Below are 72089 nucleotides of genomic sequence, written 5' to 3'. Positions count from 1 at the left end.
AAAGAAAAAGGGGAAAAGAAAAATCCATTAAAAAAATAACAGATCGTTTGTTATTCGGATCGTTTGTCAAGATTAATGGGTCTTGACCCGGAAAAAAATTCGTCAGATAGGAAAAAAATAGTTAATTTTTTAAGCTTTACGGCATAACAATTTGTGTTACTTTGACTCGTCCCTATTTTTTCACGTACCTGTATTTGACACTCAAAAATAGGTAAGAACTAGTTTTAACCCGTGCAAAATTGCACGGATTTGCTATTTTAAATTGTTATAAACCATATTGAACAAAGTACATGTTTGTAAGCACGTAAAATTTGTATAAGTGTCACGTCGCATGTCAAAAGGTTGACCCGTCAAATACTTTGCGTAAAATTTATGTAATTAATTTTGATGAGATTTGATTATAGTAGTCCATTTTAATTATATTAGCCGAGTCCGGTTAGCTAAAGCATACCGAAAATATTTACTTGGCCCTCATAAAAACGATACTCCGATAGTCCCAAAATGCGCAATCCAATTTCGTTATTTTGCTTGGCCAACATAAAAACGTCCAAAATAACCTAAGACATTCCTAAAGGCTCTATATTCACTCCAAAATCTCCACAAAATCAATTTGTTACACTTCTTACTCTATTTACAGCAACCCTAAAAAAACAACTCTTCTTCCTCTCAATGGTGACTCTCTTGCTCTCTCAGATTTTAATATTACTATTTGCAGCGTCATTATCCCAATCCTATCTCTCTAATATCTTCATAGCTAATTGGCTTCTTCGTCTCCTATATTGTGTGTATTTTTTTGCATGAACCTAAAATCATTCTCCAACATCCTTTCACAAAGAAGTGAGTCTTTATTTATTTATTTTGCCATTTTTCGAATTCAGTAATTGTTTTTGTAGAAATTTGTCCTTTTTTTTTACAATTTTAGATTTTAATTAATGTGCCTTATTCCAAACATTATTATTTTTTCTATCTAAAATGTTGTAATTTATTCTTAATAATATAAATGTGGTTTTTTGAATTTGTCTATTTTTATGGATTAAAGATTTAAACAATAAACTAGTTTTATGACCTGTGAAAATCACGGGTTTTATTGTTTTTGTTCTTTTATTTTTACGGTATCGTTCATGAATGCGTTATTCGGCTTGTTTATCTTCTTGCTTATTATCTTGGAGATATGTTGATAGGATACCTAAGCAAGTGAATAAGGAGGGTCTTGAGGATAAAATATATTATATCTAAGGGGGTTTGAGAATTTATTATATTAGAATAGTTGGAACTTGTTGGAAATCACAACCTCTTTATTGAACAATGACACCAAAACCCATGAATTCCTCATTTTAAAGAACATACGAATGTCCATTCTCTGATTTCGAAGGATGGTATTGCATATAGATTAATGGGAAATTGTATTTTCTTGTGTTTCATCAGAGCACTTTAAACAATTTATTCACAAAGCCTAGAAACAAAAGTCAACACAAATTATGGAAAAACGTAAAATTGCATTCAAATAGTGGAATATTAAGTTTGCAAACTACTCTTATTTTGCTATGGTCCTCATTGTCTTTGTCTTTTTGGTGATTGTTGTCTTGTTGTGTTAATCACTGTCGGTCCCCTTTCTATTTTTGTTCCCTGCTTTTTTTTACGGTGTTTAGATTGTCTCTGGATTTCGAGGGCACTTGACTTTGTCACGGTGGTTATTCAGTTCACTCAACATTGACGGCTTTTGGTATTCTAGTACTTGGTATATTGTTTTTAGTGTTGTTTTGATGCGTTCTAAGAACCTTGGTCCCATTTTTATCCGGCAAAGAAACAAAAGGTTGGACATTTGAACATCTAATTCTATTCCTTATTACCTAGTGTATTCTAATGAAAAAAGAAATGTAAAATAAAGTAAAAATGTAAAATAAATAAATGAATGGATAATAATGATATTTTATAACTGAGTTTTACATATTGTCTTTAGTCAATTAGAGACGATATGAATATTGCGTAGAAAGCGTTCTGTTGAAATACAACTTATGTTTATCTTACTAATTAGGCTAAAATTGCAAGTTTATTTTCTTAAATGCAAAGGTGTTTGTTAAACTTTTTCAGCAAATAATACATTTATAATTATTGTCAATTTGTCGGTCTTGCAAAATCGTCCTTGTAAATTCAATTGATTTCCAACGTATTGGGAAAAATATTATTGAAATGATTTTTGTATAACGAAAGACCTAAGTGATACACTTAAATTATTATCAAGAAGTTGATGACATGTGACTTGTACAAATAAAATTTTAGAATAAATACGCATTCAATATTTTTTAAAATAAATTTTATGTGAGTAATTTTTGGGAGGATACACGAGAAAATGTATCTGTTCAACAATGACATCATTCTAATTTCATTTCTATCTTGTCAATTAGAGTCATCTCTATATCTCTTGTTGTTGGTGAACTTTTATGTTAGAAGTTTTAACACCTATCCCAATAATTTCTAAAGAAATAAGGATGCACAATTTGTATTATTATACTTCTATTTTTTTAATTATCACCTCATTTGCTTGTGCGCAATAATTAAGATTAGCAAAAAGTTTGCAATTGGTGGAGTAATGTGAGAATTTAACCCTTAAACGATGACATTTATTTTGTAATTTTTTAAAAAGTTATAAGAAGCATTTGGTAAAAAACACGTCCCAAAGTAGAAATTAAAGAAAAAATTAAAGAGTGATAATATAAAAATAGACAGAAAGAGAAGTGAGGTGATAATTAAAAAATATTCTTAACAATTGATTATGAGAAAAGAAAAATATATACAAATCATTACAAAAAAATAAACAATTCTCGAATAAATATTGGGAGTGCTAGAAGAAAATATTTGATGGAAAACAAAAAATAATTTAAAGCTTGAAAGCATTCAAAGTTGAAACAATGAATTGGAGAATGATCATCGGATTCCAATAAAACCATGCAAAATATTTATCTTGATCCACATTAAAAGATCCAATTTATATCCTTGGAGCATATAACTTCAACACTTCCATTAAGACATTTGATTTATAATCTGTTATTGACTAACATATTTGATTTATAACCTAATTGACAAAATACAAGTTGAAGAGTACACGGAAAACTAATAAAGTGCACGAAATGGTGTAAGACAATTTAGTACAATTTATTAAATTTGTCAATTACTATTCCAAGAGTTGAAATATATAATGTAACATGTTACCAATAATTAGATATTCATACTAAAATTTGATATTGCGCATACACCATAATAATACAAAAAAGGAAAACTCAATAAAAATGAAAATTATATTCAAGTCAAAAGATAATTGCAAAGAAGTTCCATAACCATTATTTCCAGATTTCATGCAATGTTTTTGATATGCGAGTATGTCATCCTCCTGCAATTTTAATACAAACACAACAATAATAATTAAATATGATTCTAACTCTTAATTAATTCAAAACATAATAAGAATAAAAAAGTTAAATAATTCAGTTGGTTATATATGCATACTTTACCCCCAACTTTTTGGATGAAAATGAAAAATAGGATTGTTGTAATATTTATATAAGAAATTTTTTGTAATTAATTATCTAATTAATTTCAAGAATTTATTTGAGAGAAGAAAAATGTTTTGTGAACTAAGGGGAAGATAAAAAAAAGTATGGTGAAATAAATACAAAGTATAATAATTGTGAGAAAAAACCAAAAGACCATCTATTAAATAGAAGAAATAAAAATTAAATGAATAGGTAGATTAATACCAAATTTATGAGAGGAAAATAAAGAGTTTGTATTAATTTTTTTTGTGTGTTTGCAACTAATATTTGTTATTTTGTTTGTATTTTATAAGTATGTAACACATGGTATTTAGAGATTACTTTTAGTTAGATAATCAAGTAATTAATATAATTGAATTATTATGAACCAATAGAAAAATTACACAAAAATAATAATTAAATATGATTCTAACTCTTAATTAATTCAAAACATAATAAGAATAAAAAATTTAAACAATTCAATTGGTTATATATGCATACTTTACCTACCAACTTTTTGGATAAAAATAAAAAAGAGAATTGTTGTAATATTTATGTAAGAAAAATTATATAAATAATTATATAATTAATTTCAATAATTTATTTGAGAGAAGAAGAATGTTTTGTAAACTAAGGAGGAGATAAAAAAAATTATGGTGAAATAAATAAAAAGTATAATAATTGTGAGGAAAAACCAAAAGACCATTTATTAAATAAAAGAAATAAAAATTAAATGAATAGGTAGATTGATACAAATTTATGAGAGGAAAATAAAGAGTTTGTATTAATTTGTTTTTGTGTTTGCAACTAATATTTTTTATTTTGTTTGTATTTTATAAGTATGTAACACATGGTATTTAGAGATTACTTTTAGTTAGATAATCAAGTAATTAATATAATTGAATTATTATTAACCAATAGAAAAATTACACGTGGATTAAAAATTAAATGCTTTAAGTATGTTTTTAACTATATTGTATATATTTTCATTATTAGGAAAATTAAATATAGACATAAATATAGAGTAATAAGAAATAAAATATAAAAGGTCTAATTTTTTTTTTATTTTACAAAATACACAATGCATGAGAATTGTTTAGGGAGTTATCTTACCAACTAAAAAATGGGAGATATTTTGTCTTCCCTTTGATTTATAAATCATACTTATAGATTTACATATGTATTCAATTTAATGAATTTGAGCAAGTTTATTGCAATAATATTTAAGAAAGAGTTGCAAATATAAATAATTTAAAATTAGAGTGATATAAATTTTTATTTTTCGTTTAACCAATTGTAGTTTTAAAAATTAAAATGTCAATGTTTAATGTTAAGTATGTTATTATTTGCGCATAATATTTACAAATTCTTTATTATTTCATAAACGGCGTAAAATTAGAATAATGTGATATTTATTTGTTACTTAAAACGTTCAAAGAATAAACGTAGAAATTTAAAATTTAGTATGAATTTTGATTCTTAATTATTTTTTAGTTTATCTAGAAATTAAAAAGGCCAAAATTTAATGTTTGTTATGCTAATTTATTTTTTATATAAATATTTTTTAATTTGTGTATAGTTTTAAATGGGTCGTTATACGAACATGAATTATTCTCTTAATTAAACACGTCATACTACATGGAGGATTGGTGACGTGGAATTTTGGTAATGCAAGGTGGCATTTAGTAGTATGAGGTGGCATTGTCTACGTGGACTTTTAAAGTTTACCCTTTTAATAATATTTACTAGTTTTGGGACCCGTGGGAATCACGGGTCTTGTTGTTTTTATTTTCTGTGTTTGGTTATTTCCGTATGCCTTTGTTGCGGTTTTGTGTTTGTTCTGTTTTGGGCCAATTTTGAAGCCCAACTCGGGTTTTTTTTTTGTATTATTTTTTGCCGCCTTCTCCTTTGTGTTTACTTAACCCAATTATAATCTACTGCACAAAACATCTTTAAAATAAATTTTTCTGTAAAGCACAAATACCTTATATTATATCAAATCAGATCCAATTATAGTTTACCATCATTATTCATGGAAAAGAGTAAATTCTTGTCCCGAATTCAAATGATAAACCCAAAACTGTTAGAAAATAACAAATCAACACAATTAACATCCGGAAGAAGGAAAAAAAGGAAATTGGAGAGGCATTTGGTGAAAGTCCTTAGTGAGTTTAATCTGATCTTGTAGCTCCTGAAATTGATTGTTTAGTTTACTAAACTTATTAATAATTTTGTTGCTCTAGGTTTGAAAGACACGATTACCGTTGTTATATTTGGTCCTTTTGGTTTTATTCATGTTTTCTAAGTAGTTGCATTGCTCATTTGATCCTTGTTTATCTGTTTCATGGTTCGGCTATCAAGTAGTTTTGTTCCTTGAATCCTTGTTGTTGTTAAGCATGTCTTGGTTCGGTTCTTTGCCATGCTCTGCGTGTGCTTCCTTTTCACTACGTTGCCGCTTGTTTGCTTCCCATCTGTTTTCCACTGGTTGCTTTGTTGTGTTGTCCACTACTAAATGCATCTCTTCAGATGCGGTTTTTACAAAAGGCTGTAAAAAATAAAGTATGGCGTACCTGTTGCCTTATTCATGGTAGATACGTTAGGCGGTTCCTGAATTGTAGGCACGGAGGTCGAGTCTCTGCACACCGGCTTTGTTATGGTTCAAGTTTAATGTTAAAACGGTTTGTGAGCACCCTGCGCGGGTAGTCATGTAGATTTTTAACTTATCTGATCTGTTTCGTTTACGTGGGCGCTGGGGACCGTCGTTATCTCAGTAGCACAGGTAACATTACTGGTAGTAGTTGGAGTTGATCCAATGCATGGACGTCCTCTTTTATGGGGCATGTAGTCCGTCTCATCACCTCCTATATTTGAAATGTTTGCGATGCTAGTTGCATTTGCAGCATCTGTTTGTGAGTTGCCGCCAGTGGTTTGGCTGGGCGGCGGGCGGTTTGAGGTTGGAGCTGAATGTCCGGCTACAAAGGCGAATCTTGGTTCAGTAGACATGGTAACGGTGTCACCTAGGGTACCTGTTTGGTAGGGTATGCTAAGTATGTGCGCAAATTGGTACAAGTACCTGTGAGTGGAGGAAACTATAAAGTTGCGGAAGAAGCCTACTTGGAATGTTTTGGCACATGAATGTTGGTGGGGTTGGCCTGCTTGGACTGGAGGAATTTAGGCCGTCTGTCGTCCTAGTCTTGCGTGGACGACCTCTTTTATGATAACTATGTTCCATTGCAGTTCTTGTTGTTACATTCCATGCCAAGCAACCACTTCTACACAGTAGACCTGTACAAATGTGAGAGGTTCTAAAATGTAAACTCATGCCGCCTAACGATAAAGTTCATTCATTCTTTTCAAAGGTAAATAACATAATGGAAATACTATACGAGTGAATCAAATACGACTCAACTATTTCATTAGTAATACAATATGTCACCGTAATAGCAAACTTAACAAAGATGGTTTCCTCGCAAACATAGAAGGACAAAAGGAAAAACGCAGAAGAAAATTGAGTGTTTAATCACTACTTACAAATAATAATAATAAAAAGATAAACAAATAATCGGGAGAATGGGGTAAACAATAATTGAAAGATAAAATAAAATAAAAAAATTTACTCCACATTATCTAATATCTTCTTTATTCTGATTTTTTTATTTCTAGAATCGATTTTTTATATATCGTATTATAAAATCTGTACATTAAACACCTCGACGCCGAAGTTGGAAGGAGATATTGTACACCAGCTTTCATTCTACCATTGAAATTTGATTTCGAGTCATCAAACCAAGACTATAATTTTAGACAATCATTTGAAACGTCAACATCATGTAAAGTAACAAAAATAGGAAATATGAAAGGAAAATAGAATGAATATTCAATATGCAGATAAAAAACCGAAAGGAGGATATGCGAAAATCAACAACAAAGATGCATCCATGTTTCAACTCGAAACTTTAAAAATTTCTAAAGAAAATAAAGACGCAAGTGAAATGAGATTATATGGCAAAGTGAAGGGATTCTTTCCACCCAGCAGATCCCGGTGGGATTAACTTTCAAGACATTAAACCTGACTGTCTTCGACAATGGCCTGTGTAGAAATGAACATGACAAAAATCAGTGCGTATACCATAAGACAAAAACAACCAAAACAATAAAGCCTTAATCCCAAATTATTTTATCCTATAATATCAGGTGATGGACTGACAGCAGTAACCTAATAGATAGGTGGGTTGATTTAGACATGTCGATAGCTGAGTGATCATATTACATTAACATAGTGTAAATATGGGCAGTGACATACTGACATGCTTGGCATCCGAGTTACAAACAAGCGTTGCATGGCTATAATTATAGGTGCTATTGTCAGCAGGTGTTTACATTTGCTCATTAAGACCCAAGCACCCTATATACGGGTTCGAACTTGGAGGGGACCACAAAAGAAGCGATATAGAGATTTGTACGAAGAGTAATACCATCACCTGAAAGATATATGGGGACAATTTCTTCTACCTATATAATCTGAAAGATGTGATTTCTAATCTCACACTACATATTACCTCACAGGTGGTTAGGGAAACACTTATACGCATGGGACTAAATTTGTGAAAAACCACAACAAAGAAATTCAATGACGGGTTAGCAATATATCAACGTAATACCATCTGAATAAACAAATCAAGGTACGATATAAGAACGCAGTAGTTAAATTATTAACCACAAAACAGCCCAAGAAACGGGTCTACGGAAGTGTACGGAGTGAATACCTTAAAGGGGGAATAACGCAGCTAGTTTCCGCGTAATACCGTTTGAAAACCTACAACAACCGCATTCAAGGCAGTGTCAAATTGAGACGTTGAACGCGGGTGAAAATGAAACAAAAGGAAAACATGTATTCCATCTAAATTTCTCCTACAAAACATTACAAAAGTACAGCGGTCGCTCTAAGAAGGTTAGCCGACCTAGAGTTAACTAAAAAATACTTGCAGGAATTGGGGAATGCAGTAAACCATGGAATTTAATCATAAAATTAGAGCAATGGCTAAAAGAAGGGGAGGCAACCGAGAATGAATTGGGGGAATGCAATAAAGCTACAAATTTAATCATATAGTAGGATGTAACCGGTTTAGGAAGACAAACGGGTGACAGCCATACGTAATCAATGTTTCATTTAGTGAAGAAATTAAAAAGAGAAATGAAAAGATGGAACAATAAAAGCAGTACCTGACCACCGGATAGAAACCGTAGCCACAATCGGAGATGAACCGTGGCAAGTGGGTTGGCGAAATGGGGATTTCCGGCAGCCGTATGAGAGGGTGGCAGTCGATCGGCGCTTGACGTTATGATTGAATAGAGTAATATGGGTACACCATGGTGCGAAGGTGGAGTGTCTCGGTGGTTGAAGAGGGATGACCATCGGCGGTGGCCGGAATGAGCATTTGTAAGTTGTTTTACGGTCATATTAGTATCGGAAAGAAGGGTCATAAACTCATACGAGGTACGGGGTTTGATGGGATGTTTGATTGTTGAGGGGTTAATGGGATTGATGATTATAGATGGTGCTGGCAATTTTTATGCGTAGGTGTCATTCTTTAATCAAACGTGGCATTTGATAAGCCTACGTGGCTTTGTCTACGTGGACTTTATGAGTCATTTTAGTCTAGACTTTTAATAGTATTTTATAGATAGAAGTATAAAATTTAACAAAACATTGTAATCGCCGTAATAATGTTGCATTTAAATTTTTGTACCATATCTTCCATTATTTTTACTGACAGTAAAGGGTATTTAATGAACACTGAATTAATGGATGGAATGATTGTGTTTTTTTTATACCGTCAAAAAAAGTTGTTAAATTTTTATAAGTTGTAATTTTTTATTTTTTTGATACCCTTGATGGAAAAAATTAGTGCATTGAACATTTAAATGGAATAAATTCTATTGTGAATTTTTATACGGAGTTGAATAATTAAATACGTTAATGACGGATATCTGAATAATTAAATACGTTGCACACTCATGGGTAATAGGAATATTTATAATAGTTGGGCTTCAACCATATAAATATTTCTATTAGGGTCAAGGTGGTGGTGCTCAGGTGGGTGGTGGTTCCGGAGCGGGTGGTGATGTTGGTGCCCAGGTTGGCCATGGTGGGTCCGGAGCGGGTCAAGGGGGTGGTGCTCAAGAGGGTGGTGAAAATGTTGAGTACAAGCCTACAAATCCGAAACAACTTGCGATCATGTTGTTAAGTGTAGTAGGGGTGATGCTGCTTATATATGTCCAAAGACCAAGACTACCCAAGAGAATTGAGGGAGTATTTGCCCTTGGTGATCTCTTTATTCTTTTACGTCATAGCCTGTGTGTCCGCGGAATTTTCCTAGTTGATGTCGCCAAGGTTTCAAAAACTTACCAGGATTATTCTCAATTCATTTACTTTAGCAGTCTTATGCAGTTTGGCACTTCTCTTTTCTAAATGGGCAGTGTTTGGCTACACAGTCCCCTTTCTCTACTTAATATTTGCTTTGCGTATGGCTGACTTTTTTAGGTTTTGGGTTTGTTGACAAGTTGTTGTGTTGACTCAGTTTTCGAGTAGACTCGTTTGATATCAGACTCGGTATATTTGGCTATGGCTGCTGATCTAGTTTTTATATGTCAAACTTATTTTCAATGAACTCATTGTCCAATAGTTAACTTTTCCAGTAATTATCACATAATTAAAATTTACCCTAACTATTCCATCCATTCCAAGCAAGCCCTTAAAAGATGATATATATACTATCTTAAAAAATTTAAGGATTTTTAAAATTCATAAGCTAGATTTAGATACCTAAAGATTATTTTAATCATGAGTTTAACACGATTTGTAGATGCACTCTATTGATTTTTCGAGTTACTCCATTATTTCAAGTTTTTATTGTTGGGACTTGCGGAAAAAAGAGCTTCATACGATTTTTTTCTTCTATTAATCAGTACGTATATTGTCATAATATATCGTCAAAGTATAATTATGTTATGTATATGACAACAATTTACTAAAATTTTGCCACAGATTATTAGTATTTTGCCACGAATATTGTTAGGAGTCGTTTGGTTGCATGTAGGAATTTTCATTGCCTAGGAAGTGAAAGATCACATGAAGTTAGAATTCATGTGAATTAGAAAATGTTGTTTGGTTGCATATAGGAATTGCAATTCATGTAGGCATTCCTACTTACCTAGGGGGACCTAGGTAAGCAACTTCCTCCATTATGGAGGAATTAAAATTCATGGGAAGTTCCAATTCATGTGAATTGGGGTAACCAAACAAGTTACCCATTTTGCAATTCACATGAATTGTACTTCCTGTGTTTTTTAGTGGGTAACCAAACGACCCCTTACATTATTAGTGTTTTGTCACGATTATTTTTATTATTGTAGTTATATTCGAATTTTTTCGTCTTGTTTATCATACACCTTTTCTCCTGATCATTTCTTCCCAGTCATTTGTATATTAAAATAAAAATTAATGTTGATTTTGTTCCTAAGATTTATTTTAACAATAAATAAAGTATCTAAAAATATTTGTTTTGATGTTTAATGATGATAAAGCTAAAGTCATATCACCTATATCAAAATAATCCAATCTCAATACTAACAAAGTAGCTAGTGGGAAGAAATGGCCGAATCCAAAGGTAACAATTTTATGGGGTTTTGTTTGTTTGATTTCTAAACTAATTGCAATAAAGTAAAAGACAAATTCAATAATATTAAAGAGTCTAGAAATCAAGTTCACTAGGCAGTTATACGAGGTGTGATTAAATTCATTGCTAGAGCTAATTATGTTGTTTAAGGTTATATGATTGGTTGATTCAATATTCCTTTAGGTCTAATTTAACCTGTTGTCGCTATCATTAAATTATCTCTATTTAGTTATCGCAACCTATAATGATTCTAACCCGGTCGGTGAAAGTCTCAATTCGCTATACTAGTCAATTAACCCTGGCTAGTAATTAACTAACTAAATGAAAAACAATAAACTGAACAACAACGAATAAGCAATTTAACTATCAATTCATTAATTAACCCCCTTCTAACAACCTAGATCCTCATTCACCCTAGATAAGTAAATTAGCTACACATGATAGAAAGAACAACAACAATAATATGAATGGAAGACATAATTGCAAACATAAAAGATGAACAACGAAATAATTGCATATACTAGAACTTTGAATCAATAATAACTAGATAAAGATTAATGAATTCCGTAATTAGAGAGTGCTTAGATCCGGAATAATAACAATAAAAACGAAACTAAGAGTTTTCTAGGGTTTTAGAAGTAAATAAAGCGTAATGTAACATAGGGTACGAATTGGGTATTTATAGTTATTTAGAACCTGTTATTATTATTGGCTATGGGTTTGATTGACAGCTTATATTTAGAAGCTTCTATTTTGATTTTCAAGCACTAGTTTTTCCTCTTAGAGATAATATATACTATTTTCAAAATTTTAAGGATTTTAAAAATTCATAAGCTAGATTTAGATAACTAAAGATTATTTTAATCATGAGAATCGATAATTTACACGCGGAAAACGAGTTTAACTCGATTTGTAGATACACTCTATTGATTTTTCGAGTTACTCCATTAGTTCAAGTTTTTATTGTTGGGTACTTTATTGAATATACGATCCCAACAAGCTATTAGGTTCATGATACACACTAAAAATATCATGGATGGCAGATTAGTAATTTACGTCTTTAATTGCTTATTCCCCAAGTTAATTAGATTATAATTAGAGGGGTTTGGTGTAAATGCAATTATCAATGAATGATTAATCCAATTTCCTCTTTAATCCTCTCCTCGCTATTTTTTAGTTAAGAACCAAGTATTCTTTCCTTCACCCAGAATACTGCATTCTTAATCATTGAAGGCCTATCAATTTATGAATTGAACAGCTTTCTATCCTTATTTTTATTGCTTTGCTTACATTATGTTTAGAATCGCATCAGTTCAATTGATTATAAATAATCGAAATTCCGACTTAAGAACAACTCTGGATTGCGGACAACACGCGAGGGCTGGCGGGGAAGGGATGTGAAATGAACGAACAAGCCTTGACAAGTTCGTGTGAATTACACGAATAAGTTTCGGTGTACTCGTGAGTTTCATATGCATGCTAAAACCATGGTGAGGTCGTGTGATGTCACTGTGCCAAAGGTGTGGATCTTCTTCTTTACACGAACAGTCCCTTGTTTCTAGAATTTCTCTACACTAAACTCATAGTTCATCTGCGAAAAAGGTTTTAATTTGTGCTAAGCCATTGTAAAGAAGAGAATTAATTGAAAGATTTTTATTTGATGAGTTTTTCTAACATGTGCCCTAAGGGCACACATTAAAAAGCCATAAGAGGAAAGATTCTCTGGATAATTTCGAGTTAATCTCTAAATTTATCATGAAATTATCCCGAGAATCTTTCCTCTTATAGCTCCTTAATGTGTGCCCTTAGGGCACACATTAGAAAAACCCTTTGATATTTAATTGAACAATACAATGGCTCTATTTATACTAGATATACAATAGTAATATGGAAAATTATAAGATCTAAAATATCTACGGAAACCTAGAATATTTAGGATTTAGGAAAACTAATAACAAGGAAAGAAATATACAAGATATTAGAAACCGAATTTACAAGAAAAGTATCTACGAAGATATCATAGATTTAATATTTCCAATAGCCATGACCCCAATTTGCAATTGAATTAATTATTAATTATACCTGAACTTTTTCAAATTCGTAAAAGAGGGCTCGAAATCTCAATGAACCGCAAACAATCGTAGTGATACAAATGTTGTGATACAAATGTAACTGTTGTAATAGTGTCCGTCCTCAATGAGAATTTGTGATCATCTAGAGCAGCACCAACAGCTTTGAACTTTTTCGAATTCGTGCAATCGACTAATTCAAAGTCACAATACCCTTCATTATCACGAAGACCTTCGCACTCACAAGTCAGCTCTAACAGACTAAGAGCTTCAATTTCAATTCCTAACCATTTAGCATAACGGTACTTAATGTTGGCCAACAAACACCACGGTGCTAAGTGCCATGCACCTTTGACCTGCAGCACCAAATCCGCAGCAGCTAGTGCATTGGCAGTTGCATCGACATTTGCATCAGGCATGACAATGGCATGGTTTTTGGCACCCATGTTAGACTGATTAACAAGGAAATAGGAGGCAACCAGTTAATAAATAAACGCAAAAACAATTGAACAACAATCATCAGTTTGCAATTCGAATATAAACCAAAAGGCTTTCTTTTACCTGGACTCGCTTTCCTTTCGCAGATGCTCTAGCATAGATGTACATCCTAGCCTTCAAGTACAAATGAGAATTTAATAGGAATATTTATAATGGTTGAAGCCCAACTATTATAAATATTCCTATTAATGGGTCCCACCATAACCTGGATTTTCGAAAAAAAAAATGCATTAATGATGTGGCGCGCTGTACAATGAGTATTGTCTTCTGAATTTATATAGATAAGATTAAGAAAGTTGGACATTTAATGTAAAGATCAAAACTTGAATTCTTTTTCATAATATAGCCAAATTCGACGCTTAGACAAGCACTCATGATGATACTATCTCCGTGATGTGACCATAATTAGAGCATATTTAGTCCCCGAATTAGCCTTGTTCCCATGCTTTTTAGTGCATATTTGGGTCATTTATTGTCTTTAGTCCTTTGTTTTTCATATTCTTTGAGGTTTTGTATCCTTGGTAGGAAAGGAGTGCAAACCTTGCATTTTTATGGCAAAATGAAGCTAAATTGATTGAATTCAATGACCAAGCATCAAAGCGAGACAAGATTAGAAGGCCTTTGTACATACTATAATAGATGGGCAATGATGAGAAAAGATCCTTGCATCCCCGAGGAAATCCTCAAGGATTTTATGAAGAAAAAGGAAGAAAAGAAGAAGGAAAGAAGTTGTAAGACAATCCCGGCGGATTGTCCTCAAGACGCCCGTCCAACACCCACAATCCGAGCGTCTTCCTCCACAAGACGCCCGTCCAAAACGCCCAGAATCCGCCCGTCTTCCCCTTCTGGACGCCCGTCCAGAATCACCCAAATCCGCCCGTCCCGTGCCCTGGACGCCCGGATTCCCTAACAGCCTTTTCGTCTTCTACAAGCTTCAAGGAAGGATGCGCATATTTTTCTAAGACCGGCAAAAAGGAGACCGGAGTCTCCCTAGAGACCGGAGTCTCCTCAAGGACTTAATCGTCATTTAAGCCCTTAGTAAACCCTAATTTTTGTAACTAATCCCCACTATAAATACCCCATTAGTCTAATTAGAAGAGCATGTTCTTCTTAGCAATCTTTAGGGTAGTTAATATCAATCAAATCTCTCTTTAATCTTGTAATCAAGATTTAATCAAGTTTTAATACAAGTTTCATTTCCTTAATCTCTCTCTTGTTCATCCTTTATTTTGGGTAATTGAAGATTATTTGGGTTATTATTGGGAGATTGACAACCTTCCAATCTATCATCAAGTACTTCTATTATTCTTTGCTTTATTATTGGAATCATTAGTAGGTATAATTCTCTTAATCCCTTTTTAATTATTGTTAATTATCTTCATTTATTCATCATGTTTTACTTTGTTGGTATGATTGACAACCTTGCTAGCATGTTCAACATGGATAATGAGTGAGTAGTTTACTTAGCTAGGGTTAATGGGTAATTAGGGGAAACCAACATGGGGGATGATCCATGCTTAAATTAATATGTTTTCATAGTTTATTTGCTTGCTTGTTGTGATCTCAACTTATGCACATGTTATGTTTGATGAAATGTGAGCCTATGAATCCTTACATTTTTTACCCATCACTTATCTTTTCAATGAGACTTGTAAGACACAAATCAACTCGAGTCTCATTAGACCATGCATATAGTTGAGTAGGGAAGATTAAGTCGACTTGTAGGTGTTGTACAATCTAATCGATTCGGCCCCGGGACCCAAACTTTCCTAGGATTGTAAAATATAAACCAACTCGATCCATCACAACAATAATTGCTTGCTTATAATTTGAGAATATGTTTGTATGATCAATTCCCATGAATCCCCTATGACCCCATGACACCCTAGTGCCTTTTATCAATTGTTTACATCCCTTTTAATTCATCTTGCTTGTTTACTTTTATTGCTATTTAGTCTAGTGATCTTCTACTTCAAACCCCAAATTGTGACGCCCTTAGACACCACTAGTTGCAATAGAAAATCTCATCTCAATTCCCGTCCCTTGGGATCCGACCTTTACTTGCCTCTTTACTAATTGTAAAGTTGTTTGTGAAGTTATAAATTGTGTTTTGGTCTAGGTGCTCCTAACGACAAGTACTGAAAACTAAACCTCTCATAAGGGAACACGACCACTCCGTCTTTATAAAACCCCAATAAAAAGACTAATAGTCTGATAATTGACATAATTCACCAAATAATTATGCACAATTTTTCATATGGTGACTTTTGTGTTATCGTGTTATGGTGGCTTTCGTGACCGATATTGGTGATGGTGAGTGGCTGCGCACGGTGGTGGTGGGCTTGGCTGTTGTGGATCATGAGGCAGAAGGAGTGATGGTGACTAGTGAGATTTTCTATTTGGTGAGGGGGTGGAATGAGATTTTTTCTATTCACTCACTCGCTTCTCGCTTCATGATCGATCATCAAACAATGGCACTTTGGATGGATATTGCACCAACCTTTGTTGATTCGTTTACTAAAATTGACACCGATATAGGCCTTAGCTTGTTCTTTTGGACTGAAATGGATCTAATCTGAACTGAACTTATAGGATCTGAACTGAACTGAACTTATTAGATCTGAACTGAACTTATAGGATCTGAACTGAACTGAACTTATATGATCTGAACTGAACTTATAGGATCTGAATTGAACTTACACGATCCGAATCTAAATTAACTTATATTAATTTTATTTTTATTATTATTATTATTATTGTTATTGTTATTGTTATTGTTATTGTTATTGTTCTTGTTCTTGTTCTTGTTCTTGTTCTTGTTCTTGTTCTTGTTCTTGTTCTTGTTCTTGTTCTTGTTCTTGTTCTTGTTATTATTATTATTATTATTATTATTATTATTATTTTTTTTTTTTTTTTTATTATTTAATGAGCGCGGCTTTCATTAAAAGAATCATAAAAGTTTACATGAAATTGGTGGGGAGCCGAGAGACAATCTGGGCTCCCACACCCTTAGCAACAACAAAGCTAAGTCTAGTAAAAATGTAAGCGGCCTTATTATTATTATTATTATTATTATTATTATTATTATTATTATTATTATTATTATTATTATTATTATTATTATTATTATTATTATTATTATTATTATTATTATTACTACTACTATTATTATTACTACTACTATTATTATTATTATTACTATTATTATAATAAAAAAGCGCAAACTTTTATTGAGATTAAACAAAAATTTTACAAGAAATTAGTGGGCAGTTAAGAGAGAACACTTATAAGAAAATATAGTCTAAAACACAAAGTAAGATAATAACATTTTTTCCGCTTTATATACATTGGTTTGTTTATACATTATACTATGGTTACATTACGATAAAAAATAATGAGAAGAGTGATATTTTTTTTTTTGAATAATAATGTATATATGTATCGAATAATTAATAATATCGAATGTTTTTGCGTCGGTTTTTAAAAATAATACTGTATATAACTTTTCTAAATTGAATTTATAGGATCTGAACTGAACTTATAGGATCTCGAATCGAATCGAACTTATAGAATCTCGAATCGAATCCGAACTTATAGGATCTCGAATCGAACTTATAGGATCTCGAATCGAATCGAATCGAACTTATAGGATCTAAACTGAACTTATAGGATCTGATCTGAACTGAACTGAACTTATAGGATCTGAAGTGAACTTAACTTAAGTGACTTTAAGTCCAAAAGAATAGGGTCATACTCTTATAAACTTTTAAACTCTTTCTAATTTTCACACCTTTATGTTTAAAAAATATTGTTATTTATACGTCCCGTTAAGATCCAAATCTCCTACTCGATTGCATTCAAGAGGTCCAATGCACAAACAATGTAGTACAACAGTTTGTTAGTAATACAACCAACAACAATGCGAGTTCATACTTGATAGCTCGACTTCCCAAGTAATCTTGGAACAAGGGTGTACGATTAACTTAACTTTCACTTAATTTTAAGACTAAACAAAATCTTTTATTTGTAAAGTAACTATTGTGTAAAACAGACCCATTTTAATAAAAGGGTTTTTCTAACCATAAATTATTTATATAAAAGATTAACTCATTCATTAATATTAAATAAGTAGTTATTTTATTAAATGGATCGTCTTATTCTATAATTAGTGTTTTTTTTTGTGAAAGGTAAAAATTTCATTAAGCACAAACAGCTTAGAGCAAGTCCAATGGTAAGCTAGTTTCAACTAGCTTACCATTCCCACATCACATTTTAAGCTAGTTTATTTTTAAGCTACTAATTCATTTCAATGGTTTAGCCAAAAGTTTAACTAGCTTGACTCATATGTTAATTAAGCAAACTAATTTCTATTGGTTGAATTTTGTGGTAGGGTCATTTAAGCTACTAGCTTAATGAAGCTAGTTGCTTGGTTTAAGCTACCTTATATGTACTTGTCCAATGGTTTAGCCACTTGCTTACAATTTTAAAAAATTGCAAGCAAGTCCTTAAGCCAAACAGTTTTCAATACCCAAACGGTATTACAATCACATATGAAGACTAGCAAACCATAATCTATCTCTACTATCCATATGACAATCTGTTTTAGTCTTCAACCATAAGTGCATCTCCCTGATTAGTTGCTGAAAAACCACGTCAGGACGCATTACACTCCCCTCAACTCTTGCCTTGTTCCTCTGCATCCAAATTTAATAGTAAAGGGATTGTAGTAAACCCAGCAGAATCCCCTTCTTTACCTTTGAAGCTGAACTCTGCCCAATCCACATGACCAGATTGTCATTTGGCAGCACCAAACTACATCTCTGGGCATACATTTCTAGGAATCTCTGACTGTACTCACAATGTTGAAACAAATGCTCAACTGTTTCAGAATCATTGGAGCACAACATACAAAGATCATCATTCACAATACCCAAACGAAAAAGTTTCCCTTTTAGCAGCAGGGCATTCCTTTGAATCAACCAACCAATAAATTGGTGCTTGAGAATACACCAATTATTCCAGATATGACTAGACCACCCCATACTCTGAAATTTGGACCTCAGTAGCTCATATCCCTGACTGACAGTATATCCATTAGTGCCTAACACCCACTGGCCATTAGAGAACCCAAGAGCTAACATGTCTCTAACTCTACACACGTTCTTCCAACCCCAACTAATGTCACCACTGGGGCTATAATTAGACAAGTTGCTCCCCTTTAAACAGACTTGATTGACCAATCTCACCCAAAACCTATTAGGGCAACAATAGATCCACCAAACCAGCTTTCCAATTGTAGCATAATTCAAGGCTAGACTATCTCTGATACCTAGACCTCCTTCATTTTTAGGAGAGCACACCTTTTCCCAGCTAACTAAAGGGACTCTGATATAATCAGCAACTATAATTAGTGTTATTTACAAGAGTACTAGACTACTATGTACACTTGGCAAAACTCACTCGATCCAATGACCTGGCCCAATTAGGTTGACCCGAGACTCAAAAGTGACCCTAACGTGACCCGATAGAACCGAAAAGACCCGATCCGAATGTAACTCCATCTGAAGTGAAAATGGTATTATTTATATAAAAGATTAACTCATTCATTAGTATTAAATAAGTAGTTATTTTATTAAATGGATCGTCTTATTATATAATTAGTGTTATTTACAGAGAGTACTACACTATTATGTACAGTTGGCAAAACTCACTCGACCCAGCCCTCAAATGACCTAACCCGATTAGGTTGACCCGAGACTCAAAAATGACCCTAAGGTGACTCGATAGATCCGAAAAGACCCGATCTGAAAGTAACTCGATCTGAAGTGACCTGACTTGAGTGACCTGAATGACCCAAAATGACTTAATTAAGGCAAAATTATGACCATAAATGACCTAAACAACCTAGATCGATCCGATCTAAAAATGACCTAACCCAAAAGTGACCGAATAAATTATTGACTCGAAAATGACCCGATCTAAAGGAATCTGACCCAAATAATCCATTTATCCGGTCTTAATCCTACGTGTAGTGATTGTGAATGTGTACATCATTTACTCAGCACGTACTCTTGTTTTATGTCAGTCTTATGTATTCACATTGATCCACTTGTCAATCGTTCGCATTTGCATACAAAAATCCAAATGTTTACTCACCACTTTTGTGCCGCCAACCGGCAAGATCTCTGAGGTCGGTCACCATTCTATTCCCTTTGCCATCCTTCTTTCTTCAATAGGTCTTCCTTAAGACCATTAGTATCCGTCTTATTTATAAGACGGGTTGGATTCATACCGAATTGCTAATATGGGCTGGGAAATGGATCTGTGGTGGGGTTGGTAATATTTATTACGTGAATAGTGTAATGTCTAGAAAAATCTTGCCTCGTTTATCCCTCCCAGCTGTTTACCTCGTTTCTCCCCCTCCATTATTTTCATTTCTTCCTCGTTTCTCCCCCTCCATTATTTTCTTCATTTTTCAGTTTCTCTCATCATTTTCACTCTCCATCTTCACTGTTCATGCTAAATAATTAATTAGTACCAAAAAAATAATTAATTAGTACCAAAAAAATGGGGAAGAAGAAAATGGCAACAAGAACCACTCCGAAAAAGGCGACATCTACGACGGTGGAAGATGTTCCTGCGAGGCCAAGAGCCACCACCGGCAGGAGGAAGGTTGTTATTGAAGAAGAACCTGAATAAGAGGTGGAAATTGGTAAGTGTTTGAGAAATGTGGCTAATAATTTCGATTATTGTTAAAAAAATTTGTGGTTTTAGTATATTTTATTTCTGGGGTCATTATTTCTAGCGATTTAAACATTCATTTGGATCAAATGTTGTAGATCTGATTGAATATTTGTTGAATATTAAGTTTTGTTTGTGGGGTCATTATTTGTAGCGATTTAAACATGCATTTGGATCAAATGTTGTAGATCTGATTGAATATTTGGTGAATATTTAGTTTTGTTTGTTTTGGTTTTGTGTTGTAGAACAAGATGCAGTGAAGAACAAGGAAAAAGTCGGTGTGCGGAAAAGAGGAAGGCCGAAAGCTAATTTTGGCAAGAGGAGGGGTGTAGTCATTGAAGAGGAAGTGGGTGAATCCGACATTGAAGGTTCTGAAAGTGAAGAATTGGAGCCACCACCAAAAGTGTCGTTGAAAAAGGCGAAGGGAAAAGGAGGTAAAATGTCAACACTTTTGAAGTTAATAATTAAATTGCTTTAATCCGTTCTATGTGGCCAGTTAATTTAATACTGTGATGAGTTGTTTAAGAACACAAACAATCTGAAGTGGTAGGACAACTTTCAGAGATTCTTTGTCCTTTAATTGTTTAGTTTTTGTAATTTGTCCTTTAGTTGTATACTTTCTGTTGCATTATGTCACCATGTCTTATTATTTCAACACAGTAGTTGAAGTCCTGATGATTTTGTACATGGATAATATATGTAATTTATGGTTAAGATGTTCACCTGTTTTTGTACTATGTTACCATTACTCCCTGTTTGAAATCCTCATGAAATGCATGACTTCCATATGTTTACATTTGGGTTTAATTTGTTACCAGTTATCAAATACCGTATTGAATTGGCAACATGTATAAAAAATGTTTACTGAGGTGTTAATTATGTGACCACTGAACACGATTCTGGTATAATTGATAATGTGGTCATAAGAAGTAGAATTTGTACGACATTTAACTTTTTATTAGTTAATGTAATGTTTGGTTGAAATGTTTCCTCTGTGGTGAAATATGTTACCAATTCTCATTTAGTAGATGGGTGTTGTAAGATGGGTGCAATTTGTTGAAATAATATAACAATGTGGGATTTAGTTGCTTTGAAAAATGTATCCACTTTCCATACAATATGTCAACATCCGTCCTTAATTGAATTGATTTTGCTATTTTGGACACAATTTAAGGGAAAGAGACTACATATACCTTAAGTGCGCACATGTTTATTTATTTGTACTAGATATTCCCATTCCTACGTCATTTAATTGGTAATGATATTGTGGTCACAAGTAACAGATTTTGCAGTACATATAACTACCACTTAGTTAATGTAATATGTGCTTGAAATGTTTTCTCTGTGATCCATTATGTTACCATTCCTCCTTTATTCAGTTGATATTTTCAGATGGCTACAATGTGTTCAAATATTGAAACATTCTGAAAATATGTTGTTACTGTAAAATGTGTCCACTTTTCATACAATATGTAACCTTTCGTCATAATTGAATTGATTTTGTTAATGTGGTGACTAATTATGTAAAAAACAGTACATACACCTATAGTGCTCATATGTTGACTTATTTGTATAGGATGTAACCATTTGTCCTTTATTTAATTTAGATTGTTAGAAGGTGACATTTTGTTGAAATAATTTAACATAATGGAAAGAACATGTTGTTGTAAATTGTTTCCATTTTGGTTGAATATGTAACCATTGCTCCATAATTGAAGTGATTTTGGTAATTTGGTGACATTTTATGGAAAAAAACCCTACACATACCTAAAGTCCTCACATGTTGATTTATTTGTACAAGATGTAACCATTTGTCCTTTATTTAATTTAGATTGTTAGATGGTGTCATTTTGCTGAAATAATTAAACATAATGGAAAGAACATGTTGTTGTAAAATGTTTCCATTTTGGTTGAATATGTAACCATTGCTCCATAATTGAAGTGATTTTGGTAATTTGGTGACATATTATGGAAAAAACCCTACACATACCTAAAGTGCTCACATGTTGATTTATTTGTACAAGATGTAACCATTTGTCCTTTATTTAATTTAGATTGTTAGATGGTGTCATTTTGCTGAAATAATTTAACATAATGTAAAGAACATGTTGTTGTAAAATGTTTCCATTTTGGTTGAATATGTAACCATTGCTTCATAATTGAAGTGATTTTGGTAATTTGGTGACATATTATGGAAAACACCCTACATATTTCTTAAGTGCTCACATGTTGATTTATTTTTAGAAGATGTAACCATTTGTCCTTTATTTAATTTAGATTGTTAGATGGTGACATTTTGTTGAAATAATTTAACATAATGGAAAGAACATGTTGTTGTAAAATGTTTCCATTTTGGTTGAATATGTAACCATTGCTTCATAATTGAAGTGATTTTGGTAATTTGGTGACATATTATGGAAAAAACCCTACATATTTCTTAAGTGCTCACATGTTGATTTATTTGTACAAGATGTAACCATTTGTCCTTTATTTAATTTAGATTGTTAGATGGTGACATTTTGTTGAAATAATTTAACATAATGGAAAGAACATGTTGTTGTAAAATGTTTCCATTTTGGTTGAATATGTAACCATTGCTTCATAATTGAAGTGATTTTGGTAATTTGGTGACATATTATGGAAAAAACCCTACATATTTCTTAAGTGCTCACATGTTGATTTATTTTTAGAAGATGTAACCATTTGTCCTTTATTTAATTTAGATTGTTAGATGGTGACATTTTGTTGAAATAATTAAACATAATGGAAAGAACATGTTGTTGTAAAATGTTTCCATTTTGGTTGAATATGTAACCATTGCTTCATAATTGATGTGATTTTGGTAAGTTGGTGACATATTATGGAAAAAACCCTACATATTTCTTAAGTGCTCACATGTTGATTTATTTTTAGAAGATGTAACCATTTGTCCTTTATTTAATTTAGATTGTTAGATGGTGACATTTTGTTGAAATAAATTAACATAATGGAAAGAACATGTTGTTGTAAATTGTTTCCATTTTGGTTGAATATGTAACCATTGCTCCATAATTGAAGTGATTTTGGTAATTTGGTGACATTTTATGGAGAAAGCCCTACATATACCTAAAGTGCTCACATGTTGATTTATTTGTACAATATGTAACCATTTGTCCTTTATTTAATTCAGTTTGTCAGATGGTGTCATTTTGTTGAAATAATTAAACATAATGGAAAGAACATGTTGTTGTAAAATGTTTCCATTTTGGTTGAATATGTAACCATTGCTCCATAATTGAAGTAATTTTGGTAATTTGGTGACATATTATGGAAAAAACCCTACATATACCTAAAGTGCTCACATGTTGATTTATTTGTACAAGATGTAACCATTTGTCCTTTATTTAATTCAGATTGTTATATGGTGTCATTTTGTTGAAATAATTAAACATAATGGAAAGAACATGTTGTTGTAAAATGTTTTCATTTTCGTGGAGTATGTAACCATTGCTCAATAATTGAAATGATTTTGGCAATTTGGTGACATTTTATGGAAATGGTTACATATACCTAAAGTGCTTACATGTTGATATATTTGTACAACATATTGTTGTAAAATGTTTCCATTTTGGGTGGAATATGTATCCATTGGTCCATGATTGAAATGATTTTGTTAATATGCTGACATTTTATGGAAAAAACACTACATGTACCTTAGGTGCTTACATGTTTATATTTTGGTTGAATATGTTGCCAAACCTCCATAGTGTAATTGATATTGGTAATATGGTGTCAAATTATGGAAATAATGCTACATTTTCCAAGGTTTTAGATTGTTTATGTTGGGATACAATATGTTACCATGGCTCCATCATTGAGATGATAATGCTAATTTGTTGACATTTTTTGGAATTTGAAGTATATATAAGTGCTTTGATGTTTTTTTTTTGGTCTAATATGTTACCATTACTCTGTAATTGAATTGATATTGCTAAATTGGTGACAAATTTTGGAAATAGTAGGACATATAATAAAGTGCTAAAGAGGTGACAAATTATGGACATTGTATTTTTGTAAAATATGTTTTTCCCATAAGGAAGTGCTTGAATGTTTATATTTTGTCATAATATGTTAACCCATCTCCATAGTTTAATTTATATTGCTAATATGGTCACAGTTGTTGATGAAATGGTTGCCAATTTTTTTTTTAAGATTAATAATCTACACTGTCAATGTTTACAGGTCAAAATCAGGAACCAAAACCGCTCCAAAGTGTGACGCCAACGTTTGAAGTTGGGGAGACTTCAACGAAGGTGAAAGGGAAAATGATTGTCCGCTTGAAAAAGCCAGTAGAAGATGAAATGGAGGTTGAAAATTCTGATGTGAACAGGGTGGTAACGAAGGAGAAAGTAGTAGAAGGTCACGGTAACCCGAGAGCATTGTGTGAGCTGATTGAGATGTTGACACCGGCTCAGAAAAAAAGCGTAGAGGATATAGGGTTTGGGGGGCTTTTGGAGTTGAAAGCAAATGCTTTCTATCATCTAATGGCGGACTGGTTGATGGAGTGTTATGATGATGTCTCCCAAATGTTTATGTTCAAAGGAGCGAGACGAACTTTGTCATCACAAAGCATGATGTATACGACGTATTCATGCTGCCATGTACAGAGAGGGCTGTTCAGTTGACATCTCCAAAGAAAAAGGACAACCCGGATCGAGGTTTAGTAATGTCATGGAAGGCGAGGTATAATGTGGCTCCAACTCTTGAGATTTCACTAGATAAGGTGAAGAAGGAAATGATGGGGTTGGTAGAAGGTGGCAGTACGTTTAAGAAGTTATTTGTGCTGTTTTCGATGGGGTCCTTCTTAGCGCCCACGGTGCACAAGCGTGTTGATCTGAGGCTGTTCCGAGCGGTGGAGAATGTAGATGACATAATGAAGCAAGACTGGTGTTCCTATGTTATCTGTAAGTTGAGCGAGGCCGTGAAATCGTACAAGAAGAATGACACCACAAATGTTGGTGGCTGCCTGTTCTTTTTGCAGTTGGTTTACTTCCACCGCTTGAGCTGGAGAGGGGATCCCGCACCGCGTGAGCTGCCATTACTGAAGCATTGGACATACGACAAAATCAGGGAAAGGGTGAAGGAGGAGAAGGTTGCTTACGGTAGGAATGGCGGCCACTTTGGTATAGGCGAATGGCAGAATGAGTTCTACCCCATATCCCGACATCAGGTTAAAGTCTTGTACCGCCTGCCTGTGGAGGACCCAAACCAGTTAGAAGATAACGCGCGAAGGACCATAACCCTCCCACTCCCCGCCGGGATCGATGAATGATGAGGAACTTGAAAGCGAAGTATCCGGATGTAAGTATCTTTGCTAGTGTGTCTCAATAAGTATCCATTTATTGAAAATGAATCTTTTGTAATTCTCCTACTTTCATGTTTGCAGGTGCGGAGACTGAAATGGATGACCTCAAAACGCAACCTGGAGCTGGTCTCACGGCTCCATAATGATATGACGAAGGAGTTGGAAGCATTCTTCTCTGTCGATGTCATTGCTGATGAGGTGCTTCAGTCCGAGGAGGTAGACGATGGCAAGGAGCCGACCCAACAACATTCTCGCCATGGACCCAAGCTTTGGAGAACAATGAAAGCTTCCTCGCTGATTTTCATAGGATGGGAAAACTGGTGGACAACGCCGTGGCAGCTGCTCTTATAGAGCCCCCCTCATTTGATCTAGGGTTGGATGACATAGGTATACCAGAGGGGGAGGTAAGGGATGAAACAGTGGAAAACCCCTTGCCCGAGGCTGCTAGCGAGGCAGTTGTTGAGGGGCCGCCTATTTCCGAATCTGCGACAGTGGTGACTGCAACTTACAGGGGGGGGGGGACCCGAGGGAGAAAACGTGGTGGTAAGTGAAGGTAGTTTGTGAAGGTAGTTTATGATGACAACATTTTGTTAATATCGCCTACAATGTTATTAGTCGGGGGTGAATAGTTTGATTGTAGGTAGTTGTTATCAGTTAAGAACAAGGCTCTCGTATTTTGAAGCATGTTTGAAACATGTTTAGTATGTTGTAAGTAATTGACATGAATGATGCTTCATTTTGTATTCATGTCATGGAAGTAGGGTGTAACCACAAACTAGTTGCTTGTGGTTAACTTGTGAATATAAGTTAATGTTGCCTTATAAACTTGCATTGTTAGCAATTTATCGTTTCGTATTTTTTTGGTCTATCAGATGGTAATTAGCCTAAAAGGGATGACATTTGGTTTCAAGCAAAATATGTCACGATAAAAGTTGAAGCTGTCACAAAGACGCATATGATGTTGCCATTTCTGTAGTAAGTTGGATAAAGGATAAAATGGTTACAAATTGGTCAAATGACGCAACATAAAAGAAAATATATTGTAGGTGTAATATGTGACCATTAACAAGTTATTGTAGGTGAAATATAGGCATATAAAGTTCCCATTATGAAATATGTTGGATAAAATGTTAATATGGATACAGAGAAATCAAATGACTCAACATAAAAGGATTTATTATGATGGTGTAATATGTCAGCATTATGAGCTTATCTGAGCTTCTTTTGAAATAACTTGTGTAAATGATAATATGGTTATAAAAACTTATAAATACCACGACATAAATTATTTAAATTATGTGAGACTAATTTTATTCATTAAATTATAATGTTCACAGAGGACAATATAATGTTGCCATTTATATAATAAATTTGAATTGATATTGGTAATATGGTGACAAATTATATGAAGAACCCTACATATACTTTAAGTGGTTACATGTTGATATTTTGATAAAACATGTTACCAAACCTCCATAGTTTAATTGATATTGGTAATATGGTGTCAAATTATGGAAATAATACTACATTTTCCAAGGTTTTAGAATGTTTATGTTGCGATACAATATGTTACCATGGCTCCATCATTGAGATGATAATGCTAATTTGTTGACATTTTCTGGAATTTGAGGTACATATAAGGAAGTGCTTGGATGTTTATTTTTTGGTCTAAAATGTCTCCATTAGGGAGTTATATGAGACCTGTTTGTGAAGTTGTGAATTTGACACCATTCATGCAAGTTATATGGACTGATAAACACCAAGTACACATTTTGGAATGATAAAAACAAATTTCAGATTATTTGCACTGAGTTATCTGAAAGATGTTAACACATTATATTACAATGTCACCAACTTCACATATGTGATCACAACAATATTAGATGGTCGAATGATTCGAGATTTTTGCAAAATGTGATCACATGGATAATAGATGGTGAAAAATAGTTCAGAGATTTGCACAAGATGTAACCACATTATAAGATAATGTGGTGACATCTTCTCCAAAACGTTTGTATACCCCAAAAATTACGTAAGTGTCCAAAATATTATCAGCAAGTTCAAAGCGACTTATATAAGTCGTGGAACTGGAGTGTACAACTCCGCATTCGAAGCCACATTGTTACTTCCTTTTTTCGACCGCTTCTTTTTGGCAACACTGCTTGGTTTACGCTTACTCCTTCCCTTGGTAACTGATCGTATGGGGTCGAGAACGGCGGTGGCATCTACGACTGGTTCTGGTTCGCTGCTCATTTTATCCTTAAATAGTTGTTGAACCTCATCATTGGCTGTGGAGTACAACTTGTCAACTACTCCTCTTGCATCAGGGTCGTTTTGGCACTTTGCGATTAGATTGTACAGCTTTGTCATCACACATCTCCGCCAATTTAAGGCTCCATTGGCAACGGCTCTACGCATATCATTAGGAAGAATTCGACTCCACACTTCCCTTTTAGCAAATTTCGTCCACCTCCTTAAGATGTACCTGGTAGGGATTTCATTAACTGAGTGCATATGGAACACGCGGAGAATGTGGAAGCAAAGCATACCCATTTCCTGAAATTTTCGACAAGAGCACTCCACCATATTGTTTACGCAATCGAATGTCACATGATGAGTACTTCCTGAAACTCCAGGTGGATCAACACCATACAGCAGAACTGAATTTTCAGTTGAAAGTATTACGGCCCTTGTACCCATAGCCACAACAAACTCTTTCTCGAATAACCGAAACAATTCAATTGTGTACACTTGAGAGGCGTGTTGTAATAAGTCGACTAGAGGATACACGGATGTAGGGGTCGACCTAATACAATTGAATTCTTTACGCTCCTCCTCATCTCTCCACCGCTTAACAGTGCCTTCATAAATATGGTAGAAATCGAGTCAAATGAAGTTGTCTTCGTCGCTTGAAAACCCATAGCATGATTGGTACTCTCACTCCTTTGGGAAGATAGTATGCCGGCAGAGAAGTACTCTTTGTTTAATGCGGTTGACCACATCTCTTTTAATCCATACAATCTTTTGAACCACTCATTATTTTGAAGGCCATACTCTGATATCATCTTCCTCCACGTTGTTTCAAATTCAACCTCGCTATAGCAGCCATTCAAGCATTTGTTGAATACATTCTGAAATACTCGGTCATGTTTTAACAAGCCAAAGTGGGAGATCGCATTCTGTTGTATGTGCCACTGGCATAATCTATGTCTTGATGTTTTGTAAACCTGCAAGCAGCCACAAATGTCATGGTAACAGACGTGAATTAATAGCAATGTATGTAAACAATGACCGGGACAGTGTCCGTGCCCATATAAATTAATAGCAATATATGTCACCATTTCTGCTCAGAAAGGTACCTCGTCAATTGCATTCTTCATTGCTAAGTCTTGATCGGTGAAGATAGTGACCGGGACAAAGAACCGTCCGTGCCCATAGACTCATTGAAGACATTGAACAACCACTCAAATGATTCTTGTTTCTCATTAGCCAAGAAAGCAAACCCAAACATAACATTAGACCAATGATTGTTTATACCAACAAATGCACCACATATGAGGTTGTACCTATTTGTTCGGTACGTGGTGTCAAAGATCAAAACATGATGATATAACAAGTAATCCTCTTTCATCATAGAATCCCGCCAAAACACGTTACATAACCTCCCATCTTTTCCAAACTGAACTCGGAAGAAAAAACCAGGATCCTCTGCTTGTCTACTCGCCAACAACGCCATTAGTGTTGACGCATCACCACCCTCAATAGCTTTCATCTTCAGTCTATGCACAAAGTTAATATGGTCTCTTTTTGAGTGCCCCACTAGATCATCCCCCCCCCCCACCGTTTTGGCTGCAATCCTATATTGCACGGTTGCGGGGACCATGGCTTCGGTCATGACCTCTATAAAGTCACCCTCAGCTTCCGTTATTTTTCTCTCAGAACAATGGTGGTGCTGCCACTGTGGGGGAGTTAGTGGGTGATTGTGTTCAATGACATGGCTCAACACTTCCCATACTCCCTTCTCCTTATTCATTTGGACCCTTACATTAGCTTTGCACTTGCATCGTGTCACCACATTTTTCCTCCCATGCCCATTTAAGCCAGCACTTGCCTCTCCCATCTTCCCATTTCCATGGCTACCTTCACACGAGCAAACAAAGTATCTCTCACGTTCGGAGCTCCAGTATCACCCTACGAAACCGCTTTTCCTAATGCTAAATCCAATAGCTTGAGAGTGCTTTTTGTATAACTCGTACAAAACCTCCCACTTATCAGCCACAGCCCCTACTAAAGAACCGGCACTATCACTCGCTGCAAAAAAAAAAAGTGGTAACATAATTATTAAAAATGTATACAGTCAGTATTGAGCTATATCACGTAACATATTAAACATAATTGGTGACATATATCTCAGAGAACGAATTAAATGGAACAATTAAATGCAGAAGAGAATTAATGTCCAATCATGAGATCATCATAGTACAATAACTAATTTCATTTAATGCAATGATTGGATGAAATGGTAACATAATTATACAAGATCCATAAAAAACAGCATTGCTTAAAATATTCACCAAACATGTGAACTAGAAATGGTGACATATGTTTCAAAAAAATAAAATCATAAAATAATTTCGTCATTACGTTAAATATTATAATCGAAACATCATACAATGATCAATTCATCATCACATTAAATGCAATGATTAGCTTAAAAAAAAAAATTGTGAATCAAATAAAAATATCAAAAGATTTGTTGCACACAAGATAAACATAAGTGACAACATTGTTTTTGAATTTCTCATAAAACCAACGTCATTGTATGATTAACTGTACACAAAAAAATCATAAGTGGCGACAAGTTTGGAAAAAGTCTAATAAGTTGTTTTAGAACTAGTAATACATGGATATTAACCATATGAAACACACGAAATTTAAGGTCATTCAAACTACTTTCATCATCTTCATAAACCATATAAAAACTACATGCATATTAACCATATGCAAACCAATTGAAAATTACATGCACATTAACCATATGAAAACAGTCTAACTCACCGTCATTGCTAACCACAATAGAGTCCCCTAGAACGACATCGTCATTGCCAACCACAATAGAGTCCCCTAGAACGACATCGTCATTGCCAACCACAATAGAGTCCCCTAGAACGACATCGTCACTGCTAACCACACTAGCGTCCCTTATAACGACATCATTAAATTCATCCTCCACGGTGACAATAGTCATGCCTACATTATTGGCTTCCATGTGTGACTTTTTTTTACTCCATAAATAAATGTTATGGAGTACGAAACAAGACGTACAACGTTGTTACGAAGACCGTCACATTTTGTTTGATGATAATGTAAATTAAATAGAATGAGTGATTGAGAATTATAATTGTTGTTGAAAATTGATTTTTTGATCTATGTGATGAAATGTGATGAAAATGGAGAATGGTTGAAGAGGAAGCCGTGCAGTAGGGGATGGTGTAGGTTTAGGTTAGAATAGAAAGAGAAAAGGAATAATGGTACTATTGTTATTATTATATTAGACACCTCCAATCAGCAAAATCTTACACAAATCACATTTAGGACGGCTCATTAATGACTTGTCCCACCAATTGCATTTTCGGACGGGTTGTTTAATGGAATATGGGTGGGTTTGACCCGTCTTATTATTTCAGACGGATCGGCCGGTCTGAAATAAGAATTAGTGTTCTTTCTTTATCCTTCATTTATTACATTTCCTTTTCCATACTATAGTTAAAATAAAATATTTATATTATATGATCCACTTACACTATCAAAGTGTTACAATAAATGTGAATTATTAACCGAAATAGAAAAAAATATAAAGAAAAATGATACATCTCGCATGGATGGGTAAGTGGTAAGTTAAAGCACATAACAAGTTTTTGGATTGATCTAAATAAATTTAGAATTGAATTGATGAATAAGTTATTGGTTGTCTCTCATTAATGTAGTGAGAGACGATCACTTAGAAGACTTATTATTGCTTCGGTTTTATTCAAGGTAGGTGATGTCACTTGTTAGTCGTTCAAACATGTTATAAATATCATCTCTAATAACTCTATTAACCGAGTTAGTTTATATATGCACTATATATTACAGTAATACTTAATATTAATACCGTAAATAGTACATAAAAATAATTATACTTTCTATATTAGTTGTATTTTGGGGCATCTAAGTCGAGCCCTTCGATTTTGGTGACTGAATTTATAAGCTTCGTAGATGAAATTTTTTATAGTACACTTTATTTATAGTTGATGCCTCATTTTCTTTTGTGTTGAACCGATTCTCTATTTGTCTTAAGACACCTAGGATGATGGAGTGATGGACTAGAGAAAAAGGATCCTATATCAGATGTAGGATGTACTACCTCACATTTAATGGCTTTTTGAGTTTTTGTATATTTTTTTTTTTGAGTTCAATAGAGTTTATAAATTACATTTTAGTTTTAAGATGTCAAAAATTAAATTTTTTTTAGCATATATGTAATTTTTTGAGTTATAATGTAACTTTTTGAGATTATTGTTTAAGTAAATGAACTCAAAAATTTTATAATAAAACTCAAATTTTTTAAATTAAAACAAAACTTTATATTAATGCTCAAAAACTATATCATCTTATGTACTACATCAGATGTATAATCCACTTACTGATGGACTATATAACATTCCAAAATGGATCATCTTCATTTCTTTTCTCTTCATTTTCTCTAACAAAACATTACTCTATTATATATTCGAATCACATTCATTTATCTTTTTTTTTTCAAATAAAACTACAACCATCCAAATTCAAATTTAATCCAGACCATTAAAGAGGGCTGATTTATATCGACGACGTTTTAGTAAATATCGACGACGTTTTTCATAAAAAAGACGATGACTGCCCTTTTGACTTTCTCTCTCTAAAAAAATTTCTCTCAAACTCAACTAAATTAAAAACAAAAAACAACAACAACAACAACAACAACAACAACAACAACAATTAACATATGTCGGATCTCGATTCAACGGTACGTAAACAACTTAATCATTTGCTTAATTTTTCAAAATTTTTTTGCGAATCGTTCATTCTATTCGATAGTTGAATTACTTGACGTATTAACTTAGTAGTAGCGAATGTTTGAATTTGTTGCATAATCTGAAAATTGTCCCCCGAAAGGATGAACCATGGCTAAAAGTTGGAAACCAACGTTCAGACCATGGTCCAAACGTTGGAAAGCAACGTTTGCCACAGACCAAACGAAGGATTTCCACGTTTGGCCATGGTCCAACGTTGGAATTCAATGTTTGGCCGTGGTCAAACGTTGGAATTCTTAGTTTGGCCGTGGTCAAACGTTGGATTTCATTGTTTGGCCGTGGTCAAATGTTGATTTTCATTGTTTGCCCGTGGATTAAAGTTGGTTTTCGTTGTTCGTCCGTGGTTGATCGATAGAAAGTAATGTTTGGCCGCGGTCGTTTATTGGGTCTCGTGTTTTAGGCATGAATTACTCGTTTTTACATGTTTTTCTTTCGTTTTACGCAATTTATGTAGTTTATGAATCCTTTTTATTGTCTTACTATAGTCCTTATTGCTTGTAACAGGAATCGTGGGAGGATTTTGGCGAGAATCCAATTGATTACAACCCGTTGTTCGAGACTACTATAGATTTCGAAACGCGTGACGATGCTTTCAATTGGGCTCAGAAAATCGCATTTGAGAATGGGTTTGCTTTGGTTAAAGCAAATAACGGAGCTAAAAATAGGAAAAAGAACGGGTTGTTGGCAAGTTATTTTCGATGTAAAAGACATGGTAAACCAAAAGAATCGGACGATCTTGAAAAGCTAAGGAGGTCGCAGAAGTGTTCATGCAAGTTTCGTATACGTGCCGTTCAAAATTTCGTGTCTAAAAATGATAAAGAGACGGTGGTGTGGAACATTGTAACCTCCGAGGGTGCTGGACTACACAACCACAACGTAGCCGTTTATAAGGACGGGGATCGGCACTTTGCGGGATTGGACGCGGAAGAGAAGGCATATGTTAGGCAACAAACATTGGCCGGGGTTCTACCGAGGGATATTAAAAATGGTCTTCATTTGAGAACCCCCGAAAAACCTCAACCGTCAAGCACCCAACTATATAATGAAACAAGGAAAATTAGGAAAAAAGTTATGGGTGAAAGAAACACCGCTCAGCAAATGTTGGCTCTAGCGGTGGAAGCGAAATACGTCCACTTCTACGAGATTGATTCCGAGTCAAAAGAGTTGACTCACATTTTCATGGCTCATCCTCAAGCGATTAAGTTGTTCCGGGCTTATCCTTATGTCGTCCTCATGGATTCGACTTATAAAACCATTTATAAGAATCCACTCATTGAGATGGTTGGTGTGACACCCACGGGATCTTCCTTCTTAATTGCATGTTCGATGATTCCTACCGAGTCTGACGTGAATTACAAGTGGCTGTTGAGAACGTTAGATGCGATTTTAGATGCCACCGGAGTAGCGTCCCCTGCTGTATTTGTCACCGACCGGGAATTGGGTTTGATCAGCGCTCTTGAGCAAGTATTTCCCCGGGCTAAGCATTTGTTGTGTAGATGGCATGTGAACAAAGCCGTCAATGCAAAAGCCTTGACATCATACAAAACTGAAAGTATGAGGAAACATGTCATCTCAAATGAAGAAGACGGTTGGTTTAAGGTGATCAATGCAGTTATCGAGGAATCGTTTCAGCGTGCTTGGCAGTGTTTCCAACGTAAGTGGCCGAAAATGGAGGATTATGTACGGACAACTTGGGGTCAACACGCAGGGAAGTAACGGTAGACACCCACTAACACCAATACTATCTCGGCGTGATGCTATCCCTAGCTGTCAGTACAAGTAAGCCAAACAAGCCGCACCCCAAGCATATGAACCAACCCGCTCAAGACTATCAAACAAGGGCAACAATTGAGCGGACACCCTATCACCACTCTTATCCATGAAAAGAGTATGACCCAGTAACATAAAGAGGTAAGCCCGTAACGAGTCAGACTCGTTCTCTAGGTAAACAACATTCCTCAACTCCGATGTTAGTAAACCGCCATTCTTGTAGAGCGGTGGTATAATATCGGACTCAGGAACTCCATAAAATCTCGCAATCTTGCCCCTCAGACCACTGTCATCATCCTCGCCCGAACCGGCCACAAGCACCCGATCACCACTAACAGGTATCCCAAGAATATGCTGGACATCATGGCGCATGATACTAATCTCTCCAAAAGGCATATGGAAAGTGTTAGTATCCGGGTGCCACCTCTCGATAAAAGCACTAAGGAGTTTATCATCTAGACCGGTGGTAAAACACTCCTTCAAAACCCCAAGCCCGCTCGCCTGTACCCTAGCTGCAACACCCTCAGTGAGAACCATGTGCCTAATCTCCCTCGCAGCTTTCAGCCTCTCGTAGAGCTTGATCCACGGCCTCATATTCTCTGGGTTAGGGTCCGACCAACTGTTGAACGCAACGTGACCACCAAAACTCCGTAGGGTGTTAGGGTTCCTAGGACCACCAGGAACGGGCTCTCTCAGGATCAAAGAACTATCCCTCCTCGGCCTCCTCGACCTATCGGTGCTAGAGGATTCTCTAACACTCGAATAACGTCCTCTACTATCCCGGCCCAACTTCAGACTCAACACTCTCGGCGGTGGCGGGTTCGGTTGGACCACATACTCTCCAGCATCCTCCTCCTCCTCCCCGGAACCGTCATCCGACGGCTCACCTCTCTATCATGCTGGTAACTACCAGCAACCTCCCGTGATCTAGCCTCCTCCGACTCGCTAACGACATGACCGGGAGTAGGCATCATAACCATTCCAGACGTCTCTCGAAGTGGGGGTGGCTGCTTGTGGGCCTGCTTAACTCGCAAACGACGCTTCGAGCCCGTAACATTACGCCCAGCAGTACGGCCGTGTATGTTCTGGGCGTAATGTTAGGCAGAGGCGGAGCATTCATGATTGCCTTTCCTCTTTCATTTCGATCTGCCATCTGCATTAGGAAAATATAAGTTGTTAGAAAACACGTTAATCGACTAAAAAACATATAAAGTAACAAAAATCGGCAAATAATAGCATAAAACACGGTTTTTTTAAAAAAAAATTAATTTACCGCGGACGAAAGTGGAAATTGCACATTTGACCACAGATCAAACCAAGATAACCAAAGTTTGACCACGGTCAAACGTGCAAAATCCACGTTCACCGTGGTAGAAACGCCCCATTTCAACGTTCACCACGGTTGAAACGAAGGAAAATTACGTTTCACCATGGCTGAACGTAAGATTCCAACGTTTCACCATGGTAGAAACGTGGTTTTCCAACGTTTACCACGGATTAAACGGGTTTTTCCCACGTTTGTCCATGGTTAAACGTGATTTTCCCACGTTTGGTCGTGGATTCCCCTTCCCCAGATTCTTCGACTACCATTCGACGCAAACAACAACATTAATCGAGATCTAATTCAACCTATTTAGCAACCCGATTCAACTAATTAGCAACAAATTAACACAAAACAACAATACAATTACAACTAATTAGCAACAAAACAACTAACCAACTCAATAATAATTCAACAAATTGGATACAAAAACATAAACTAAATTCACCTATTACTACCAAATCCAATCAATTTAATCGATTAGCAATAACAATAAATGAAAGAAAACTATTTAATTTCATAGTTTAACTCAATCACATTCAATTTCTAAACTAATTTAACAAAATAAAAAATAAAAAACGTGTGTTGTAGCAGGCAGCGGCGTGGTGACGGCGGCAGGGGCGTGGGGGTAGCACCGGTGTGGTGGTAGCAGCGGCGGCGGTGTTGTAGTGGTGGTGGCCGAATCGATTGAGTGTTGATTTTTGATTTTTTTGAGTTAGAGAGAATAGAGAGAATTGTGTTTGTGTTAGTGAGATAGTAGGGGCAAGTGTCGTCTTTTTTTTGAAAAACGTCGTCGACGTTTACTAAAACGTCGTCGATATTTACGAATCCGGTTAAAAGAATAATAAACCTTCATTTCTTTTTTAGAAATGAAGAGGATTCTTACTCGTAACATCTACCGTGTGGGACTAGTCTAAAGTCCTTATCATTAATTTGATCACATATGTACTTGAGCCTCGGACAGTCTATAAATACCAAACATCAACATCACATTTTCTTCCCATCATATAACCTCAAATAATCTACATACTCTCTTCAAAGCGATTCATTTCTAAAAGAAACAAAAACCTAAGAGCAACTCCAATGGCAAACTATAAAACCTTGTAGTTTGCCTTACCTCATTATTTTTCTAAGCAACAATGCTTTCAAGCTACAACATCCTCCAATGGCAAACTACGATAGATGTAGCTTAAATGGCCCTACATAACATATAAATATTGTAATATAAATTATTTTATTATTTTGTAGTTACTTATTTTATTTCAAGCTACGTAGCTTGACAAAGCTACATCGGCTTACAAGCGGTAACATATTTTTATACTCCAATGGTAAGCAACATGCTTGATAATTTATAATAATGGCAAACAAGTTCTTATATGGAACCATTGGAGTTGCTCTAAACAACAAATAAACTATGTCTCTTGTTGTTTACTTCACTTTCATTCTCTTCTCTATTGTATCTGCTTGTGATGAGTGTGTCCTATCTAAAGCAGCTATCTATACTAAACCTACTTCTCTTTCATGTAACTCTTCTCTTTCTTCTTACCCGATTTCATGATTTTTATTACACCCATTTCTTTTTCTATTCGGATTTACTATCATGCATACCGAGTAATTCTTATGTAAGACAGTTGTATAGTGTTTAAATGGTCAATTATATATATATATATATATATATATATATATATATATAGAATTAGGTTCAAATGAGTCCACCTTCCTTAGGTGAGTCCATGAGTCCTATTCTTAGCCATTAGATTATAACAAAATCAATGGCTAAGATTAATTCTGAAAATAAAAATCCATATAAAAACCAACAAACCCTAATTTCATTCACTCACTCACTCACCTCCCTCACTTCCACTTCTCTCTCTAAATCTCTAAACCTCTAAATCCCTTTCTCTCCTCTTCCTCCTCCCACCCCGCCGCAACCACCGCCCCTCCTCCTGACGCCGCCACCACCGTCCCTCCTCCCAACCCCGCTTCCACTGTCACTCTTTCCCGCCTGTCTTCCCCTCCCTCGGCACAACCCGTCGCTGCCACGGTGCCTGTAATTTTTTTTTTTTCTTCTTCAGATCTGAAACAGTTTTTGTTGTTGGTGGTTAGAGATGCGGTGGATAATGGTCGCCTGCCCCGCCGCCTCTATCCCTCCCCCCTTTTTTTTTTTTTTTTTTCAGAGTTGATTGATAGTGTTTTCAGATTTAATTTAAAGGGGTTTGGGGTTTGTAAATTTCAATGATTCATGGTGTTTTGGTGGTTCATGTGGGGTGTTGGTCGCGGTTGTGGCTGCCGCCACTCTTTCTTCTCGGTTTTTTTTTTTTTTTTTTTTTAATAAGATTCGTGGTGTTTTGGTGGTCATGTGGGGTGTTGGTGGCGGTTGTAGCTACCGCCACTCTTTCTTCTCCGTTCTTTTTTTTTTAAAGATCTACGGTTGTTGCAGCGTTTCCGCTTTTTTTTTTTTTTTTTTTTTTCTTTTTTTCAGATTTATAGTGGTGGTTGTTTTCGGTGGTGGTCTTTTCTGGGGATGGTGGTCGTGTTGATGTCACTGTTTTTTTTTTTTTTTTTTTCGAATGGTGGTGCTTGGTGGCGGCGTTTGCAGGGTGACGTAGTGATTATTGGCTCGGCGGTGGTGGATTGATTAAAGTTACACATATCGACTATTAAAGTGACATCGTTGAAGAGTTACAGTTTCGCCTTCAAGTGACATCGTTAAAAAGACTTGTCGTTTCGCTTAAAAATTATATAGATTAAAGTTACACTCATGTGGCATTAAAGTTTCACTCTTGGACCATTAAAGTTACAATCGTGTATTAGAGAAATTACATAAATTTTAGTCACGAATACATTACCTTTAAAAACATAAAGTTTCGCTCCTCATCATTAAAATTTCTAAGCGAAAAAAAAAAGTTTCAAAAATGATGACTAAAGTTACCATCGTAAAACATTAAAGTGTCGTCCATAAAATGACAATATTACATAAAATTTATAAATCAGTAATATTAATTAAATTCAAATTTTTATATTAAAACTGTATAAAAAAATTAAAGTTTAAGATTTTAGCATTAAAGTTTCACCTGTAAAACATTAAAGTTATATATCTGTAAAAATAAATAAATTCAAAGTTTAATATTAAAAATTAGCTAAAAAAATTAAAGTTTCAATTTTTAGCATTAAAGTTTCATTCGTAAAACATTAAAGTTATATTTATAAATCTGTAAAATTAAATAAATTCAAATTTTAATATTAAAAATTGGCCAAAAAAATTAAAGTTTTAATTTTTAGCATTAAAATTTCATTCATAAAAGTTAAACTTATAATTGTAAAGAATTAAAGTTAAACTAATAAATTAAAGTTTCAGTTTTAAAACATTAAAGTTTTCATCTTAAAATTGTAAAATCTCAACCATCAATTTTAGAGATCAATGGCTAGGATTAGGACTTAGTGGACTCACCATTTTAGGTGGACTCATTAGAACTTGCCTCTATATATATATATATATATATATATATATATATATATAGCATCTCATATAATAATAAATAATGAGTTGACCATACAACCAGGGAACCTAGCTAGTAGTAAAGGTAAAACTCATTACCCGCAAATTTTCATAAAATAGTTTACTAGTATAAAACAATTTTTTTCAAAATTTGTTATATATCCTAATAATTTTATTTCTAGGTTTGCCTCAACATAGTTAGCCTGCTCTTGCTAATAGTGGAATAATAATTAATTAATGTGCAAAAGCTAACACTATTATATTCGCAATATAGTATAACAGTCTTATTTGAGAATTTGTGTCTAATGTAATTTATTAATTTGATGCAGCTGGAACATGTGGGTATGGCTCATTAGCTTTGAAGCTAAATGGTGGACACGTGGCAGCTGGTGTTCCTTCACTATACAAAGATGGTGCTGGTTGTGGTGCTTGCTATCAGGTTTAATTAATTCCATCTCCATTAACTTAATTAACGATATACTTATTCCGCTGTGAACTCCTCCTTCCGTCTTAATCATTTGTCCGCCTTTAATTTAATTATAGTGAATTTTGTGGATTAATTAAAGTGTTGTTAATTAATTAATACAGATAAGATGCAAGGACAGTGATATGTGCAGTAAAAGAGGGATTAAGGTTGTCTTAACTGACATTAACAAGAATAATAAGACAGATTTTTTGTTAAGCAGCAGAGCCTTAAAGGCCATGGCCTTACCTGGCAAGGATATACATGCTCTAAAGATTGGAGCTTTAGATGTGGAATATAAAAGGTAATTAAGATTATCATTTCGACTTTCGAGTAATGTATTTTCTAATATATATATTGCGGGTTAGACAATTGCATTTGAAGACGATAATAAGTGTCACGTACTCATGTCCAATTTAACTACTACTCGTATTTTTTAGCCAAAATTAGCTGACATCTGTATAGAAAAAAAAAAAAAAAAAAAAAGGCAGCTTAATATTTGTTGTCATATGTTATCTGTTTTAATACGGATTCGAATTAGGTAGGACCAATATATTATATATATACCAAATTAAATGCATGTTTAAATGTTTAGTTACATTTCGTGTGCACCAGGGTACCTTGTGATTATAAAGGTCGAAACTTGGCTATACGCATCGAAGAGTCCAGCAAAAATCCTGATTATCTTGTCATCCAAATTCTGTTTCAAGGTGGTCAAACGGAAATTGTAGCAGTTGATGTTGCCAAGGTAAATTGCTTATAAATTGTTATCTATCTATCTATTTAACACAAATATATATTCCCGATTTGTACATCAATATTAAATATCGGTCCATATAATTAAGTTTATATATATTCACATTGAGATCACCTATTTTACATTTAGATCAGCAAGAGTAATACATTTTGACACCATACTGAACGTGTCAAAAGCGTATTTTGTTCAGCTTCATTCAATTCAGTTCAGTTCAGTTCCATTAACTTCAGTTCATTTTAGCTCTTTTCAGCCGAAAAGAACGGGTCCTAACTCATTGAGTGTAAATGTAGGTGGGTTCATCAAATTGGACATTCATGACACGAAAATATGGAGCAATATGGGAAACCAAGAAGGCTCCAAGTAATGGGCCATTGCAGTTTAAATTTGTTGTAACATCGGGCTTTGAAGGCAAAAATATTTGGGCCAAAAATGTGGTACCAGCAAACTGGAAGCCTGGAGTTATATATGATACCAAAGTCCAAATTAATGATATTGCATTGCAAGGTTGCACTCCTTGTGCTGATACACAATGGAATAGTCCTTGTTTTTTAGGCCTTTGATGGAAAATTGTTGTTTTTATTATTTTTCTTTTTAAATACTCCCTCCTATTCTAAATAACCCTCCCTATTCAAGGGGGACACAAAAATTAAGGAAGGGAGTATTATATGGTAAAGTATTTGTGTGGGGGTAGGAAATTGGAGAGAGGGAAGATATTGTGTGATTAAAATAAGTATTGTTTTGGGGTAAGGTGATTAAAATAAGTATTGTTGTGGGGTAAGATGATTAAAATAAGATAAAGTATGGGTATTGTGGGGTATTGTTGTGGGGGTGGGGTGATTAAAATAAGTATAAAAGTTTGCCAAATAAGAAAATAGGGAGGGTATTGTGAATAGACGAAAAAGGAGATAGAGAGAGTTATTTAGAATAGGAGGGAGTATTAGATACAAATCATACAATTATAGTACAAAGTTTGATGTGGTTTTTCTTTCATGAAAATGTGATTTTTTTCATAAAATAATACGGTTTTTGTCATTTTCAGAAAAAAGGAAAATCCGTATTTCTATAAACTTCTACTCTTTAATTTAAAATATTTGTTATTCATGGCGCGTATTGTACGTGTTGATTCATTTTCTCAAGAATCAGAGCCATACATATTATAGGTTTTTTTTTTTTATTAAGCTCCTGCAATGAATTATTGCTTAAACTATAATTAAAGACTTGATATAGATGACCTAGAGAGTGATATACGAATTGCGCTAGAAATATACGGAGAGCATATAATTAATTAATACAGTATTAATCAAATACTGTATTTTACTCGTTCAAAAAGTTCAAGATTCCCTCAATTCCATGACGATGTGATTTTTGCACCTTTGGTCGGTGACATAATATTCTTATCTATGCCGGTAGGTTGGCCATCAATAACGCATTCCTAGTTAAGTCCAAAATCTAGGTTACTCCACACATGTATTCCAAGATTTTATAGTTAAAATTATACTCCATTTATTTCGGTTATTTGTTTACTATTTGTGGGAAAAATAAAAGCAGAAATAAAAGCAGTAACTAGACAAGGACCAGAAATACCGAATATGAAAGGTAGTGACATGGTGCGGAACCACTGCCTTAAAAACTATTATTCCGGTACGACCGTGGTGGCGATCAGCAATGACCGGTAGTTCACCAAGGATTACACTACTGCTGCCCCTCAGAATCGCCCACTCGATACTGACGGACCTGGAACTGATCAGAACTGTACCCAGAAATTTTACAGAGAGGAGAAAGAGGAAGATAGAAGAAGTGTGTTTTGTTGTGTGTTGAAGAATGAGAGCAGGTGCTGTATTTATAGCAAAATACAGACGGTTTTAGGAGCCAAAACGATCTCCTAAAACGCAGCCTTCAACCCTGAATAGTGGGAGTAAGACCCTCTCCCACTAATAGACTGGTTGACCGAAATAACACACAAGTCCGGATGAATCTGGACAAAAACACACAAGCAGGACCAAAAAGATAAAAGTGGGCCTTTGGCCCGCCCCGCAGGGGCTCTACCCGAGCCCGAGCCCGGGCCTTACCGGGCCGGCGCGCGCGCGCGTGTTGGACCCAAAACCCACAGGCCCAACAAACACAACAAAACCCACCTTGGTCCATTCTCTTATCCATACAAAGGACAAAGGGATATATAAATCCCACAAACTTGTTGTTCACCACCGATGTGGGATACACAACAAAGCAAAAAGTGGGTTTGCCTTTTATCAAGGCATCAATTCCAACACTATTAACATGTATACTTAACTAACAAAGTTAGTTATAACTAACTAATCAATGAGCAACCTAGGTTAGTTATCCTAACTATAGTCAGTTGCAATAGGTCGGTGCATTGGTGTATATAAATATAGCATGATCCTCATTGTAATACTTTACTTTTACATGAATACAATTTGGGTTACATTACTCTATACAAATCTCTTATTATCAATCAATTAAGATCACCAATACAAGATTATTGGTGTTTACATGATATCAGGTTCTTGATATCAAGAATCATACGCTTCCGCATCAATTAATCAAATCATTCGTTTACATCTTCATCATCTGTTCTTCTCATCTTCATCTTCTTACTTTGAAATTTCCTTAAAACCTCAAAAATGCCTGAACAAATCAACAATTCAGATTCTTATGAATATTACGATGACCCCCTTTACCTTTCATCATTTGACCAACCTTTTTCTCAGCTTACTGCATCATTGTTTGATGGTTCTGATTTCCTTAGCTGGAAACAGGACATCCTCATGGCTTTGGCCGCTAAAAACAAAGACGGGTTCATAAATGGAGTCCTGGTCACGTCTGCAACAACAGACAAGAAGTATCATCAGCATATCCGGTGTGATCTCATGGTGCTTAAATGGATTCTCAACTCCATTGACAAGCCTCTTCGTGATAATTTGAAGTACATTAAGACTGCCAAAGGATTATGGGATGAGATAATGGAAAGGTATGGTCAGTCAAACTTCATTGAAATCTATCAACTAACGCAAGAATTGAATGCCACATCTCAGTCAAATTCATCTCTTATTGAATATTATAGCAAGGTGAAACACTTATGGGAGACCTTGGACAGTTTGGACCCTGTACCAAATTGTTCTTGGGGCACACTTGCAGCTTGTACATGTACTCTTCTCAAAAGAATGCATGCTCGTGATCAACATGCTAAGTTTATCAAGTTCTTGATGGGTCTTAATGCTGGGTATGATATTGTTCGTACTCAGATACTTTCTATGGATCCTATTCCTTCCATCAGTAAAGTTTTGGGTCTGTTATAAAAAATAGAAAGGCAGAAACAGCTTACTGATGCTGTTGCCAATATCTCTGACATTACTGCTTATGCCAGCTACAAAGCTTCAGATGCCCCTTTTACCAAGAAACCAGACAGTCAGGTGGCCTGTTCATCTACTAATCAATATTGCAGTCGCTGTGATATGAATAATCACAGTCTTGAGAATTGCTTCTGGGTTAATAAGTGTCCTTCATGTGGGAAACTTGGTCATTCTGGTGATAAATGTTTCTTGGTTGTTGGTTTTCCTAAAAAGAACACTAAGGGCAAAGGAAATATGCCTTTTACCAAGGGAGGCAACAATACTAAAAGGTCTTCTAATGCAGTTGATGTCTTAGAAGATCATTCCCCTATTGATGATAACAATGGTGATGCTGCAGCAAACATTACTCAGTCGGTTTCATTTGACTCATCTGTGATTGATGGCTTGGTGACTTCTGTGGTGGACCAAGTCTTGAAACGTATTTCTGATTCCAATCAAGGGATTTCTTCATCTAATTTTTCAGGTACGCATCATGTTCACTCTGCTCATTCTTCTATTTGTTTGAATGACTAGATCATTGATACTGGTGCATCAGACCACATGACATATAATGTTAAGCTTTTGACTGATATTACTAAGTTAGTACCTCCTGTTATCATTGGTCTACCTGATGGCACAAGTAAAACTGTCACAATATCTGGTACTGTGCAGTTGATATCTGCTATAACACTTAAGAATGTTCTGCTAATTCCTGATTTTAAACAAAACTTATTGTCAGTTAGTAAATTGATTGACTGTAATTCTTTGTCTGCTGTGTTTTTGTCTCAACGTTGCTTATTTCAGGACCCTTTAAGTAAAAAGTGTATTGCTACAGGAAAACGAATAGGAGACTTGTATAGGTTTCAAGATACTGTCACTCAAAGCTTAATAAAGCATATTGCTGCTGTAGTTACTATTTTCATTCATAATTCTTCTGTTAATTCCAACTTAAGGCTGTGTTATAAAGCAACTCAGTCTGTATCATTGTTACTGTTCCGGGTGTAATTCCAGAGCAGTTATTTGTTACCACCCGTGCTTGTAGAATGACGTCTTTGGTTGAATCCTCCTCTCGGTCTCCTGAAACGATGAACAAACTGAGGGCTCGGCTTTGGACCGAGCGAACTCACTCCGACGCTCAAGTCAGTAAACTTAAAGGGATAAGTTGTTGTTACTTGGTGAAGTATATATTGTAGAGAGATAAGGAAGATATTACCAGATGAATAGTGATTCTTAGGTTAAATTGTGGATCCTTTCCTCAATGATAGTTGAGGAGTATTTATAGACTTTCACCTTTTGTCACGTAGTGGCCAAGTGGCTAGCAGGTGGAAAGACTTATCTACCCTCGGCCGAGGGACCCATGGCAGGCCGGCGGGCCCTGTTGACTCGCCGCCGAGGGGTCTTGGATATGAGTTCGCGGATGTGTGCCTCGGCTGGCTAGTTGTCCCCGCCGAGGCACAAGAGACAGGCCGACAGGCTGAGTTGGTTAGGCTGTCTAAGCCGTTGACTTGCTGTGGATGTCTTTGACCTTGCTCAATGTGTTGACTTGGTCAGCGGGTGCAGAATATGCCCCATCAGTTACATTCCAGGCTAGGGCATATTTCTATGGATAAATTGAAAGTTGCTAATAAAATCCCTACTGTTGATGCTTCCGATTTCCATTGTGAAACTTGTATCTTGGCTAAACATCATTTGTTACCATTTCCTAATAGTAGTTCTAGAGCATTGTGTTTGTTTGAATTGATTCACATGGATGTTTGGGGGCCTTACAAGACCCCTGCTTTATCTGGTGCAAAGTTCTTCTTGACTATCCTAGATGACTATTCTAGGAGTACATGGACTATACTTTTTCAAACAAAAGATCAGGTGCCTAGTCCTGTTAAACATTTCTTTGCTTATATTGAAAGACAATTCAATGCTCAAGTAAAAAAGATTAGAAGTGATAATGGAAGTGAGTTTTTGCATCATGTTTGTGGTTCCATGTTTAGAGAAAGGGGCATATTGCATCAAACTAGCATAGTAGGGAGACCACAACAAAATGACCGTATTGAAAGAAAGCATAGGCACTTGCTAGATACAGCTAGGTCTTTGAAAATACATGCATCCTTGCCCATTAGATTTTGGGGTGATTGTATTCTTACTGCCACACACCTCATTAATCTTATGCCCTCACCAGTAATTAAATGGAAAACACCATTTGAGTTGTTGTATGGTCATGTTCCTGATTATAGTACTTTGAAAGTGTTTGGATGTTCTTGCTACTCAACCATGCCACCAACTTATTTTGACAAGTTTGGGACTAGAGCTAGGAAGTGTGTTTTCTTAGGGTACCCTCACAATCAAAAAGGTTACAGGCTTTATGATATTAATACAAGGAAAATCTTTGTTAGTAGATATGTGATCTTTAAAGAAGATGAGTTTCCCTTTAAAACATCCTTGTCTAGTGACCAAACACACATAGTTAATCCAGCTGCATCCACTTTATTAGTTCCTTCTGTGCCTGCTAGTACACAGGAGGTTCTTACCCATAGTCCGGTCGACTTTGTTAGTTCATCCAACACCAATGTACACCAGGATACTGCAGTATCAGATCAGAACGTCCATAATAATTTAAATACTGAGAATGTTGTTCCCACTGGTCAAGTAAGACGTTCTGTGAGGCCTAAACAGCCTTCTGTTGTCTTAGAAGGCTACCACTGTCCTCTAAAATTGTCTGGCCAGCAGGATAATAATAATAATACCACACAGACAATGTCTAGTGCCTTGCATACTGCTGTGTTATAGGAATTGCAAGATTTTGATACTAGTTATATAGTATCCTTGGCCAATACCTTACAAGAGCATGAACCATACACATATTATCAAGCTAGTAAGGATCCAAGATGGATTGAAGCTATGAACAAGGAGATAAAAGCATTGGAAGACAATCAAACATGGGAGCTTGTTCATTTACCAAGTGGTAAAAAAGTCTATTGGGTCTAAATGGGTCTTTAAGATCAAGTATAAAGCTGATGGGAGTGTGGAAAGATTCAAAGCCAGGTTGGTTGCTAAAAGATATAACCAAGTCAAGGATAGGAATTACACCAACATCTTCTCACCAGTGGCAAAATTCACAACAGTCAGGTGTCTTCTAGCAATTGTGGCAGCTAAAGGATGGCCCTTATACCAGTTAGACATAAATAATACGTTCCTCCATGGATATCTAGACGAAGAAGTATACATGAAACCTCCTGAAGGATATAGAGTGAAGGAAGGTCAAGTATGTAAGTTAAAAAAATCCCTTTATGGCCTTAAGCAGGCATCAAGACAGTGGAACAAAGAGTTCACAAAGTACTTGCTTAGCCAGGGATATGCACAATCAAAACAAGATTACTCCTTGTTCACCAAGTTCAATACATTGACATAAAAATTTACAGTAGCATTAGTCTATGTAGATGATGTGTTATTGTCAGGAAATGATGCATCAGAAATCCAAAAAATCAAGACTGGTCTAGATAAGGTGTTTTCTATTAAGGATCTGGGAAATGCACGATATTTTCTTGGCTTAGAAATATCAAGAAATGCATCTGGACTGTTAATTAACCAGAGAAAGTATATTCTTGATATTTTATCTGATCTGAAGATGGAGAATGCTACCACTTCAGATTTCCCTATGCAAAAAGGCCTTAAGCTAAGCACAGATGCTGGTGATTTATTAGAAGATCCAGAGCAGTATAGACGGCTAATAGGCAGACTCCTATATCTGAATATGACCAGACCTGGCATCAGTTATTCTGTTCAACACTTAAGCCAGTTTGTGAGCCAGCCAAGAATGCCTCATCTTCAAGCAGCCATCCATGTTCTGAAATATTTTAAGAAAATAGTGAATGCAGGCTTGTTCTACAGTGCCAATTCAGGGTTACAGCTCACTGCCTTCACTGATGCAGATTTGGGACAATGTGCATTTTCTTGCAAATCACTCAGTGGGTATTGTGTTTTCTTAGGGCAATCACTTGTGTCTTGGAAGACAAAGAAACAGAAAACGGTCTCCAAGAGTAGTGCTGAGTCTGAGTATAGGAGTATGTCCTATACCAGCTCTGAATTAGTATGGCTTGATAATTTACTCAAGGATTTCAGGATAATTGTACCTAAACCCATACCACTACATTGCGACAATAAGGCTGCTCAGCATATCTCACAGAATCCAGTCTTCCATGAGAGGACTAAACACCTATCCATCGACTGTCACTATGTTCGAGACAAGCAAGATGAAGGATTTTTAGTCACTCAACATGTTAGATCAGGACTGCAAATAGCAGACATAATGACCAAAGCTTTAGGAGCTGAACACCATCAATTTCTCTCAGCCAAGCTTGGATTAATTTTCACCCCTAATCCAGCTTGAGGGGGGCATATTAACATGTATACTTAACTAACAAAGTTAGTTATAACTAACTAATCAATGAGCACCCTAGGTTAGTTATCCTAACTATAGTCAGTTGCAATAGGTCGGTGCATTGATGTATATAAATATGGCATGATCCTCATTGTAATACTTTACTTTTACATGAATACAATTTGGGTTACATTACTCTATACAAATCTCTTATTATCAATCAATTAAGATCACCAATACAAGATTATTGGTGTTTACATTTACCTTTGATTTGAGTAAAAAGATAAAAAAAAAAAAAAAAGGGAGAGGATTGCCTGTGGTTCTTGTTGATGGATGACATGTGGACACTAACACAAATGGATGATCAAAGTATTCATAAAAGACATTCTTAATACATAAAGTAAACAAATGAATGAGCGAGATACCTAAAAATGGAATAAGTAAACAAATGACTGAGACAGGAACAGTAATATATACGAAGTACATTATTTGTCCAAGGAGGCGAATAAACAGAATTGAGATGTAATATTCTCGAGAAAATTCACTTTTTTTTTATGCAAGAGGTAATAGTTTGTGCGGACCTCTCTTATTTTACCTATTGGTTATACTTGTAACAAAATTCGAACGAGTAATAAGGTTGAATTGAGATATTGAGGTTAAAATGTAGCTTAAATTTAACATAGAAGTGCTCTTCAACTTGTAAAATGAATGTTGGACTAGTTAGACATCTTTCTTTGCTGATATTCCCTATATTTTGGTAAAACAACGCCTAAAATAAGTGAGAACACGTCATCAAAGTTTGTTAGGATACTTGTTTTTCAAGAAATGAAGTTTTGAATAAAAAAAAGATGGAGAGTCAACCAATCACATAAGTTATAGGTAAAAACGTATCGAAAAAAACAAATCATTTCAATTACATAAATATATATATACTAAAAATGTAAACGAGTGATTAAGACAACTCGAGAAATTTTTTTAAACAAGTGATGAAAACAAAAGGATTAACAATATTTGAGATGTAATATGCTTGAAAAAATTCATTTTTAGAATGCACGAGGTGATAGTTCGTGCTGATAGATCTCTCTTCTTTTACCTATTCGTTATACTTTTAGCATACTCCGTAATTTGAACGACTAATAATGTTGAATTGACATATTAAGGTTAAAATGTAGCTTAGATTTAACATAGAAGTAGTCTTCAACTTGTAAAATGAATGTTGACTAGTTAGACATCTTTCTTTGGTGGTGATGGGGCATATTCTGCACCGCTGACCAAGTCAACATATTGAGCAAGGTCAAAGATGTCCACAGCAAGTCAACGACTTAGACAAATTAGCCGATCGACCCATCGGCCTGTCGGCTGGGTCTCGGCATGGCAACCTGTCAGCCGGGGCACATATCCGCGTACTCATATCCAAGAACCCTCGGCCGGCCTGCCATAGGTCCATCGGCCGAGGGTAGAACGGTCTTTCCACCTGCTAGCCACTTGGCCACTTGGCCACTACGTGACAAAAGGTGAAAGTCTATAAATACTCCTCAACCTTCATTGAGGAAAGGATCCACAATTTAACCTAAGAATCACTATTCATCTGGTATTATCTTCCTTATCTCTCTACAATATACATTTAGTCAAGTAACAACAACTTATCCCATAAGTTTACTGACTTGAGCGTCGGAGTGAGTTCGCTCGGCCCCAAGCCGAGCCCTCAGTTTGTTCATCGTTTCAGGAGACCGAAAGGAGGATTCAAGCAAAGACGTCATTCTACGAGCTACGAGTGGTAGCAAATATCTGCTCTGGAATTACACCCGGAACAATTGGCGCCGTCTGTGGGAAATCGCTACTAGAAGCTAGTCACATTCATTCCCAAGAAAAAAAAAAAAAAAAAAAAACCCACCCAAAAAGCTAAGAAGATGTCGAAACAACAAGACGTAGTCGTGACCGACGAAACCGCACTCTACCAAGATGATACCTTCAACAATTACGGTCGTGCGGCCCTCCACCGGCGGAGTAATCCAACCGGAGTTCGGGATGCCAATAATACCAGACACGCCGTTGCCCGCCAACCAGGTCACCATCATGGGACATGTGGTTGACGTAGCAAAACTGAAAATGCTCCTGGACCTAATTGGTAATACGCCTGCTCACACTGTCACGCCGACAAGAGCGGCGGAAACCGTCCGGAGACCCGGGGCAAAACGTGACTCCGAGAAATTTGAACGGAGCACTAGGAGAAGCTGACCCAGTCAAGACGCCGGGGGAGCCCAAAGTGGGCGTGGTAGACCTAAGTCCTTCCCGCACTCATGGGAGGACAGCGTCCCCGCAGCACGAACGAGGCTTACCCCAAAGGAGCCAGAGGAGCCCGACTCAGCAGAGTTGGAGAAGAAGTCCGAGTCGAAGAAGGAGTCCTTCCCGCTACGAGGGGAGGAGCCGGATTAGGAATGCGAGGAGCCGATCGCCGCGTGTCGTTCGACACGTGGTCGAGACAGCCCCTCGGCGCCTCGTCCTAGAAGTCCAAGTGCCAACTAAGCTCAAGTTGCCACCCATATCATACAAAGGAGATAGTGATCCAGCCGACCACGCCGAGGCTTTCGAGTCTTACATGTCGGTATGGGAGCAGCCCGATGAGGTCTGGTGCCGAGTTTTCCCAACAACTCTGCATGGGATGGCTCAAAGTTGGTACAAGGGGCTTCCCGACGGCTCGGTATACTATTACGCCGACCTAAGGGACGCCTTTCTAGCCCAAAGACTCTTGCAATAAGAGGAGGGCCGTGGAGACGTCGGACCTCCTAACTATCAAACAGGAGGGGGCGAGTCTCTACGAAGCTATGTGAAGAGGTTCGACGGAAAGGTCCAGCAGATTCGAGAAATTAATCCCGAATCGGCGGCCTTGCGGCGATGAAGGGCCTCCCAAGGGGAGACTTAAAAAATGAGCTCATCAAGTGCGGAGGCCTGGGCTTGGATGCCGCCAGGAAGATGGCCGACCAGGCCATCAAGGTAGAGGACTATCACAAGACCTGGGTAGGCCCCAGCGAGGCCGAGCACTCAGAAAAGAAGAGCCGCCGGGAGGATAACCCCGATGAAAGACGCCGTGACAACAACGGGTCACGGTCCGATGAAAGACGCCGTGACAATAATAGATCACGGTCTGACAAATCTGCCAGGAAACAGGACTCGACGGGCGCCGGGTGGAGTTCGGGAACGTACCACCAGAGGCGGTATAATGATAAAACCCCTCTCGTCGTATCAGCCGCCGAGGTCTTCGCCCTGAGCAAAAACGAGGGCCAGAAGTGGGAGAGACCCCCCAAGCCAAAAAGTGACGGTGACACGAGCCAATACTGTGAGTACCACGGCCACACCGGCCATTTAACCAACGACTGCCGACATCTGAAGAATGCCATTGAAGAGCTGATCCGGAAGGGGAGCCTCGGCAAGTACGTTGCCAAAGGCCAAAAGACTGACGCCGGCAGTTCAGGTAAGAAATCCGTCTTCGAACGGATAGGAGTGATCCATGTTGTCATCGGGGGAAACGAAAACGGAGGGTCCGCTCATGGGCACAAACGACACCTGAACGAGCTATATCAGGCCATCAACTTTGTGCCCAACACAACGATCCCCGCTTCCAACATCCCCGATATGACCATTGGAAGGAAGGACTACGAAGGAGTCATCGCTCCTCACAGCGACCCACTTGTAGTCAATTTGGACATATCCAACCACCTGGTCAAGAGGTGCCTGATTGACACAGGCGCGTACACGAACATCATGTTCAGTGAGTGCTTCCTCAGCCTCGGCCTGAAAGTCAAGGACTTAAGCCCCTGCACCAACCCACTATACAGCTTCTCCGGGGCCGGCCTGGTACCACTGGGGTCAATCAGACTCCCGGTGATGTTCGGCGAAGGGAAGACGGCTAAGAATGTCCTAGCCGAGTTCGTGGTCATTGACGGCTCGTCCGCCTACAATGTTCTCATAGGCCGAGTCACTCTGAGCGAGGCCGACGCGGTGATGTCCATCCGGGCCCTAACACTGATGTATGTCTCGGACCGGGGGGAAGCGCATAAGTTCGTCTCCAAGGACGAGAAGGACGAAGTGGTCAACGTCCAGATAGCTGCCAGAGGATGCAACATGCAATCCCTCAAAGTGGCAAAGAAATCAGAGAAAGGGAAAAGTCCATCCTTACAACAGGAAGGCGACCTCATGGATGCGATTGGTGGCTGACTGGGACGGTGTGCCTTTGATGAGCCATTAGGACGCTGGTAATCTCAGGAAAACTTTATGTAGCGGCGGAGGTGTCCAAAACAGCTGTGGGCACCCCGACGCATGTTTTTATCTAATGAAAAATCGTCCAAGTCTTCCATCAAAATGTTCATTTCCCCCATAGTCACTAGGAAGCAGCAGACGCCGGCTCACACTGTCATACCGACAAGGGCGGAAGTCTCTATCAGTAAGTAGGCGCCGTCGCAGTCACCCCAAGTAGTAGACGCCACGGCAGTCACCCCAAGAGGTTTGACGCCGTCGCAGTCACTCCAAGTGGTAGACGCCACGGCAGTCTCCATCAAGAAATAGGCGCCGTCGCAGTCACCCCAAGTAGTAGACGCCACGGCAGTCACCCCAAGAGGTTTGACGCCGTCGCAGTCACTCCAAGTGGTAGACGCCACGGCAGTCTCCATCAAGAAGCAGGCGCCGTCGCAGTCACCCCAAGTAGTAGACGCCACGGCGATCACCCCAAGAGATTTGACGCCGTCGCATCCTCCAAGTGGTAGACGCCATGGCGCTCCATCAAGAAGTAGGCGCCGTCGCAGTCACCCCAAGTGGTAGACGCCACGGCAGTCGCTGACAAGAAACAGACACCGCGACGGTCACGACCAGCGCAGTTGACACTCGCTGAAGCGATCAAAACGCCTCGGAAGCGTTAAACACAATTGAGATACGCACTCTAGACTGCCTCGGCCAAGCCGAGGCGGAAACAAAAGAGACGCTCAATTAATAACGTAGGCAGACAACCCAGACGAAGACGAGAAAAAAAAACCTCGGCCAAGCCAGAGGCAAAGTAAAAACGCAAAAGTACAGTTGAGACGCTCAAATACTAGCGCAAGAAAAAGAAGTGAGGTAAAAACCTCGGCCAAGCCGGAGAAAGAAGAAACGAACTCTTATTAAAAGTAATAACAAAGTTACAAGCAAGGAGAATGCAGACGACGGCCGTCCCCATAGGGATAAGCCTAAACACAACCTACCAAGAGTTTTACAACAGAACAAGGGAAAGAAAAACAAAAAGTTACAAGTATGTCTCCCTACGTCTGTTGCTGCTTGCCATCAGCAGCGGTAGCAAAGATCTTCTTCGATGGGCAACCCGGTTTTTCCTAGCGACCTCGGCTTCAGGCGGCCTCGGCCTTAGCCTCGGCAGCCTCAGCTTCCCTCATTCTCTTGGCTTCCTCATTGGCCGTCTTAGCCTTCTCAGCAAGGGCTGCTTCCTCCGCGGCCGCCTCTTTCTCTATCTTCACCCTCACCGCCTCCTTGGCCTTCTCCGCCACGGCCTCCTCCTTAGCTTCGAGCTTGTCGTCCAAAAGCTCGTTAAATTTGCCCCACGGAAAGGAACCATCAAGAGGGAAGAGCTCCCTAATCACTTCCCTGGCAGCTTCTTCGGCCAGATCCCGGAATTCGGCGCACATGTTAGGGAGCATGACGGTTTGGAGCATCTCAATGTCATCCTCCTTTTGTCTGATGATGGCTTCCTTGCTCCGAATCACCTTCCCCTGGATCTGAAACCGGTCCCTGAATTCATTCCTCTGCTGGAAATAAAGGTCGGCGTGCCTCTGAACAAGGTCACACTTCGCCAAAGCTTTTGCAACTTCGGCCGCAGCAGCCTCGGCCTTGGCTCTCTCAGCAAGGACCTCCTTCTCAGCGTCCTCCCTAAGTTTTCTCTCAGCCAAGAGCGCTTTCTCAGCATCCCCCCTAAGCCTCTGCTCATTGAGGAGATCCAGCTTCGCCTTCACGGCCACCTTCTTAGTAGCATTAAGCTCAAAAGCGGATTGAGCCACGGCCTTCTCCTGCTCTATAATACGAGCACCGGTCAGCTCGTTCCACCTCGCCAGCCTCTCGATCAACCTCGCGCTTTCCGCTACAAGCTGGGAAGGGGAAACCTTCTGGGATGAAGAGTCAGTGGTGACGTTTCGGTCACCAGCTTGCAGTCGGGAGGGGGAAGCCTTCTGGGATGAAGAGTCAAGGGCGACGTTATGATCACCTCGCTGCGCGGGATTCTCCTCCACTTGTCTTTGCTCAATAAGAGCGACGGCGGTGACGACAATGGTGATCTACAAAATTTAACGAAAGCATCGATCGTCATATGCATAGGCATGCCGAGAGCCTGTCATCGCGGCGCTAATGAACGGCAGCGCGCTAATCGAGCATCGGGATAGATCGAGTACCATGCTTAGCCCTCTTGGCGGAGGACGCATTTCCTCGCCAAAGCGGCGAAGCAACGGCAGCGGTAAAGGCTGTCTCCTTTCTCTTACGAACAAGGGGAGACCCCTCCTCATCGGAGTCCTCCCCATTGGTGATATCAACGATCTCCACCGTCTCCTTCCGAACAGGGGGGATGGGAGGTGAAACCGATGTCGACGCAATCACCGCCGAAGGCTTTGTTTTTCGCGTATGGCGCGGCATGTTGCTAACAACCTTCGCCTGGGCCTCCACCACATTCAAGCTTTTCAGCTGCTGATCCATGAGATCATTCGGCGACGTCCGGCGGTCATGGGTTAGAGCCTTGGGATGCAAGTTAGCAACGGTTTTATCTTTGTGCAGCCCCATTCTCCGGAGGATATCCTCAGACAAATCCGGTCCAAAGTGGTCTCAAGGAAGGAAACAAAGCAAGAGTTAAGTAGAAGAAATAAATCGAAGTTCGAAAAACAGGAACATTGAGAGTGGTGATGGGCCTCACACCGACCCCACTCACCCTGTGCTAGGGCCGGTATGAGGCCGACATGGCAGAGCGGCTCATCCTGAAGAATGATCTGCGTTGGGGGAATCCATCTTTTCGGCACCCCACTCTTGTCCGCCTCAAAAAGCCTCATCGCCAGCTTCTCATCCTCTTTAAGAAGGACCTTGCTGGCATCCATCTTGAGCTTTTTCCGGGTAACCCATCTGTCATGCTCCGCCTTAGTCTCACACAAAGAAGTTAACTTGGTGCTTTGAAAGGAGCGGGCGGCGGATAGTCATCCGGCACCTTAACGTACACCCACCGATCTCTCCAGTCCTTGCAAGAAGTAAGTTTGTCAACAGAGACATAACCCTTTTCCATGTGCACACTGTACCATCCGACGCGGCGCCGAGAGATTGACGGTGGAGATGATGAAGCCGGCGGAATAAATTCACCGTTGGGGCCTCCCCCTTGAAGAGACAAAGCCAGACAAAGCCGACTATGGTCCTCATAGCCAACGGGTGCAGTTGGGCAACGGCAACGTTCATAGCCCTAATGATGGCCATAACGTACTCATTCAGCGGAAACCGGAGCCCGTACTCCAAGTGTCGCATGTATACGCCGGTGTAGCCCGGTGGAGGGCAACAGACGGCCTGACCCTCCTCAGGGATAACAATTTTGTATCCCCTGCCAAAGAAGAAATGGCCCTCGAAAAATGTCTCGCCGGAACAACTGGCTAACTTATGGGTCCAAGCACGGTCAACGCGTACCTTACAGGCATCACCGTGATCCATAACGTACTGCCTCCCCTCATTAGGACGAGCCTTTTCAGCATCATCACCAAAATCGTCTGCGTCATCATCGACATCATCGTCATCGTCCCATTCCTCCAAAATTTGAGGATCAACTTCAGGAGAAGGAGACCTAGGGCCCCCAGGCCTTATCAGGAGGGCGTCTAGCTTCACCCCATCAAGACGCGACGGGGAACCCCCCGGCGCAGAAGTGCTAGTCCCGGCGTCAGCAGAAGACATGATAGCAATGATTACTTAACAAAATAAAAAGTGAAGAAATTTGTTTGTTTACCTTGAAGAAAAACACTCGCCAAAATAACAAGAAGAAACCCTAGAAAGTTTAGAGAGAAGAAAATTTTGGAGAATGAAATTGGTGGCCAATTTCACGGAATAACTGCCTATTTATAGGGAAAAGCCCATGAAGAAGGACCAATCGAGAACAACAGACCCATGAAGCGTCAACCAATCAGCGTGCAGACACGTGTCGGACATGCAACCACGGGATGTCAATCGTTGCAACAGTTGAACGTCAATCAATGCAACAGTGACCAAGCGTCCTCAACACGCCCATTCACATCTCTCCGCCTATTCACCTTCCTCAACAAATTCCCAAGCATCTGTTCTCCGCCGGCCACATGATCAACCAAGCTAGGTAGCGCCGGCCGGGGGCAATCAAAAACAACCGGCACTCTCAACCCTGGTCTCGGCCAGCGTCACTTTCTTTTCCACATCGGATGCCCTTTACACATCCATGTGGAGGGGGGACATGGTACGGCCTAAGAAAGACCAGGCCGAGGTAGAAGAAGCCGACGCAATAGAAGAAGCCGATGCAGAAAATTTTTTACAAATTACTTGCGCAGAATATACGCTCAAACATACATCGGAGCCCATACCACGGCATAGACTACGCTGGGGGCAAATTGATGGGGCATATTCTGCACCGCTGACCAAGTCAACATATTGAGCAAGGTCAAAGATGTCCACAGCAAGTCAACGACTTAGACAGCCTAGCCGATGCGACCCGTCGGCTGTCGGCTGGGTCTCGGCATGGCAACCTGTCAGCCGGGGCACATATCCGCGTACTCATATCCAAGAACCCTCGGCCGGCCTGCCATAGGTCCATCGGCCGAGGGTAGAACGGTCTTTCCACCTGCTAGCCACTTGGCCACTTGGCCACTACGTGACAAAAGGTGAAAGTCTATAAATACTCCTCAACCTTCATTGAGGAAAGGATCCACAATTTAACCTAAGAATCACTATTCATCTGGTATTATCTTCCTTATCTCTCTACAATATACATTTAGTCAAGTAACAACAACTTATCCCATAAGTTTACTGACTTGAGCGTCGGAGTGAGTTCGCTCGGCCCCAAGCCGAGCCCTCAGTTTGTTCATCGTTTCAGGAGACCGAAAGGAGGATTCAAGCAAAGACGTCATTCTACGAGCTACGAGTGGTAGCAAATATCTGCTCTGGAATTACACCCGGAACAGGTGGTATTCCCTATATCTTGGTAAAACAACGGCAAATGAAGGTGAGAATACGTCATCAAAGTTTGTTAGGATACTTGTTTTTTTTAGAAAAAAACTTTTGAATAAAAAAAGATGGAGAGTCAACCAATCACACAAGTTATAGGTAGAAACGTATCGAAAAAAACAACTCATTTCAATTACTTACTTAATACATATACTAAAAATGTAAACGGGTGATTAAGACAACTCGAGAAATTTTTTTAAACAAGTGATGAAAACAAAAGGATTAACAATATTTGAGATGTAATATGCTTGAAAAAATTCACTTTCAGAATACACGAGGTGATAGTTCGTGCTTATAGATCACTCTTCTTTCACCTATTCGTTATACTTTTAGCATACTCCGTAATTTGAATGACTAATAATGTTGAATTGACATATTGATGTTAAAATGTAGCTTAGATTTAACATAGAAGTAGTCTTCAACTTGTAAAATGAAAGTTGAACTAGTTGGACATCTTTCTTTGGTGGTATTCCCTATATAAAGGTAAAACAACGGCTATTAAAGATGAGAATACGTCATCAAAGTTTGTTAGGATACTTGTTTTTTTTAGAAAAAATTTTTTGAATTAAAAAAGATGAGGAGTCAACCAATCACACAAGTTATAGGTAGAAACGTATCTAAAAAAACAACTCATTTCAATTACTTACTTAATACATATACTAAAAATGTAAACGAGTGATTAAGACAACTCGAGAAAAATTCTTAAACAGGTGATGAAAACAAAGGGAATATATCCTTGAGAAATTTGCAAATATACTTGATAGGTATTGATCATATTTTTATATTATGATGTTTGATATAAACCAATTAAGTGTAGCATTTTTAGTCACAAATTATGGTGTTGACGTGAATTTTGAAGATTCTTTAGTAATATTAATATTGCTAATTGCAAAATGAGATTTTTATGAAAGCGAATTGAGAAGATTGTGAGATAAACGAAATCGTCAAGACAAAATAAAAAATAATTAACAAACATATGAAATACTAGAGATTCTTATTGGCTAAGTCCGACATTAATATGTTTAGCCGTATCTTTGTCATTCTTAGACGTGATGCCATTTTCGTGTACGTGGACCGCTTTTTAGACAAAGAAATATAAGAACAAATCAAACAAATTATGTCACACGAACAACACTTAATATATACAAGTAATAATATTAGGGGCTTAGGGCTGAGCAAAATTATACGATACGGTTTTATTAAACATATGCGATACGCTATACAAATTTAATTATACGGATTTCCGGATATCCGATACGAATTTTCGGATATCCGATACGGTTCTTTAAAAACCGTATCGGATAAGGATCGGCAAAATATGAAACCGGATATACGGTATCCTATACGGTTGCCTTTTTCCTAGAATAAAATATTAAAATATATACATAAATCACAAAATATCCAATATGTTGGTGATTAAACCTTATTAGTATTACACTTTTAAGTTACTAAAAAACCAACAATCACACATAGAAAACAAAAAAAATATATTAAATTACATAAGTGAGGTTGAAAACCGGATACCGGATATACGGTTTCCGGATATACGGAAAAACCGGATATACAGTTTCCGGATATACGGAAAAACCGTATCGGATAAGGATACTAAAAAAAAAGATTTAAAAAATCGGATATCTGATACGGTTTCCAAAACCATATCGGATATCCGGTTTTGCTCACCCCTAAAGTATGGCCGGGGATCAGGGAATTATTGTGCCGACATCTTCCGACCACCAGCCCACCACGGCCATGTAACACCATGTATGAGTGAAGCGACAATAGTAGCGAATTTCCAACTTTAGGAGCTCAAATTTGATGTTGATGACATGTAGTCTAAGGAAAAAAATACAAAACACATCGGGTTCGGGATTTTTATATAAATGAATAAATGATGATTACAAATTTTCATTGAGATTATTTTATCATCGTTACACTTTTTTAGAGTATGATAACTTACAAGTTACTTGCTCTGTGGCAGTCAATAATTTACAATTACTTTAATTCCTCCTCACAAAATAAAGTGAGTGGAAAAATTCAATGAAACAGAGGGAGTATCACTCTTCCCAACTCTCTAAATTATCCTATTTCTGCAATATTTTCTCATTGCTCTTGGAAAAAGTTTATTACTCATAAAATGCTTGATTGTCAAGTTTGTATTTAGAAAAGCTAGCGGAATATGCTCTTTTCAAGTGAATGTTAATTGTGCACTTAAAATATTAAAAATGTCAATTTGTATTGCCCAAAACTATTTTTAAGATTTATCTGCATATTTAAAAAATACAAAGAATAAGAGTTAGTTCTCAAGTGGTAAGAGCTTTCTTACTCCAATTTTTTTTTTGGTCCTTTTCTTACTCCAACTTTGAGGTTGGGGGTTTCATTTTTATTCGCGTCATAACATTTGAACCAAAATAATAATAATAAAATACCAAATCATAAGACTCGTATTGGATCTAAGGATAAAAGTCGTTTTGATTTTCGTTAACTAGCTTTGTAAAAAAATATGAGCGGCTAAATTGACTTTATGTATAATAAATTTATCAGATTAATTTACAAATATTGTAATGTTATATTGTCACATACTCACATTGATCAATATTTGATCTAATTTGATGCATAACCTAACAAGATTTAATGAAGATTCTGTAGTGATATACTAGGAGATACCGTACCCCAGAAAGTTGGCATTACAATTTGTGTTGGTGAAATATCCCCCTAAGATTAGGGAACCTAGTCACTATCACTGAAGATCATCCATGGACACGTGGAGCGTTGGGGTTAAACGCGCGAGCTACTACCCTACTACTAAGTCAATTTATTGAGTTCTTTTTGTCCAACAATTAACTCCTCTACAAGTTAGAGGCCTACTAATTAAAGTACTAATTTAATTCGATTTGGGTATGTCAATTTGTCCAAATTTGAACTTAAATTGAAGTGTTTGGTTTTAAACAGTTCGATTAGCTGTTTTGAATGATTATAGATGATTCAGTTAACTGCTAAGTCGTTTAATATGTACATCGTTTGTAATTTTAGTTTATTATTCATAAAGACTTATATTAAATTTTCATCACTTATCACATTATACTTTAATGTACTCTGTATTAAGTGCAAGAATTCCAAGTTTAAATACACTAGCTAACTTGTCTTAGTACACATACACTTGGCTTATTAGCGGACCAAAAATACCATATGAGGATGACTGTTTCTTTAGACCTGGTAAATTAGTTAGTTAGGTTGGATTAGTTTGAATCCAAGTCATTTACGGTTAAGCAATTGAGTCTTATCGGATTGGGTCTGGTTTTAACGAGTTCGGGTAAGTATCGGGGTGTTATCATGTTATTTAAGAATATCATTCAACAACGTTTGAATCAAATTAGACGTGATCAGACCAATTCAAATTATATGATAAATACAGATAATCTGTTTGGGGTAAAAACGAGATTTTTTTTATTATCATTTAATTTTATCTTCTTCATCTCCCAAAGTCAAAAAGCATATACTCTCCAATTAATGTGGAATTCTTCAATTCAATAATCAATAATCAATAATCAATATAGAAAAGACCTACAAATTGATGTCAATAGATTATAATTTTAAATACATTTACTAATTTTGAGTCTCTCTATATAAATGCACTTCAAAAGTTATTGTAAACTTCACCTTTACCAACAGTAGTCCAACACCATCCCTTTCTGTAGTGGACCATCTTTCCTTGACCACTACTCCTCCTTTTTGGCCTTTTGCTCACCCTTACAAATTACAATACCCTTTCATTTTATTTACAAGACACAACACAAATACATAAACACAAGAAAACCAACAATGGATAGTCAAATTACAGTAAATGTTCCTTCTAAATTCAAAAGGGTTTGTGTTTTCTGTGGTAGTAGCTCTGGTAAAAGAGATTCTTATAGTGCAGCTGCCATTGAATTAGGCCAAGAATTGGTAAACTACCTTTAATTTAACGATAACTTTTGTATAAAACCGTTTTACACAACTGTTTTATAAGAGAGTTACTCTTAATATTTTTTTTTGTCTTAATTTTCATCAAGTTTTGATCTTTGTGAGTTTTTATAAATGGGTTTTTGGTTTTTTGTTTGTAGGTTGCAAAGAATTTGGATCTTGTTTATGGAGGTGGGAGCATTGGTCTTATGGGTTTAGTGTCACATACTGTTCATCATGGAGGTGGCCATGTTATTGGGTAAGTTTAATTACCCTAAAAATTTCATCTTTTTTTTGTTAAAAGTTTGTTTATCAATGTAATTATGCTTAATTACATACTTATGATGTATAATTTTGTTGATTATAGGATCATACCCAAGACTTTGATGGGCAAAGAGGTGAGAAATTAAACTATAATATATCGGTTTTTCTACCGTTGGCACACGTCAATGATCCAAAAATGCACGAAATGGGAAAGAATGTTAAAGAGAAATTGAAATATTAAATCGCTTTAGTAATTTCTCATGAGAGCTACTTTCATATAATGTGCACTTTTTGGATCATTAATATGTGCCCACTGGTAACTGGTTACACGTTAGAAAACCCGATCTTATATTCCTATAGTAATTTGAAAAGAGTGAAAATTTCTGATCAAAATTTGGTAATACAGTTAACTGGAGAATCAATTGGAGAAGTGAGGGCAGTTGAAAATATGCACCAAAGAAAAGCTGAAATGGCCAGCCACTCTGATTGTTTTATTGCTCTTCCAGGTCCCATTTCTTCACCAAGAATCTTTGTACATTTCAAAGAACAAATTGAATATATTAAATTATTGATTTTACAAATTGTTACATGGACCACCAATCAACATTGTTACATATTTGTCATATTGACAGATTATATTCTTTGTCATACACACGTCTGATTATGTCAGTCAACCTTAAATCATTTCGATATTAACGAGTTTACATTGTATTTTATAGGTGGGTATGGAACATTGGAAGAATTGCTAGAGGTCATAACATGGGCACAACTTGGCATACATGACAAACCTGTAAGTAACTAGTTTAATATCATTAATTTAGTATCGTGTAAAACCGTTTTACACAAGAATTTTGTGATTAATTGTATGAATTTGGGCAGGTTGGTTTGCTAAATGTGGATGGATACTACAACTCTCTTCTTACATTCATTGATAAAGCAGTTGAAGACGGGTTTGTCAATCCTTTACAACGCAACATTTTTGTCTCTGCACCTTCTGCTAAAGAACTTGTTCAAAAACTTGAGGTAGGATCTTTTTTCTTAAACCCCTTGGTCGTAAGACAATTGTATGGCATTCAATGATCCGATAACTTATGCACCTCATTACGTGATTGTAACAAAATAGGTGCATAGTAATGAGGATCATATGTGATGTACAACGATCTTATTTAAGAATTTGAGATTTTCTCTAATTAATCCGTTTTGCTTATCAAATCGACATTTTACTACATGTTGTAGTTGAGATATCAAGTTTTATGTGAAATGGACACTTTCTACTGTGGAGATAACTTATTATAGTGCACTTATCGACTTATCGTTATAGGAAACTGTATGGTACAAAACTCACGCCTTGATCTCATATGATGATTCATGTTAGCGGATTGTAAACTGTTTTGATATTATTCGGTCTTATATGAAATGGACCACCTTGATGAATTTAACACCACATTCGCGTTGGCTGATTTTGAATCGCTTTGTCATTTGTGTCGTCGTTATATGATATGAGGCGTGCAAGTCTCTTTGATTAAAAGATCTTACATGATGAAATCTGTTTTTGACTGAAAATTTATGACTTATATTTAACAGGATTATGAGCCGGTGCGAGGAGTACTAAACAAGGCAATGTGGGAAGTCGAGCAACCGCAACTACCACCACCACCACAAGTGGGTTTCAACACCACCCCACTTACAATGCAGACATAGGCGGATCTGTAAATATCAGCAAATTAATATATCAAGTTATTGACATCTTTAATTTAATTATTTTTTTTGGATGAAGAAAATGACTTAGAATTATGGAAAAATGATTAGAAGAAGACTTCCTATAATGACCCTTTTTACTTGGTATGGAGAAGAATTATAATTGTGACTGAAGACATCAAAATCAAGATTTGAAGAATTGTTCAATTGTCAAGTGTCAAATGTACCTAAAGGGTGGCAGTAAGACGGATAGTGAACGTCTTAAATGGAAATTTGTAAAAGGGTGTAAATTTTTTTTTTCTTTTTGGCTCCTTCCTTTTGAACCATTTAATGGTTTTGCTAATTGTAAGCCAAAAAGAAATTCATGCTACCATGATACATACACCATCATTGTTTTATATAGGTGGTTAAGGTGTATATGTATAACTACATATCTATTACAATATGTAAATAAATGATTAGTTATTATCTCTACATGCTTTGATGTTAGAAATCAATGTTTATTTAAATTATATTTTGTACCTTCCTCGATATCAGAAGTGTATTTCAATTATGTACTTGTATAACTTTTAAAGACTCGTTATTTTATAGGCCTCTCGCCTGCTTATAACATCATACCAACAAGAGCAGCGCCACGAGAATGGTTTTGCAGTTGAAAATGGTTGTAGCTACCTTTATTTTACTTTGTTATAATTACTTTTTTTTTTCCAGATAAGTAGTCAAATGAGGTTAATTGAATAAATATTGAGTATGCTGGATCAAAAAAAGAAAACATTGATACGAAAATAGTTTTTTAAAGGACGGTCTTTCAATAACATAATACTCCCTCCATATATAAGTTTTCATCTCATTTCTCTAATATATGTCCCATTTCTCTAATATATGTGAGGATTATTTTATTGAAATTGGGTAAAAATAAATGTGTGGAGATTGGATTAATCAAAAATTATAAAAAAGCGCTAGAAATTAACCGAGCCTAAAAGACTAAAAAGTTGACTAGCCATCATATATAAAATCATCGTGTAACGTCTCACAAGGAAATTGAGCTAAACCCAAGCCCAATAAACAATACGAAGTATATAAGGTCTCACAAGGAAATTGAGCTAAGCCCAAGCCCAATTAACAATACGAAGTAATATAAGGACTATTGCTCTAATTTAATGGATTGATCGGCTCCATTTTATCAGCTACATCCCGTTAAGTTCAGTATAACTTCATTTAGGCCATGTTTTTTGGGACTGAAACGGATCTAATCTGAATTAAACTTAACTTATAGGATCTGAACTAAACTGATTGAACTTATAGAATCTGAACTAAACTTAAATTAAGGGACGTATAGGATCTGAACTGAACTTATAGGATCTGATCTGATCTGAACTGAACTGAACTTATAGGATCTGAACTGAATTAAAATTATAGGATCTGAACTGAACTTATACGATCTGAAATGAATTTAAATTAAGTGACTTTAAATTCAAAAGAAGAGGGTTTATTCTTTTGAACTGAAATTGTCTGAACTGAACTTAATGAAGTTAATCAATCAAAAATGAACTTAATAGAGTGAACCAAATCAATCAAAATGAATCAATCGATCTCAATCAAATCAATTGAATCAAATAAAAAAAAAAAAAAAAAAAAAAAAAAATAATAATAATAATAATAATAATAATAATAATAATAATAATAATAATTTGAGAGGAGAGTGAGGAGAGGGCGATTAGGCGATTAGGGCATAGTGGCTGCTTTTCCATCGTCCTGCCACCGTACGCCGTCAACCACCATTTACGTTGACCTTTAGACCACACGTCACCGGTCAGGGTGGTCGTTGTTGGTTTTCACGGTGGGTTTTGCGAAGGGTTGCGAGGGAGTTGCGAGGGTTTCGTCCTTTGCAGGGTGTTGCCGTCTGCTTGCGTCGGTCTTGCCCTGCGCCACCACCCTTCGGCCTTTAGACCTCACGTCGTCGGCCGTGGCTGTGGTGGCTGACGTTGCCGCATTAGGGTTTCGTTGCTGGTGTGTTATTCTTCCTTCCTTTTTTCTTGTCTCTTTTTTTTTTTTAAATTCGCGATTAGGGTTCTGCGGCTGTTTCTTTGCGGTGGTTGTCAGTCACTGGTGGTTGGGTGTCCCTGTGTCTGGCCGCTGCCCTGTTGTCTGCCGCCCCTGCCGTGTTTGTTGCTGTGGTGGGTTTATTGTTGCTGCGTGCGGGTTTACGCTGGTGAGTTTCTGCTTGTAAGCTCCTTTTGCAGTCGGTTGTCGGTAAGAGGTGGTCTGGTTGTGTTCGGCCACTGCTCTGCCGACAGCTACCACAGCCGTGACTGGTGGGTTTGCGTGTTGGCTTTCACGGGTTGGCTTGTTGGGCTGTTTCGTGGTGGTTCACGTTAGGTTCCCTTTTTCTTTTTCTTTTTTTTTTCGTTTGCTTTGTCTTCTTCTTCGAGCCCTTAGCTACTTGTGAGTGTGCCGGTGTGGTGGTGTTCGTCCTGGTGGTTTCTTTGGTGGCTATATTTATCGTGCAGGTTGACGGCGGATACATGCCCGGTCTTGTTCGGTACCATTGTCCTTTTTCGAGTCTTCATGGGTGTCGGGATGGTTTCGGTAAGGGCCTTACAAAGGCAGCTTGGCAGAAACATTTACAGGCCCGACATTGTCATGACGGTGCGTTGGAACTTACGCGTCAGACTCTTACTGATAGTTTGACTGTTTTTTCCAATGCCGAGAGTTCTTTGAGACGGATGGGGCTCTGGTTGTGTGGGGTGTGTTTTATGACCCGTACTGTTAGAGCAAGATGTCGGCATAGTCGGGGTGATTTTGTGGAGCATCCGGGGTGTGTTGATGGCATTTACACCTTCCATATTCATGGTATTCCGAGACCTTTGGCTCCTTCTACTTCGGTTCCTTCTGATGATAGTGTCGAGCTCGTTCCGTGGTCTATATCTTCGCTGGATCGTTTGTTGTCTTTAGGCCTACGCACCGTGAAATCTATTCCTCCGAAGTGCCGTCTTGGGTTTGCTCGGGCTTTGAAAGGGGCCTCGGATGCGGTGTATGATGCCCCTAGTGATCTTTCCCGCTGGATTCGTTTGCTTGTTCTACCACTTTATTTGCTCAGGACTTTCGCTCCTCGGAGTAATCATGAGTGTCGGACTGTTATTCGGCGTCAGCATCAGGAGGAGAGTATTGCCAGGGCTATCCTTGCTTGGGGGGCACCTGGGGGGGGGGGGTTGCGGTTATTTACAAGAGTGTTTTGATGAGGGTCCTTCTTCATTTTCTGTGGATGAGGATCTGGATTTGAGTGAGCTTAACCTCCGCCAATGTCGGCGGAAGATTTCTGATGGCCATTATACTGCTGCTGTACGGGTGCTTTCTTCCTCTGGGGTCGCCCCCTACTCCGATGCCACTCTCGTGACCCTACGTGAGAAGCATCCTGTCGCCCCGCCTCCTTCATTGCCTCCTCTGTCTGGGGATTGTAGATACCCGTATCCGTCGATATTGAAATTTATAGAGAACCCGACAAACACCCGATGATGATAGGACACATGTATTCTTTAGTTGTCATTGTCATTATTTGGGCTCGTTTTACGATGTAGAATGAGCGTTGTCGACGAAGTATTTTATTAATTTAAATGATATTTAAATTAAATGTTTTTTTAAAGTGAATTCATTTTATTGTTTTAATTTGAATTTATTTTCTAAAATTTATTTTATTGAAAATAAAATATATTTTTGATTTGAAAAATCATTCTTTAGTTATTTGATTTGAAAAATCAATTTATATGGTTTATAAACCGTATTTGAAGAACTCGATTTTTTACGATGGTTTTATACGCGATTTTTGAGCTCGTTTTCTACTTGATTTGGGCTCGATTTTCGACGCACTTTCAGCCCAATCCCCTCTCCTCCAACCCGTGTTCAAATCCCAGCCAAAACCCACCACAAAAACGTGGCTTAGCCCTCCCAAATCACGTCCCAAACAGCCCAACACCACCTTTGCTGCTCTGTTTTGCAGCCCCAAATCCGACACCAAAACTGCCCCGTATTCGACTCCAATGCAACCCATATCTCACCTCCCACCTAGCCCACATATAAAGCTATAATTCCAAGCCCTTTTCCATGCAACCCACGTCCAAACTCCTTCACAAACCTCACGCAACAAGCAGCCCTCCTGTTTTCGTTCTCCAAACCCGAGCCCAATCAAACACTTCCAAACCCGCTCCAAACGGCTACCAAACCCGTGCCCATGACCACCCATCCACACCTGACTATCCTACCCATATTACCCTAGCTTAACCACCAAGAAAAAACCCTCCTAAACCCTACACGAGCTCACGAAAGCTGCTGGACAGCAGCAGCGAAACAGAGCAGCCCGACTGCTTGTTGCTCTCTTTTACCCTACTTTAACTCCCTATAAATACCTCCCCTCTGCCATACATTCATGCCCGGAAGTTATTCATACATACTACCGTCACTCACAAGCATTAAACTCCAGAAACAAACCCTAATTGCCTCTCAAAACCCTCGACAAAACCGAGACATCCAAACTGAAACAGTTTGTGTCTCTCTCGAAATACAATTCGTTTCCCCTTCAAATCTCCATTAAAATTCGAGTTTCTTGTTCCTAATTAACCATATAACATCCATATACATCTTAGACAAAGATTCACGAGCCAAATTGACCTTGAGAGTACACGAATCCCCTCGAAAAACAGAGTGTTATACACTCTGTTTTCGCGGCTTTTCCTGTCTGTCCAGTTCTGTTTGTGCTCGTTTTTCGTGCCCAATAACTCATAACGAGCGTGGTTTGTTTTAAGATCTTTGTTCTACTCTCTTTCTAGTTTTCAAAACATCCTTTAAATCTAATTTTCACCGTGAAACGAGTGAGAAATTGCTGTTTGAAAGTTGCTGTCCAGATTTACAAAAAAACGTGTTGTTTGCTTTGTTCCTTCGTCGACGACGGTCTCTCAAGATAAAATCTACGATCGATTACGACCCAAGACGGTGTCAACAATACATGTAGGTTGAGGGTGCATCAAATCCTCCTTTTCTCCTTTTTATTTCGTTCTTTTTTATGTTTCTTATTATTGTTAGTTTTACGTTGTTTATCGTTTCGTTTATCGTTTGACATCGTTAACTATGAAACTAGTTTAGTCCGAGTATGAGTTAAAGTACCACCATGAACACCCGCGTTGACTTGAGATGGGAAAGAAGTCCGCCACATCGGTCGGTCGTATCCCCCGTCTCATTTACATATCCTCGTGTTCAAGGTAGGGCATTAATAAAACGAATCCTAACTTCGTTCCTCGCACTATTACAAATACAGGCTATAACAACGGTCAAAAACCGTTGTTATATAAAAAAGCGGACGTTGTTAAAGCGTCCGTTGTAAAAGGTTTTAACAACGGTTGGTTTTCTTAAGGAAACCGTTGTTAAAAATATTAACAACGGTTTTAAGTATAAAAACCCGTTGTGGAAAGTGTGACTCAATTTTGGGGGGAAAGTTATAACAACGGGTTTTAATATACAAAACCGTTGTTATAACTAACGACAACGGGTTGTTTGTAAATAACCGTTGTTGTTTGTTCTTAAAAAATAAAATAAAAATTAAATTAAATATTACTAGATGCATGCATAATTACGGCCCGTTATAATTCTGATGCATGCATTATTACTGACATCACTGTGCATATGAACGGACAATATGGAATGAGAAGGGTTAGTAATAAGATTTGAAGCAGCATTGAGAGATATGATGATGATTATGCATGGCACAACTTCCTAACATATATATTAATTAAAAAACAACTCAACCCACACATTGCTTAGTATAAATACATTGCATTATCTCAACTAACATTCCCATTATCTCAATATATACATCTCCAAACCCTAACTGCTAAAACAAACTCCAAATAAATAACCCTACTTAATCTTTCAAAACAAACTCCAAACTCCAAAAAATGAATGATTTCATCCTTAAGACTCTTACTATGATCGAGAACAACAACAGTTTCATCCGCCGGTTGCTCCATATTGAGGAAAGTTTCAATAGCTACCTTGCGGATGCTCAATCCGTACTGAAGGACGCCAAAGAAGATGGCTTGACGGAGCAGCAGCAGTTGCAGCTATATGACGATATAGCAACTGCTGAACGGAACCTCCAAATAGCCAAGGAGGAGAGGACGGATATGATAGAGGAGAATAAGATCCTCTATAAAAATATAAGAATTGCATTTGAATTAATGTAATTTTTTTTTTAATATATATATATATATATATATATATATATATATATATATATATATATATCTTGCTTCTTCATCTTGCTTCTTCATTGTTTTACTAACTAATTATGCGAACAATACTTAAACAAATAACATAATGGTCGATAAAAACATATACATGCAAAAGAAATAATTAGAAAAAGAAAATAATGACGATGAAACTAACAGTGACGGCGAGATTTACCTGATAAATACCAAACGTAAGAGACGATGAAATCAACAGTGACGGCGAGAAGATAAAGCGACGATGAGAAAGAGTTTGTGTATTAAGGGTTGTGTTTTGTGGCTGCAGCAGACTTGTGTTGTGTGGTTTATAGTATGGAAGGTATTGACAACGGTTATTAAACAACAACCGTTGTCAAATATGTTTTAACAACGGTTGTAAAAAACACCCGTTGTCAAATATGTTTTAACAACGGGTTACAAAAGTAACCGTTGTGATTACTTTTCACTAACTTTGCGCCAAATTATTAACAACGGTTGTGCATGTGTGACCCGTTGTTAAAAATAATAACAACGGTTTTTATAACCATACCCGTTGTAATTAAATTTAGTAAAATTCGCGCCATACATTCTACAACGTCTATTGTGATTTTCGTGAATAATCATTGTTAAAGGGGCGTTGTAGTTGCCTGGATTTGTAGTAGTGTCGCTTTTGACCCCTTGCTTTTTCGTTCAATTCGACCTACCCTAGGACCCATCGCATGTTAGTTCGACCCCTGTTTGTTAACGTATGATTCGTTTAGACGACTTTAGATCGATTAAATAACCTAATTAGACATGTTAGGGTGCTTCGACACAAGCATTAAAATCGACCAACAATTCTATAACCTAATTGAATGCATCTCTCCTTTCACATGATTTCTCACTAGTATAAGAGTGCATGATTAGCACCTTCTTATTAACACTCGACGAGTTAATTTAATTAGCGAACTTGACCTAATTTGACCCCTTAGGCCGTGTAGAACACTCGGTTTTAGGCGAAGCCTTCTGACCTCTTTTATCATCAATTTCCAATGTATATCCTATATCGCTTTGCAAATCTAACCTAATGAACCTAACCTAGGAACTAGGGTGGCCGTGCCTGGGGCCGTGTGCTTGGCCGTGCTTTTTGTCATTCTTGTTTCGTCCTCATATCATTTGTTCATCGTTGTTGTATATTTTGTAATTACTTTTTGTTTATCGAGTCGTTTCTTGCAATTCGTTTGTAATTAGTTTTCTATTTGGTCGAGTTAAATGATTTATAAAAAACCTTAATCTTATTTGGTTAGATAGTTGTGCTCCAATTCATGTAAGAGCGTAGTAAATCGCATGTTGTTTAAAGCGACATGGCCCGATTTATGCTAGTGCATGCTTTGGTGTGTGACCCAATGTCTAATTCGATAAGATTAAGCGAAAGCACGCATTACGAGGAGTGACCCAAGGCCGCGAGTTATGTAAACCGTGGGCCACCCCTTTGTGCACGTTTTTCTAGGCCGAATGGTCATGTGTCGTGTATGGTGTCGTATATAGCAATTGTATTTAGATCGAGTTGTATCTCTAAATTCTCGTTGTGTCGGCATGAAATGCCTGGGTTGTAATAGGGTAGATCCCAACGGCTCCCCCATTCCCCTTAAGCCTTGTTTGCTTTGTATGTTGTTAGATCAATCAACCCACATGCTAAATTACAACTTTGACAAAGTTAGTTTAGTTGCATCTAAATTGACATAGAAATTTCACATGTTAGGGTTTTAAAACGATGTTTGCATATCATATATCGCAGTAGCTACGACCTTGTTTGAAATCCGATACTTGACTTAGTAGAGGCCGTTATCGACGGGCGGGGTTAGGTGTCCTTATGGGCTTCCTAACACGTACCCTCACCCCTTACTCAAGATCTATGGTTTGTGGATCCGTCTAAATACCATTGGATTACGAGAGTCATTCAAATCGAGTGATATAGGGTACAAGTCTTTATCTTTAATCACTCGTAGTCGATTGGCTTTATGCTTTTCGATGAAAGGTGTAAAGTTGACTTGAACGGTTCCAAGTTCCCATAAAACTTGGTGGCGACTCTAATTTGTCTTAATTCGATTCGAAAGAACCCCGAGTCGATTATGCCTAGTGTGGATCCCGCGGACGCAATTCCCGAGGGACTTGTCCACAGTTTGGCGACTCCGCTGGGGAAAAGAGGA

General features: G+C 37.1%; 4 protein-coding genes and 2 long non-coding RNA genes across 7 annotated transcripts; all 6 read left to right on the top strand.

Annotated features, from left to right (window-relative positions):
• Positions 1-20033: 20033 nt before the first annotated feature.
• Positions 20034-25089, top strand: LOC141648238 (uncharacterized). Of its 2 annotated transcripts, XR_012545958.1 has the most exons (3): positions 20102-20488; positions 20763-20951; positions 24739-25089. It is a non-coding gene; the product is annotated as an uncharacterized LOC141648238 (long non-coding RNA). The 2 variants fall into 2 exon arrangements; XR_012545959.1 differs by lacking the exon at positions 24739-25089 and having other exon boundaries at positions 20034-20488; positions 20763-21148.
• Positions 25090-25508: 419 nt separating this feature from the next.
• LOC141648237 (uncharacterized) lies at positions 25509-26682 on the top strand. The gene is made up of 2 exons (XR_012545957.1): positions 25509-25857; positions 25943-26682. It is a non-coding gene; the product is annotated as an uncharacterized LOC141648237 (long non-coding RNA).
• Positions 26683-34074: 7392 nt separating this feature from the next.
• LOC141649857 (protein FAR1-RELATED SEQUENCE 5-like) lies at positions 34075-34692 on the top strand. Its single transcript, XM_074458530.1, has one exon. It carries the CDS (start codon positions 34075-34077, stop codon positions 34690-34692), a length of 618 nt encoding a protein of 205 aa, XP_074314631.1.
• A 2789-nt stretch (positions 34693-37481) lies between these two features.
• Positions 37482-41346, top strand: LOC141649856 (expansin-like A2). Its single transcript, XM_074458529.1, has 5 exons — positions 37482-37590; positions 39896-40005; positions 40155-40333; positions 40645-40777; positions 41077-41346. The coding sequence occupies exons 1-5, from the start codon at positions 37482-37484 to the stop codon at positions 41344-41346; spliced, it is 801 nt and encodes a 266-aa protein (XP_074314630.1).
• Positions 41347-43428: 2082 nt separating this feature from the next.
• Positions 43429-45141, top strand: LOC141649855 (uncharacterized). Its single transcript, XM_074458528.1, has 3 exons — positions 43429-44041; positions 44111-44620; positions 44693-45141. The coding sequence occupies exons 1-3, from the start codon at positions 43429-43431 to the stop codon at positions 45139-45141; spliced, it is 1572 nt and encodes a 523-aa protein (XP_074314629.1).
• A 16278-nt stretch (positions 45142-61419) lies between these two features.
• On the top strand, positions 61420-64115 carry LOC141646370 (cytokinin riboside 5'-monophosphate phosphoribohydrolase LOG1-like). Its single transcript, XM_074454283.1, has 7 exons — positions 61420-61687; positions 61846-61943; positions 62052-62082; positions 62355-62454; positions 62668-62738; positions 62828-62971; positions 63533-64115. Exons 1-7 carry the CDS (start codon positions 61565-61567, stop codon positions 63647-63649), a joined length of 684 nt encoding a protein of 227 aa, XP_074310384.1. The 5' UTR covers positions 61420-61564; the 3' UTR covers positions 63650-64115.
• Positions 64116-72089: the final 7974 nt, after the last annotated feature.

The sequence above is a fragment of the Silene latifolia genome, chromosome 3, assembly GCF_048544455.1.
Source record: "Silene latifolia isolate original U9 population chromosome 3, ASM4854445v1, whole genome shotgun sequence".
NCBI classification, from domain to species: Eukaryota; Viridiplantae; Streptophyta; class Magnoliopsida; order Caryophyllales; family Caryophyllaceae; genus Silene; species Silene latifolia.
The sequence above is the reverse complement of the archived record's forward strand: the minus strand, read 5'-3'. Positions and strand labels throughout refer to the sequence as shown.

Coding starts and splice junctions, on each gene's coding strand:
- LOC141649856 (XM_074458529.1), top strand. CDS start 37,482: ATGTCTCTTGTTGTTTACTTCACTTTCATTCTCTTCTCTATTGTATCT. Junction 40,006..40,154: donor GTTGTGGTGCTTGCTATCAG/GTTTAATTAATT, acceptor TAATTAATACAG/ATAAGATGCAAGGACAGTGA. Junction 40,334..40,644: donor TTAGATGTGGAATATAAAAG/GTAATTAAGATT, acceptor CGTGTGCACCAG/GGTACCTTGTGATTATAAAG.
- LOC141649855 (XM_074458528.1), top strand. CDS start 43,429: ATGCCTGAACAAATCAACAATTCAGATTCTTATGAATATTACGATGAC. Junction 44,042..44,110: donor TGCTGGGTATGATATTGTTC/GTACTCAGATAC, acceptor TATAAAAAATAG/AAAGGCAGAAACAGCTTACT. Junction 44,621..44,692: donor TTCTTCATCTAATTTTTCAG/GTACGCATCATG, acceptor CTGGTGCATCAG/ACCACATGACATATAATGTT.
- LOC141649857 (XM_074458530.1), top strand. CDS start 34,075: ATGTTGGCTCTAGCGGTGGAAGCGAAATACGTCCACTTCTACGAGATT.
- LOC141646370 (XM_074454283.1), top strand. CDS start 61,565: ATGGATAGTCAAATTACAGTAAATGTTCCTTCTAAATTCAAAAGGGTT. Junction 61,944..62,051: donor GGAGGTGGCCATGTTATTGG/GTAAGTTTAATT, acceptor TGTTGATTATAG/GATCATACCCAAGACTTTGA. Junction 62,739..62,827: donor TTGGCATACATGACAAACCT/GTAAGTAACTAG, acceptor GAATTTGGGCAG/GTTGGTTTGCTAAATGTGGA.